At 53.5% G+C, this 69,520-nt stretch overlaps 3 protein-coding genes across 5 annotated transcripts in view; 1 reads left to right on the top strand and 2 right to left on the bottom strand.

Annotated features, from left to right (window-relative positions):
• Positions 1 to 9,555: 9,555 nt before the first annotated feature.
• Positions 9,556 to 23,697, bottom strand: LOC101933947 (adhesion G protein-coupled receptor E3-like). Its single transcript, XM_065576469.1, has 10 exons — positions 23,685 to 23,697; positions 22,793 to 22,948; positions 14,982 to 15,040; positions 14,652 to 14,861; positions 14,284 to 14,478; positions 13,501 to 13,736; positions 11,623 to 11,714; positions 11,201 to 11,360; positions 10,982 to 11,089; positions 9,556 to 10,507 (listed from the first exon to the last, which is right to left on the bottom strand). The coding sequence occupies exons 1-7, from the start codon at positions 23,695 to 23,697 to the stop codon at positions 11,711 to 11,713; spliced, it is 873 nt and encodes a 290-aa protein (XP_065432541.1). The 3' UTR covers positions 9,556 to 10,507; positions 10,982 to 11,089; positions 11,201 to 11,360; positions 11,623 to 11,710.
• A 2,800-nt stretch (positions 23,698 to 26,497) lies between these two features.
• Positions 26,498 to 41,633, bottom strand: LOC122173294 (adhesion G protein-coupled receptor E3-like). 2 transcript variants are annotated; one of them, XM_065575962.1, is made up of 5 exons: positions 41,491 to 41,633; positions 36,848 to 37,822; positions 30,686 to 30,742; positions 29,281 to 29,418; positions 26,498 to 28,693 (listed from the first exon to the last, which is right to left on the bottom strand). In XM_065575962.1, exons 2-5 carry the CDS (start codon positions 36,888 to 36,890, stop codon positions 28,329 to 28,331), a joined length of 603 nt encoding a protein of 200 aa, XP_065432034.1. In that variant the 5' UTR covers positions 36,891 to 37,822; positions 41,491 to 41,633; the 3' UTR covers positions 26,498 to 28,328. The 2 variants fall into 2 exon arrangements, with proteins under 2 accessions (XP_065432034.1, XP_065432035.1); XM_065575963.1 differs by lacking the exon at positions 36,848 to 37,822.
• A 24,889-nt stretch (positions 41,634 to 66,522) lies between these two features.
• LOC135977025 (CD209 antigen-like protein C) overlaps positions 66,523 to 69,520 on the top strand; it is an 11,231-nt gene continuing 8,233 nt past the window's right edge. Inside the window, exon 1 of one of the 2 annotated variants that reach the window (XM_065575605.1) lies at positions 66,523 to 66,874. In XM_065575605.1, coding sequence (XP_065431677.1) covers positions 66,784 to 66,874 — 91 coding nt within the window. In that variant the 5' untranslated portion in view covers positions 66,523 to 66,783. The remainder of the gene's footprint in view (positions 66,875 to 69,520) is intronic. The other variant, XM_065575606.1, reaches the window with a different exon arrangement.

Below are 69,520 nucleotides of genomic sequence, written 5' to 3'. Positions count from 1 at the left end.
TCAGGCAGTTTGGTACAGGCCATCTCTCCTCGTTAGGTTGCCTGGAGACTGGCTCTGCTGCAAGCCCTGATTCCCGATAGATGGTCCTTGTCGATGGTCCCATACGGCAGGGTCTTCAAGGGAGTGACTGCTCAGGACTTGGGGCTCTCCAGTCCTCCCATCCAGGTGTGCATAAGCTCAAGATGAAGAGGGCCAAAGAAATACACTCAAGCTCCTCCTCCTATGGTCACTCTCATGTGGGGTCTTACCAGGTCCCCTTTTCTTGTGGCCCCCTCCTAGAAGAACAGCTCTGGTCCAATCAGTGTCACACACATGCTTCTTCCAAATAGATCAACCTTCCACTGAGAAAAAACCACTGCACACACATGTGGGTTTTGCCCACATAAAGTCAGTTTCTGCTCAGTGACTTCCCCTTTCTCAGCTGTTTCCCAGTCGTTTGCTCTGTCCTGTCTGGGTTGTGGTGAGCAGTGGGGTGTGATTCACCTGCCTTATTTCCTCCTCTGCCTACTTTAGAACAACACATTCCCTCTGGCTAAAGGCACTTCTTTGCTCTCCTGGTTGCCACTGGCCAGCAGAGTCTATCATGGCATGTGTGCTGGGGTCATTAACTGGGACCCCATCATATTGTCCAGCCAACCAAGACTTCATTCTCCAAGGCTTCCTCATTTCGAGTGCCTTCCTGAAGACAAGCGTAAACTCAGCTGTCCCTGCCTGAATGAGCGTCGGCAAAGCTGTTCTGAGCAGGCGCCCTTAAGGGTTAGATTCAGAGACACAAATTACCAGTGTAGAAATACAGATCTTCCCAGATCCCCAACTGGTGCAAATCGGCATCGGTCCAAAGGCGTCCACACCCCCATTTACACCAACTGAGGATCTGGCCCTATATTATCGAGAATGAGGAAGCTCGTCAGAAACGACCCTACGACTACACTGAGGAAACTGAGCTCAGACTCAGTGCGGAGGCCGCTGGAAGCAGACTACCAAGCCAAGGCTGGAGGCAAATCCCAGACACCAAGAGCTAGCGAGGCTCCCTGCTTACCCCTGGCTGAGTTACACATCCCCATACGCCACAGACTGCGACCTGCGACCTGAACTCTGCTCCCCTCCCCAGCTCAGTTCTTCCCCACCTCTAGTGGCTGTGGCTGTTTGGGGCAGTAGCTGGTTCTGTTGGCAGAGTCACTTGGCGAAGGGCTGAGCGCACACGGCTGAGGAAAGGCTGGTGTTCCTGGGGGGCAGCGCTAAGCTTGCAGTGTGTGGCGCAGTAGCGAGGGTGACAGTGCAGCCTGCCTGGAGTGGAGACGTTGAGGGCATGTGCTGGTAGTTGCTGAACTTTTTATTTCCTTTCCTTTGTGCGTTTCATTTCCTAAGTGTTTTTCATGTTTCACTGGAGGTTGCAGTGGGGGAGGGGGAGAAGAACAGCTGTTGATGGAGAATGTTTGATCCAGCAGCTGCACGAGCTCTTCTCTGCTGGAGGAGACACTGGCAGAAAAGCCCCGAACAGATTTTATATGTCTCTCCCCCCCCCCCCCCCCACAATCAGGCTGGGTGAACCCGCTTCCCCCATCAATCACATTTTGAGCACCCAGCGTCCAATCACCCAGTGATGTTTGTGCAGCCTGGCCTCCATCCATAAGGTTTCCATGCACAGTTGCTGTTACAGCCAGTGAGAGTGAACAGGGAATAGCAACTGTGCTATTTGCAATATGCCCTGACGGTCTGAGCCTCTGACCCACTCCACTCCCTTTGTACGGACACTGGATGTACCTGCCAGAGGATGCCATGGTATCCTCTCACACGGAGGATCTCTCTCCAGGGGAGGGGACTCCAGTTGTTAGGAAGAGACAGGCAATCGTGATACATGTAGGTACCAGTGACACAGGGAAGGATGGGAGAGAGATCCTGGAGGCCAAATTTAGGCTGCACTGAGCTTCTCACTGGGGCATCAGCTCTGAGCCCTGCAGCAGGGGCTCTGCCAGCCCTCCCCAGCTGGGGGTTTGTGGGGTGGGGGCAGGAGGGTAAGAGCTCAGCATGCCTGCCCCTCCCCCCCACCCCGAGACACCCAGGCTTCTGAGGTAAATATGGGAAGCGCCCTACTGCCAGGTCTGCGGGAGAAAAGGGACACTGCTGCTGCTCCTGGGGGTGGGAAAGGGGAGCCCACGGCTCTGTCCCATCTATCTGGGGCAGGAGGAGGGGAGTGTAGTACAGTGGTCTTGGCAGAGTTTCCCAGAATATTATGGGATATAACCCTGCCCTACTCTGCCTTCGATTGCTAGCTCAGCCTGTGCTATCCTGTGCCACTTACTTCCTGTTTTAGTCAGTGGGATCCCCCCCCACCGCACAGACACACACACCACCACCTCCTGTTAGAATTCACACACACACACACACACACACACACACACACACACACACGTACACACAGTCACCGACTTCCTCCTTTCCTGGGGGGCTGCTCCTCCTCCAATCCATCCTTTCACCAAACCCCCACCCCACCTCTTCCCACCCACCCTTCCCACCCCTCTCTGCCCCCTCCCACCCAGCATCTCCTGCATGCTGCAGAACAGCTGACCGCAGAGTGCAGGAGGCACTGGGAGGGAGAGGGAGGTGCTGATCCACGGGGCTCCCAGGGGGTGCTGAGCACCCATGGAGTTGGCACCTATGCACACACACACTCTGTGAGGATACAGTTAAGTGAAGCAGCCAGTTCCCAGTGGGCACTCTTGAGTGCTTATTTTGGTTGCACTGAGCAGTCACTTTCCAACATTGGTGATGAGGAAAAATGTAAGACTGGTGAATGATGGGAAAATTGAAGAGTTTCCAGTAGAAAGTGATGATCGGCATTAATCTATGGAAAGCCGGAGCCACTAATTTCCTTGCAAATGAGATTATAAATAAAAGACAAATAGGTTTAACCTTGCACCTCAAACAATGTCTGCACTGTCAATGCTACCCTTGTGTTTTGCATACTTTGCAGCTGAAACCTTGATATGCCTCAGGGGCTGATTAAGTAAAACCTCCTCCCTCTTAAGGAGTTTGTAGCATTCCCGGGATGGGGCTACTATAAGGTGGGTGTATAACTGGCTGGATAACCGTACTCAGAGAGTTGTTATTTATGGTTCCCAATCCTGCTGGAAAGGCGTAACGAGTGGGGTACCGCAGGGGTCTGTTTTGGGACCGGCTCTGTTCAATATCTTCATCAACGACTTAGATATTGGCATAGAAAGTACACTTATTAAGTTTGCGGATGATACCAAACTGGGAGGGATTGCAACTGCTTTGGAGGACAGGGTCATAATTCAAAATGATCTGGACAAATTGGAGAAATGGTCTGAGCTAAACAGGATGAAGTTTAACAAAGACAAATGCAAAGTGCTCCACTTAGGAAGGAAAAATCAATTTCACACATACAGAATGGGAAAAGACTGTCTAGGAAGGAGTACGGCAGAAAGGGATCTAGGGGTTATAGTGGACCACAAGCTAAATATGAGTCAACAGTGTGATGCTGTTGCAAAAAAAGCAAACATGATTCTGGGATGTATTAACAGGTGTGTTGTGAGCAAGACACAAGAAGTCATTCTTCCGCTCTACTCTGCTCTGGTTAGGCCTCAGCTGGAGTATTGTGTCCAGTTCTGGGCGCCGCATTTTAAAAAAGATGTGGAGAAATTGGAAAGGGTCCAAAGAAGAGCAACAAGAATGATTCAAGGTCTTGAGAACATGACCTATGAAGGAAGGCTGAAAGAATTGGCTTTGTTTAGTTTGGAAAAGAGAAGACTGAGAGGGGACATGATAGCAGTTTTCAGGTATCTAAAAGGGTGTCATAAGGAGGAGGGAGAGAACTTGTTCACCTTAGCCTCTAAGGATAGAACCAGAAACAATGGGTTTAAACTGCAGCAAGGGAGGTCTAGGTTGGACATTAGGAAAAAGTTCCTAACTGTCAGGGTGGTTAAACACTGGAACAAATTGCCTAGGGAGGTTGTGGAATCTCCGTCTCTGGAGATATTTAAGAGTAGGTTAGATAAATGTCTGTCAGGGATGGTCTAGACAGTATTTGGTCCTGCCATGCGGGCAGGGGACTGGACTCGATGACCTCTCGAGGTCCCTTCCAGTCCTATAATCTATGAATCTATGAAGCAGGAGGAAAAAAATGTCAGAAGACCTGCAGGAGATCTGGATAGAGCAATAGACATCAGAGCCAAGTGTTACTGTAGAAAATTTTAAGGGTGTCATGGCAGAGTGAGGAGCAAGGTGAAACCGTAGCTGTGTTTGTGGCAGAGTTAAAAATATTAACTGACTAGCACTCGGTTGGAAATGTCCTATGTGCTGCAGGGCAGATTAGTAACACCACAAACCAATGAGGGAATTCAAAGACGATTGCTGGCAGAAGGGGACGTAACCTGGCCCAAAGCAATAGATTGAACAACAGCAATGGAAGCAGCAGTGAAAAAACTTACAAGCTTTTTACTTAAATGCAGGGATAAATTGAAGTGACTCAGGCACCCGAGAGGTGTTTCCTCATCAGTTTGTAACTTTAAAATGTCCCAGTGTCATAAATGCCTCAAAACTGACACTTGGCCGGACAACACAAAGGTGATTATCCAACAACATCTCAAGTTCCTGAGGGCAGGACCGGATTTATACCTTATGCACCCCTAGGCACTGCAACTTCAGTGCCCCACCCCTCCCCCGCCTACAGCTGACCTACATGTTGCACACAGGTTTAGAGAGGTAAGGCGCCCCTAGAATGCCGGCACCCCTGGGCACGTGGCTACTGTGCCTAACTGGAAATCCGGTCCTGTCTGAGCATAGACCCCTATGGTACGTCTACACAGCATACTAAGCCAGAGCTCTGACTCGGGTTTAAGACCAAGCCCCACTTCTGTCCACACAGAAGTTAGTTCGACTCAGGCCTGCAGAGCCTGCTGGGGGTGGGTCAGAACCCAAGTCCCAATGTGATGCAAGTCAGAGCCCAGACATTTTGTAGTGTGGATGCAGCTCAGCTCCATGTCACCAGACTTGGATGTGGAGAGTCCGCCAACACTGTCCCACAATCATAGAATCTTAGGATTGTAAGGGACCTTGAGAGTTCATCTAGTCCAGTCCCCTGCACTCATGGCAAGACTATTTTTTATCTAGACCAGTGGTTCTCAAATTTTATACTGGTGACCCCGTCACATAGCAAGCCTCTGAGTGCAACCCCCCTAATAACTGTATAAAAAGGTGTTTTCAATCTAACACCATTATAAATGCTGGAGGCAAAGTGGGGTTTGGGGTGGAAGCTAACAGCTCACAACCCCCCATGTAATAACCTCAAAGGCTTGCTATGTGACAGGGGTCACCAGTATAAAATTTGAGAACTACTGGTCTAGATAAAAAATAGTCTTGCCATAAGTGCAGGGGATGGGACTAGATGACCAATGAAGGTCCCTTCCAGTCCTATGATTCTATGATTGTGGGACAGTGTTGGTGGAGTCTCCACACCCGAGACTGCTGGCATGGAGCTGAGCTGCATCCACACTACAAAGCGTTTGGGCTCTGACTTGCATCACAGTGGGGCTTCGTCTCTGACCCCACCCCCTCGCAGACTGTGCAGGCCTGAGTCAAACTAACTTCTGTGTGGACAGAAGCGGGGCTTGGTCTTAAACCTGAGTCAGAGCCCTGGCTTAGTATGCTGTGTAGACGTACCATAGGGGTCTACCCTCGGGCAGGACGGGATTTCCAGTTAGGCACAGTAGCCACGTGCCCAGGGGTGCCTGGAAGTAGGAGGTAAAACTTCAGAAGATCCGGAAGAGATCTGAACAGAGCAAGCACAGACACCACAGCCAAGCGTTATCGTAGAACGTTTCAAGTGACATGGCAGAGTGAGGAACAAGGTGAAACCGTAGCTGTGTATGTGGAAGAGCTAAAACTATTAGCTGACTAGCGCTCGGTTGGAAATGTCCTATGTGCTGCAGGGCAGATTAGTAACACCACAAACCAATGGGGGAATTCAAAGCCGATTGCTGGCAGAAGGGGACGTAACTTGGCCCAAAGCAACAGACTGAGCAACAGCAATGGAAGCTGCAGTGAAAAAACTTACAAGCTTTGCACTTAAAATGCAGGGACAATCACAGTGACTCAGGCACCTGAGATGTGTTTCCACATCAGTTTGTAACTTTAAAATGGCAGCATCTCAAGCCCTGGAGGGCAGGGACCGGATTTACACCTTATGTGCCCCTAGGAACAGCATCTTCAGCCTCTGCCCTCCCTCCCCCCCGCCTACAGTTGACCTTCATGTTGCACACAGTTTTGGAGAGGTAAGGCACCCCTAGAATTCCCGGTGCCCCTAGACAGGTGCCAACTATGCCTCTTTGGAAATCCAGCCCTGCCGGCAGGTAGACCCCAGTGGTATGTCTACACAGCATACTAAGCAGGGGCTCTGACTCAGGTTTAAGACCAAGCCCCACTTCTGTCCACACAGAAGTTAGTTTGACTCAGACTTGAAGAGCCTGCTAGGGGATGAGGTCAGAGCCGAATTCCCACTGTGATGCAAGTCAGAGCCCAAACGCTTTGTAGTGTGGATGCAGCTCAGCTCCATGTCACCCAACTTGGGTGTGGAGAGTCTGCCAATTCCCAGGGACTGCGCTTCCCAGACCCAATCTGAGAACTTGCCACTTGCTTCCCAGGAATCTTATGTAACATGGGGATACTGATAATGGCCTTATTTATAAAGGACTTTGAGACCTTCTGAGGAAATGAGCTACAGAAGAGGTAGGTGGTCTTAGGGTGCAGGTCCAGCACAGGCTGGTCTGGCCCCTCTCCTCAACAAGGGGTCAGCTGCTGCTCTGGAGGTGAAAGGCTCTTGGTATCTCCTCAACCACAAGCCCTTGTAATGTCCTAGGGATAATGCCCCTCAGGGTTCCTGACCAGGACGTCGGTTATTCTTTCCCCTGAGAATCCACCCTTAAGATTGGAGACTGGCCACTTCCCAGGGCTTTGGGAGATGAGTCAGAGCTGCGGGACACCAGTGTGGTGCTGAGGTGGGCCAGCTACTGCTCTCATTTACCCGGGTGCAGGGCAGGAGTAACTCTACTGAATTCAATGGGGTTACGCCTGATTTTTCTGTGGAATATTCCAGCTGCTGGGGGTGGTTCTAACAGGGTTCCCACGCCCAGGAAAGACAGAGCCTGCTCCCTTCCCCCACCTCGAGGAGCTGCAATCAGCTGTTTGTAATGTACCAGCAGCTTCCTCTCCCATGCCAAGGCTGCAGTGTCTGGAGCTGGGCGGGAGCAGGGAGGTGTTTCTGACATGCAAGGCTCCACTTCCCCTCCACGTTCTTCATTGCTGTGTAAGTGGGGTTGGACTGAGCTCCCCTCTGACGTGGAGTGATGAGCTGGGGGAACAGACTCCAGGAACAGACTGAGTTTCCGGAAGCACCTACTGTGCCTAGGAACTCAGCGGAGGGAACTGCTTTGCCAAAGTGATCCCTTTGGGCGGGTGTTGGGTTACAAATCACTTTAGTGGGGAGAGCAGGGGAATGGCATGTTGTCACCCTGGTTGTGTGAGGACAGGGCAGCAGAACCGTGCGTAGCCTGCCCTGATTGACACTCACTCGCTACGCAGGGGGGTGGGGATGCCAAATCCCGTGACAGTGAGAGAGAAAGAGGGTCTGAAGAGGTGTCTGTACCGGGGGTGTGGGCTCTGCCTAAAGAGTCCTAGATGCCATTTGACCCTCTCCCTCGCCACTGTGTAAAGGCAGAGCTGATCAGACACACTGGAGAGTCCTTGTTTTGTTAAGTGATCGCTAGAGCTGAAATCACTGAGAACCAGGTCTAGCCGCTGAGCCTTAGGGCACGTCTACGCTTAAGAGGCTTCATCAGCACAGCTGCAGCGGGGCAACTGTGCCACTGTGGTGCTATAATGGAGACGCTCTAAGCTGACGGGAGAGAGCTTCTCCCATCGGTGTAGTTAATCCACCTCTCTGAGGGGCGGCAGCGGTGTCAATGGTAGAGTCTCTCCTGACAACACAGCAGTGTCTACACAGGGGTTCAGGTTGGTATAACTACGTCACACAGGAGGAGGGTGTGTGTGGATTTTTCACCCCTCTAAGTAACATAGTTATACTGATAGAGGTCTGTAGGTCAGACCAGACCTCAGTTGTATACGTGGTGGTGGCAAAAGCAGCCAAGGCATTTCTCGACGCCATCTCCCCACCTCCCACCCATCCAGGAGGAGTTGAACTCACATGAACGCTCTGAACTCTGGGCCTTCGCCAACCAAAGACAGCAACTGTGAGTGGGGGGCTTTAAAAGGTGGAAGGTTTGGTGAGTGGAGTGCAGGGGAAGGAAAGGGCAAAGGTAGGTTCAAGGAGAATTTGTTGGACTTTCACACCACAAGGGGAGAAACTGAGGCAAAGGACACTGCCCAGTATATTCTGGGGTAGGAGTTTGCTCGTGGCTAAGGCAACGATTATATCACAGAGGTCACAGACATGAGGCGTTTCCCCTCCAATTAGCTCTGCCCCCCAGTAATCCCCACCCAGAACTGACCAGGGGGCAGGTAGCTCCCTAGCCTGATGGGGGAGGAAGGCCACGGGGCACCCGCCCCCCGGATGCATATGCTGGACCCTACCTGGTGAGGCCCCGCTGCCCGGGCCCGTCTCCTCCCTGAGGGGCTCGGCCGCGATGCTTATATTCTTGATGCTGTGGAAGGGGATGGTGTGGGGTGTGGCGGCATGTATGGGAAGGCCGTCTCCACCACCAAGCGTCCCCGGCTCCCCTGCGGCTGGTGGCAGGGGACCTCTGCAGTTGCCCAGCCATGGCAGGAAGAGTGGGGCAGTGGGGGACCCGAGACATCCCACTTGCCACAGGTGGCAGGGAACCGGAGCTCCCTGCTGGTGGGACCCCCCCCACAACTACTTAGGTGCCGTGGGGAGCGGGGGACTTCAAAGTGGGGGTGGGGGACCCCGGAGCTCCAGCAGCAGTGGGCACTGAGCTGAACTCGCCTCCCCGTTTTGTCAGTATATTTTTGTCGTGAAAGTCAGGACAGGTCACAGGCTTCCATGAATTGCCCATGACCTGTCTGTGATTTTTACTAAAAATATTTTTGCCTTACTCATGGTCACAAGCTTTTGAATCGTGGTTGTGGGGTTTCCCAGATTAATGCCAGGTTCCTTTCCCCTTTTTATTAAAAGTTCTCTTTGTTATACACAGACTCAGTGCTTGTGAGAGGGAATGCATTGCCTCAGAGAGGTGCCTGCGGTGGTGTGAAGTTTTCCCAGATTACTGGGTAGGGGTGTGATGGGTTTGGTCACAGAGACCACTTGGGATTGTCACCTGATGTGCTGAAATTACCTCTGAGCCTGTTTCCCCTGCCAGCTTGGGACTCCAGAACCCTGCCTTGTTGAGCCGGAAACGCTAACCAGCTGCAAGGGTCTGGGCCATGTCCCATAGCTGCAGACTAACTAAAAACAGCTCACCTGTTTACCTATCTCCAGCACCCAGACACCCAGCTCCCAATAGGATCCAAACCCAAAATAAATCCATTTTACTCTGTATAAAGCTTGTACAGGGTAAATTCATAAATTTTTCGCCCTCTACATCATGGTATCAGGGATAGAGAGATATGCTCAGCTGTTTGCTCCCCCAGGTATTAATAATTTACTCTGGGTTTATTAATAAACAAAAGTGATTTTATTAAGCATAAAAAGTAGGATTTAAGTGGTTTCAAGTAATAACAGCCAGAACAAAGAAAGTCTCGAAACAAAATAAAACAAAACACGCAAGTCTAAGCCTAATACATTAGGAAACTGATTACAGGTAATATCTCACCCTCAGAGATGTTCCAATAAGTTTCTTTCATAGACTCCTTCCTATTCTGGGCCCAATCCTTTCCCCTGGTACAGTCTGTGTTAGATCTAGCAGACATCTCACGTGGTAAGCAGAGGTTTTCTCATGACCAGCATCCCTTTGTCCTGCTCCACACACTTTTATAGCTTTGGCACAAGGCAGGAATCTTTTCTCTCTCTGGGTCCCCCACCCGTCCTTCTAAATGGAAAAGTACCAGGTTTAAGGTGGATTTCATTATCAGGTGAATGGTCACATGTCACTGTAAGACCCCCCAGTCTCCATTCCCCATGGGCTGGCCCACACGTACACAGGGAGGCTTTCAAGTAACTAAGGCCGTTTACAACTGATTGTTTCTGGAGCACCCTTAATGGCCTCCACTTACTATGTTTTTCATCAGTGATACAGGTTTATATCTTATTCTCCTAACTCCAGATATAGAAATAACACATGTAAACAAATAGGATGAACACACTTAGTAGATTACAAGCTTTCTAAAGACACCCCACAAGGGGTATTTAGCATAAAGTATATTCCAGTTATGTCATATTCATGAGCATATTTCCATAAAGCATATGGAGTGCAACGTCACAGGGGGCTCCAGCCGGTTCGGTTTTGTATTGGAACCCCTAGGTATTGAACCCGGCCCTGGTTGCTGCCGACTCCACCTGGCAGAAGGGTTCCACCTGTCAAGAAAAGCAGAAAAATGACAATAGGTTCCAAGGCAACTGAGAGTGTAATGTGCAAACTGACCGATTGTTTCTGGGAGGTGACACACAAAGCCCCTGGCTACTGTCCCATAGGGATAATGGAGCCAAGGGAAATTCTTCATGGTGCTGACTGCTCACTGGGGATGATCCGTCTGCACTGACAAGGTTTCATATCATTACACTGCAAGAGCCAATGCCTGCCTAGTCCACAGTGAGTGACCCCTGGAGCTCCCAGGAGAGCCAAGGGAAGGGAACGCGGAGGTGCCAGGACAGGACATTCTGTTCTGTTGCTTAAGACATCTAGGATACCCCTGGATAGTGACCGACTCTCACTAACACTTGCAGTGATGTTCCCAGCTGGCTCATAACCAATCCTGAGTCATTCGGGGGACCCAGCTAGAGATGACTGTGTCACAGGCTGGTACTGGAACACAGCAGAGGACCTCTTACCGTCTTGGTGCTGGTGGTGGGGACAGCAGACATGGATAGATCGGATGTCTGAGATTTTGTGCTGAACATTCGGAATCCCTTGATCCATCTCCTGTACTCCTCTCTCACCTGGAGAGTGAGGGACACGGTCACTGCACTATGTAACTAACGCTGAGAAGATCAAACATGGCTGGTGAAGGTGAAGGTGCTGGGTGGGCGCTAACAGGCTGTGGGCATTACCTGGCGATTGAGGAGACAGTGCACCAGGAAGATGAAGGGTCCCTGCAGGCTGTTGAGAATGAAGAATAAATACTGCATGACCACGGATCTTGTGAAGGGACCAAGGCCCCATGTGCAGCCCAGAATGAAAAACTGGGCGATGGCTTTAAAGGTCAGTAACCTGGATAAAGGCAGATGGAGAGATCCTGTTACAATAACCCTATGGAGAGTAATTGGGTCAGGAGGATCTGGGCAGAATGGGGTGGAGATAACATCTCCGGCTTTCCTGTGTGGGGCAGTGTCAATAAAAACACTGTGTTTATTTGTTCCCATGGATCCTAGATATGCTGTTCCCCTCCTGCAATCCCTCACACCCTACCTGTGCCAAGGACCCTCCAAACCAAGGCATCTGACCCTCCAGGATTTTTTTGTTGCCTTCTCACCTGTGGTCTCTGAGGGTGGACACATCTGCATTGAGGGAGGAGAGTGTTTTTCTGAGGATCCACAGAGTCAGGGCAAAGAACGTTATATTTATCTGTGGGAACAGTGGGAAATATTTCCTGTAAAACATCCCATCCGGGGCCGGTGACTCCAGCTGAGGCAGAGACCGATCCCAGGGGACCGATCCGAACACTGCAGAACCGGGGACTGCTCATTTCCGGTGGGAATCATCCGCTCTCCTGTAATATCCCCTGGCAGCTCTCGGTCCCTCCCCATGCATGGAGCTGACAGCACAGCCAGGGCTGAGATGGATCAATGGGATCACAGAGGCCAGATGCTGCTCAGAGTTAAATATGGAGCCTCTCCAGTGGAGTCAGGAGTTATTTTGTGTTTACACTGGTGTAATTGAGAGCAGGATCTGGCTCAGAGATTCCAGATCCTGCCTCTAGAATACTTCCTGCCACTTTCAGGCTGTAACAAATTCTCCGCACCCCCAATTTCTACAGGGTGTAGGGAGGAATATGTAGGGACATTTGTTTCCATCCCCCTAGAAAAACCACTGCAGAGTGCAGCCCTCGCCCTTCCTTCTTCCTTGGGTCATTAACTAGACTAGATCACACTCTTGCTGTCTTCACTTGGCAAAACTCCTGACGTCCATGGGAGCTGTGCCTGACTAAAAGCTGTAGGCCTGGGGATGCATCACAGGGACTAATCCTGCGACTAACCCAGCAGATGAGCCAGGTGGGACCTAACTGGGTTTTTCCTTGTATTTTATGGGGAGGAATAGCTCAGTGGTTTGAGCAGTGGTCTGCTAAACCCAGGGTTGTGAGTTCAATCCTTGAGGGGGCCACTTGGGGGATCTGGGGCAAAATCTGTACTTGGTCCTGCTAGTGAAGGCAGGGGACTAGACTCAATGACCTTTCAAGGTCCCTTCCAGTTCTAGGAGTTCAGATATCTTTATAATTTATATTTATTTTATATACCACATTCTCCTCCCTGCTTCACTGAAATCAATGGGGTTACAGAGGTAAATGGAGAATGGGGCCCTGTGGTTCTGGGAGGTACCCACCAGGATTATGGCACAGACTGGACCCCAGAAGCTCCAATGAAAGCCGCTCTCCGGGCTGAGAAAGCAGCTAAAGGCAGGGAGCAAGAAGAAGGTGATTTAATGGGATTACTGCCCTTTTTCAGCCCCGGGGGCAGAGAGGGGGTGTCACAGGGCAGCTGGCTCTCAAAAGCGAGATGAATCTCAGCCTGCCTGGGACATGGCCGACTCTCTTGCGGGCAGCAGGCAAACAGCCCTCCCCATGTATCTCAGCATCTCCTGCTTTCAGGCACCACTTCCTCTTCCACCTCCTCAATGACCCTTTCTGGTGGATGGGCGCAGTATTGCTGGAGGGCCAGACATGCAGCGGATGGACATTGGCCTCGCTGCACTGAAGGAAGTGGAGCTACCCTGATTTACACCAGCTGAGGATCTGGCCTGCGGTGTCTAGAACACGCCACGCCCTGTTTTAGTGAGTCCCTCACTTTAGAGAGGGGATCCTCAGGGATCTGCACACAGAAAGAAGGTGCATTTGTTTCCTGCCCACCAGCCCCACAAACCCAGCCTGGGACCTGGGAGTCAAGCTGGGATCTTTCTGGCTTGTTCTTCCACATCATCAGTGGGGTGAGGAGTGTAGATGTCTGACAGGTGGGCAACTCAACTGCAGTGCTCGGGGCAGCTTAGTGTCCCTGGGGATGGGAAGGGTCCCAGGGGGACATTCAGCTCCCAGGCAGGGTGAGCAGGGAAATCTTGGTTCTAGTCAGACCTGGGGTGAGCCGGACAAGCGCATGGAAGCCACATCTCAGCTCCCCTTCGGGATGGGCGCTGCACGTACCGTTCGGAAGTTCCGTAGCCTTTGTGATTCACTGCTGCAGAAATAGCCACCACCAGGGCTGGGAATCCGTAGCCGAACGGGTACATGAATCTCTTCTTGAACCGGCTGGCGCTGGTGTAATTCACGACCTTCAGGTTCCTGACGGTGAGGAAGAGGTGCAGCCCCTCCAGGAACATCCAGCTGAAGGAGGCCAGGAAGAGGTAGTGTAGGAGGCCAGCAATGACAGCACACGCCACCTGGGGGAGACAGAGAGCCCAGGGACACTGCGGTGGGGAAGGGAAATGCTGAGTATGGGGGAGACCTGCCGGGGGGGGTGGGGGGGGTCACACCGGGATTCTTGTTAGCAGAGCTCTCCAGTCATAATGCTCCATGACCCAGAGACGGCAGGTTCCTCGGTCTATGGAGGGTCCTGCGGGTGCGCATTGCTGGTGCAGGAAGGGAGCAGAGATTAGTGATTAGATCAGGGGAGAAGGGCTCAGGGGATGCAGGTTCTTTTCCCAGCCCTGCCACAGAGTCCCTGGGTGACCATGGGGAAGTCACGTAGGAGAGGAATCGAGGCACAGGGAGACTGTGACATAGGGATAGAACTGGCTGAACTCCAGGGGTTGGGGACACTCAGAGCACTGTGCCCAATGTGAAGGGGCCTAAGAGGCTGGAAACATCACCCAGAAACCCCCCTGTGCCCTGCACAGCCCAGAATCCAGGGAGCATAAAGGGGTTCAAAGCCACATGGCCCGGCCCTGCTGCGAGTGAGGAACAGAGCAGGGGAGAATCAGGCCGTACCTGACTGCCGGGGTGGGTCAGAGCGGTGAGGAAGAGCAGGTCGGCCAGGAAGAGGCAGAGGCAGAGCTGCAGGTGGAGGGAGGTGCTGACGTTGCGGATGGAGCGGCACAGGAGGAAGGTGAGGATGGCGAGGAAGAGGCACAGCAGGGAGAGGGTCAGTCCCACATAGGTGATGATGGTCAGTGGGTCACTCTCCTGTAACACAGCAAAGGGACAATCACCAGTGAGCCCAGCCCAGCCCCCTCAGCTCCGACTCAGCCTTTTCCCCAGCAAAGCCTCCAGTGGCTCCATGGAGAGCTTTGCCCATGGCTGAGTGCGGAGCTCAGGGTCCAGCCGTGTGATCGAGTCTCACGGTGAGATAACGTCACTGTGGTGGGAGCCATTAGGACGGCGAAGCTGGAGAGATGGTCACAGCTGCAGGTGGTGTGAGTGCTGTTCGTGCTCGCGCTCTCGGCCACTACTTTCCAGTAGACACAGAGAGCCTCGTCCTCCTGTTTTTTAGCCGCTCTACTAGAAGGACGAGGAGGATCGAGTCCCAGCAATGAAAGGAATAAACACAGGATTGCCCTTATCTTGGATGGGGTTTATAGGGGTCACCATAATACTAACAGCAAAGGTTTTTGTCTGGGAATTTCCATATTGGCGATAAAAAACACAGGGCAAAATCCTCAACTAATGAAGGATGGATTCATACGTACCCACGGAGAGAAATTCTCTTCGCTTTCCTCGTACTCAGCGCTGAAGTTAATGCTGGGGTCTTAGAGCGATGGGAAGAGAGGAGCAGACGTTAGAGCTTTCATATCAGATTTTCATCTCAACTCACTCCTGCCTGGGGGAAAATCCCCTTCTCTTCCCTGCCCCGATGGCTGCTCTCTGTCCACCTGCCAGTCCTGTGATGCCAAGAGTTTAACATGCGGCTGCTACAAAACTCCCCCCCCTTCCTGCCCGTGGGGGAAAGGGGGTCACACACAGCTGGGGGGCGAATGACCATGGAGGCACCCCCCACCGATTGCAGGGGGCGTGGTCTGTCGGTCAGTCTGTCTGCTCCATCAAACCTCCCATTCAATTCTCCTTTCTTCCCTGCTATTTGCAGTGCCCCAATCCCTGTGGCACAAACCCTCTCCCACCCCCCAGATTGGGGGCCCAACCTTTTCCAGACCAGGACCCTGCGATCCCCTCCCTGCACCAGCCCTGAGAGAGCAGGGTTAAGGTGGGGGGCCCGATCAGCCAGTTAAGCTGCAAAGGGGAAGTGACTTAGGCTGCGTGCAGGGCGCTAGCTAGAAGGAAGCTCGCCTGGGAGGGGACAGGTGGGGCTTCTATACAGCCCGATGGCTGGGCCCAGTGGTGGGGGCCTGAGGCAAGGGGGGCTAGGAAGCCCCGAGGGGGGGCTAGGGGCCCCAGAGGAAGGGTTTCGCTAGCAGGCATAGGAGAGAGGGGTCTGACTTTGAAAGGCTCAGAATGGGGATCACAGCGTGACCTGGCCGGACGGCCGAGACACAGGGTAGCTGCGACTCTGGGAGCTGTAGTGGTGGGAGAGAAGAAAGGAGGTGCTGAACAGGAGCTAGTCGTCAGAACGGGGCGCCACGCTCAATGTTACAGACCCCAGCCCGATGGGTCCCCTCCCCGTTCGGGATACACCCAGGACTACCCCGCCCATGGAGCACTAGGAGAAGGGTGGGTGGGCTGTGCCCAGGAGAGTGCAGGGGAAACGGGTGGTGTCCCTTTAAACTAGTTTCTTTGCTCTCTGGTTGCGCTCACGGGGGTCGATGGCAGAAGCCCGCAGACCCCCACATGCGGCCAGGCCCTGCACGGCTGGTAAACGGGTTGTTTGGAATCCAGCTGGATCCAGGGAATCCCCCTATTCCTAACACTGCACAGTGAGCAGCGGCCCAACAACGTCCATTCCCGGACCCTGCTGTGACCCCCAGGCCCAGGGCCCCGCGGGGCGAATCCACCGAGCCCTCGGATGGATGATGCCAGCTCGACACTCGCTGCCGATCCGGCCTGTGGAAACCGAAGCTGGAAGAGACCCGCCCAGCCTGACCCCCAGCATAGCCCCAGCCGGAGTCACCACCCAGAGGGTCACCAATTCGGCCTCAAACAGTGGAGATTGTACTGTGCTCACCTGCTCCTGGGGCCTTTCACCGCTGTGGAGAGTCTGATCTGACAGACGGGCCCTGCCCTGCCCGGGCACAGAGAGTCCTGCCGTGATCTAGCCAAACGCTGGAGCGCCGTGCACCTGCCAGGCTGTCAATGTGGGTAGCGCCAGCTGCTGGGCAAGGGGGATGTCGGGGCTCCATGGTGCAGTGGGGTCACTGACCCCATGCAGGGAGCGGGGTTTTCTACCGAGGGACCCGGCTTGTACACGCAGAGACGCACTCATTCCGGCCACTAAGCGCTCCCTGATATTTATCCATACCGCTTTTGCTTCTCACAGAAATCCTTGTGTCTAAAATCCCCTTCACCTGGACATCAGCAAACAAGTCAATCAGCGGGGAGAGTCAAGAGCGCTCACGGATCCTTCCCTTGGGCCGTGTTCCAGCAGCTCTGTCTCAGACTCCCCTTCTCTCTCTTTCCCGTGACAGGCTGGGAGTCAGAACAGACACTTTGCCCCGGTGTGGTGCAGAGGAAGAGCGAGACCTCAGGGCAACCTGGTTAGTTTCACCCTCCAGGCATGCGGGTTTGTTTCAGAGATCCTGGGTAAGCTCAGTGGCCGTGCATTAACAGCATCGCCAATGCCAAGCAATCAATAAAAGCCCCAAACCGTGAGCCAGACTGCAAAAAAGTCACAAGATTGGTTTAAAAATCATGAGATTGTTTTTTAACAATCCCTTTTTGTTATATCCTTGGGGGCAACAGTTTTAGGAAGAAATCACTGGAGACACAGAGAGCTGTAAACCTTGGAGCAACCATTTATTGCCACACATTGAACTAACCAAAAACGAGCCAGAACTGACTGGGGTATCCCCTAATAATCTAACTCAGTTGCCATAGCAACACAAGATTCTATTACTCCGACACCCAAATACACAACATATTCCTCCCCCTTTAATAAGAACGTCTCCTAAATAAAACAAACACTAAACTAGAGAAGGGGGGTAGACAGCCTCCATTACTGGCTAAACCCCGGGGATTATTTTGCCCCGTAACCGTGGGTTTGCCCTAGCTAAAGGAGTACTACTAAAGGAGGAGTTCTTTGAGAGAAAGCAGGAGCCCGGTGAAACTATCCGGGCATACGCGTATGACCTCCAGGAGAGAATGAGCAAAGTGGAGCGGCGATGCCCTTGACGAGTTCCAGACCCAGATATGATTCTAAAAGAGCAGTTGGTGCTGGGGCTCCGGGACGACTCCCTCCGACATGAAATGAAGAGGAGGTTTAAAGAAGAGCCCAGTAAGAAGTTCCACGAACTCATGCAGGCTGCCATTATGTGGTCAGAAGAAGAGGAAGTTCCTGTGGCAGAGACAGCCAAGCCTAACCCCCATACACGAAGTGGGGGCCTAGTGAATGCAGCTGCTGGGGAAAAGGCCCTCCCGCAAACAGAGATAACATTGGAAGCTTAAGTGAAGCTGTCCAAAAACTGGCGGTCCAACAGGGGGAGATGCTGAAAGTGATGACCGAGTTGATGAAAGAAAAAAATCCCATTAGTATGCCAAAGTATCCAAGGGCACCGGGATCCCGAAGAGCCCCACCAAAGGACGAGCTGGGAAGATACATTTGTTAGCCTTGTGAAAGGCCAGGACATACTAGCCAAGAATGTCCACTGAGAAGGAGAACAGAGACCCAGGCACTCGAAACCAATGGGGCACCAGAAGCGAGTGGTCCATCGACAGTAGAAGGCCAAGCAGTGGCAGAAGGATTCCTAGGCTTGTCTTCGTGGAAAATCCCTCTGCATACAGTGTTGAGAGGAACGTGGGCAGTGCCAGCATATCTAGCAACTTCTGTACACGAGCATTTGGAGACTGTCTAACTGCTGAAGTATGTATAGCAGGGTGAAGACCAGATGTTTGTTAGATACTGATTCAGAATTCACAACCATTACTGAGTCGCATTTTCAAAAATGTTTAAAGGACAAGGAGCTGACCATGCACAGCACACAGTTTGTACGTCTAACAGCTGTTAATGGACTGGCAATCCCAGTGGTGGGGTGCCTTGAAGAAGACATAGAGTATATGGGCCAGACACTGCCAGGAAAATGCATCTTCATCTTGAAAGACAAAGCCTCAAAAGGGAGCCATATGGGAGAAGGAGTCCCAGGGATTCTAGGAATGAACATCATTAGTGAGCTGAAGGAGCTACTCTTACAGGAGAAGGAACCAGGAGGATGAACCGTCATGAGCACTCTACGAAGAATGCCATGCTGAATAGAGTACTGGCTTGAGTGGAGAGGCAGAGTCATTCCCTGGACCCCACAAGGCAGATTGGAAATGTTAAAGAGGGCAAAAAACGGAAGACCATTATTCCTCCTTGGAGAGGGAAGGTCCTTGATGAACACTGCTGTGTACCAGGAAATGCCAATAGATATCGAGCTCTCGTAGAGCCTACATCTGGGTCAAACCTACCTAATGGGCTCCAGCCAGCCAATGTACTGACTAGTGCCATCAAAGGAAGAGTACCAGTGAGTCTTCTAAACCAGTTCGTAGCCATACACACTGAAGATGTAATAAAATAAAGGACAAATGGGAGCCAACAACAATCCCGAACTGCCAGTGTACGCTATCCAGCCTGAACAAGGAGGTCCTGAGAGAGTAGTACATAGGGACCAGCTAAAGCGTTGGACTATTAGTCTGACCAGGGCTCGTAGGCAGCATTTCCTGAGGAGACTGAAACCAGTGGGGTAAACCCAAACCCTAACGAGAATGGCCAGATCCTTCAAACTGACCCAGTATTACCCAAGGACAGGGAACTAGAAAATATGGGTAACGAACCACCAGTCTTAAGAAGGTCCCAGCGAGCTAATGAGGGTGTACTGCCTGGTAAACTTACAGATGATTATGTTATTGGTTCTATGAGTGTTTTAATGAATACTGTTATGTATAGTATGAAGAAGTGGATGTGGAATGTTAAATATGTTAAATGTTCTTTTGATAATTGTTAATGGGTTTGTGATATAACGTGATGTGGGTTTCTGTTGTTGCCATGGGACCAGGATGTACTGGTGTGAATATTGTGGCTGTGGCAGAATTTTAGCAAGGGGGGGATGTAAGGGGACTGTCGCCCCCTTACTAACGTTCAGTGGGGGCGCTTTGGTTGGCTGCGCCCAGCACTGAAAGAATGGGGAGAGGCCAATGCGCCAGGTCAGCCTCAGCCTCGGAGACTGATTGACAGGGTGGACAGGCTAATCAGGGAGTCAAGAGGACAGAGGAGTCCCGTCCTCCGTGCGAGCTGGAATTGCCTGGGTCAGTCAGCGTGGGGCCGAGCTAAGGAGAAAGCAGGGGCCCGAGCTGAGCTGGGGAGCAGAACCGGGCCAGATCCAGAGGGGACAGAAAAGCAATCCAGGAAGCAGGTCAAAGTTAGGAGCAGAGCAAGAGACGCCGCCCAGGGAGAGCAGATCCGGTGCTGGGAGCAGAGCGGCAGCCACAGAGCCAGGTGTGGTGAGCAACTGGGGCCAGCCAAGGGGGGACCTTGGGCAAAGGGCCCAGCACAGAAAGACACCCACAGCCAAGGGCCCTTGAAGGCCAGACTGGGAGGGGGATCTTAACCCAACTGGGGCTGACGCTTGGAAGAATGCTCCCACCACCAAACCTGGAGGTGTGTGGCCACCACCATTGCAAGTGTCCAACCCGCAGCATCCCTGCAGCACTGCCAGGGCCTGAGAAGGAAATCTGGGACCTACAAGGAACAGACTATGAATTGCACAAGGGGAAGGGGGAGGGGGAGGGAGGTAACAAGCATGTTGTGAAACACACCGGCTGGTATGTAAGTCATTTATCCCAGATGGTTTGTCTCAGTCTGTAACTGTCGGTGTCCATTGCCAGAGGCAGACGTGTGGCAGTGTCCCTGTGGCATCTATGGGCGCTGGCACTGGGCTGCATTGGCGATAAACCTGGCCGAGCGCCTTCACCACTGATCCGACTCTGAGCTGTCTGGGCACTTCGATGGAGGTGATGTGTTTTCCTTTAACCTTTCCCATTTTCCTTATTCTTTTTTTAAATTAATGGTTAATGAAACAACTTGTATTTGCGTGAAATTGTATGAAATGATCAGTGGGTCAGGGAGGTGCCCAGTGCAGAGAGAGTACCCTGGAGTGGGGACACCCTAGCCCCTGTCCTAGGTGACCACAGCAGGGTTGGGGATTGAGCCCCCCAGGAATCCTAGGCCCAGACTTGTCGGGGTTATGAGGATTCTGCCAGACAGGAGAGTGGAAGGGGAGTCATCAAGGGCAGAGAGGCTTCTGGGTAAAGGAGGTGGGAGCGAGGACTCAGATCCTTTCGCTAGCCCAATTCACCGGGGTAGTGCAGATGCCCGGAAAGTTCCACACAATAGCGGGACCATTCTCCCACTTACATTTTGACTCTTCACAAATCTCAAATAGAGAAGGGAGATGGGGAGCTTCTGTTCTTCCCATCTCATAACACGAGAGCAAGGGCCAGTCAGGGAAGTGAGAAGAGGGAAAATTCAAAACTGAGCCAAGGATTTAGCAAGACTCAAGCAGTGACTGGACATTCCTACGGATGATGAGAACAGCCAGAGTGATCATAGTTGAAGGGCACAGACATTTGGGAAGAGAGAGAAAACCTCGTGCTGTGGTGCTTAAGCCCATCTGAGTATTAGAGACCAAGAAGTGAGGGCAGATTATCCCCCGGCTGCCACTGCAGGGCTCTTCCACCGTCCTCTGCAGCATCTGGCTCTGGCCCGTTGGAGCCGGGATACCAGGCTAGATGGGCCCCAGCTCTGATCCCGTCTGTGCTGTGCAAGTGCCAGCATGACTTGTGTTTCAGCCTGGCCGGTGCCACGGCTTTGCGTCTTCAGAGACTGAGCTGCTCCCGGGGCAGACTGAACCCTGTAAGAACCGACTGGCTCCATCCTGCCAAGTGCTGCCTCCTCCGCCCCTCGACCCTGCGACACTCGCGGGTTCTCCTGAAAGCACCAAGGCGGCTCCGCGTTTCCAGAACCTGCTTTATTCCAGAAACGATGTCAATCGGGTTCCGCCCCCAAAGGCTTCCCAGAGTCCATGCGGGATGGGAACGGAGCTTCCAGCGTCCTTATCCATCCTGTCCTGGTTCAACTGGGATATTTATAGTGCGTAGCGCCACAGCCATGGTGCGAGGCACTGTACACACATTCAGCCACAGCACAGCTGCTGCTCCAAAGCGCTTTCCCCAGCTCGGACGCTCTGTCTGCTGGAGAAGGGGCGCCATGCGCTGGGTTCTCGATGGTGCGGCCAGAGCTCTCCCCTCCCTCGGGCACACGGGTGTCCAGAGGCTTCCAAACTTGCTCCGAGTTGCAGGGAGCTCTGAGATTGGGTGTCTCTAGGGGCTTGAGTCCATGGGGAAATTGACGGGAACAGCTCCTGTGGAATTGCTCCCCATCCGGACACTCTGGTCTGGAATAATCAGTGCGCTTCCAAAGAGAACAGCGATCGCCATCAATTCCCCCCGGGGGCAAGCCCTAGGGATTCTCCGCACGGCTCCCGATACCAGCTATCCCCGGACAATCCCCGGGACGCTGGCTGAGATACCTGCGGCGTGGATTTCTTCTTGTGCCTAGACCCGCCCCAGGACACTGGCTGGGGTTATCCCACGCGGCCTGGGGCTGGGCGCAGGAACGGCTGGGCGAGGTCTCTGCCAGGGGAAGCGTTTGAACCAATGGGCTCCTGAGTTCTCCCAGTTCGACGGGCCCGGTGCTCTGCGCCCCCCAAACAGGGGGGTAAAGGGCGGTTTCCATGGGAACGGCCGGCTAAGACTTGATACAAGCTCCAACTACCCGCTGAACATTGCAGACAAGGGCCTGGAACGCCCCGGCCCCTTCTCCGGTCAGGCCGCCCTGGCTGCTTAAGGGGGCATAATGGCCCCCTCGGGAAACACCCTCCCATCCAGGGGGCTCTGTCAGTGTGGGGCTGGAAAAGGCTCTGCTCCCAGCCCTGAGGGAGGGGGCAGATTGGGGGCGTGGCCGGGGTGCCCTGCGCTGGGGCTATTCCCTGCTCCCCAGGGCCCATAGGGGGCAGAGCGCACTGTGCTGTATGTGGACCGTCCACGAGGCCCCTTCCCAGGCTCAGGGGCACTAGCATCCTGGATTCTGTGTGCTGGGGACAGCGAGATCCCCACCCGTCTCCCCGGCGCCTCCCTGCGAACCTGGGGGTTTATTCCCAATCCAATCACTGAGGCAGGGGAGATCCTGGCCCCACACGCTGGGGCAGCAGTTGAGGGTCACGGCTGATCACAGCCCCAGTGAGTGGATCCGGTGCCTTTGCTGCAGCCAGCAGCAGCCTGTGGTGCAGCGCCAGACCTGGAACAATCATTTCTGTGTGCAAGGGGGGGTCTCAGCAGGTGGGGGCAGAGGAGAGCTCACCCTGGCAGGTGTTCTCACTCGCGTGTGTGAACTTGGCTTTCCCAGAGCTGGGCTCGTAGCCATCGATGCAGGTGCAGTAGTAATTCCCAGGCGCATTGGTGCAATTTGCGTGGGGTCCACAGTCTGCCGGCTTCGGGCCCTGACACTCGTCAATATCTGCAACACAAGAGGGGATGCTCTGTACAGTCCTGGCAGGGAGACGTTCCTGTATCACCCACCTGTACTGAGCTGGGTGATGGGACCCAGGCGACCGGGCCCCCAGGACCTTAACAATCACAGGCCTGATTCTCAGCTACACTCAGGCCACACTACGCTGCTCCAGCAGCTGAACGGCCACTCGAGAATATGGTGTATTCAGATCTGTGTTAGCATCACAAGCTCTCACTTTACATCTGCAAGGGGCTTTCCTGGACCTGCTTGCGGGCTAGAGAGCTCGGGTGAGAAGCATGTGATCTGGGGTTTTCAGCCGTGTATCTGCCAAAGGACCAGCCTAGAGCAAAGTGGGGTTAGTTGTCCCCGTCTGCCTTCAGGAGCAGCCTGCTTTGTCTCTCTCTGTTCGGGGCCCTCGTGTGCTGGGGTTCTGGATTCTAAGAATAACCCTGTGTTAAGCTGCAGCCTGCCAGCGAGAGGATGTGATGCTTTGTGTCTAACTGTGTGTGTGCCGTGAACATAACAGAGGGAAGGGGACCTTCCAACCCCAGAACAGCCACTGTGGCCTCTATGGACCAAGCCCTAGTGGGGCCAAGATTTGGGGAGATTTAGGAGTCCATGTGTGAAGTTGAGTTGCCCAAGGGGTGGGTACACTGGGACTTGGCAGAAATCCCCCTCAGGTTCCAATCACAGAGGAACACACAGGCATTGCCAGCCTGGGTCAGCCCCAAGGCCCATATACCCCGGTATCCCATCTGCGACGGGTGCTACAGAGGAAGGTGCAAATAACGTAGCTGAAGTCGAAGTATCTTGGATCGAAAATTACCTGGGGTCCAGACAGCGCGGGATCGACGGCTGCGGCTCCCCCGTCGACTGCGCTACCGCCGCTCGCTCTGGTGGAGTTCCGGAGTCGACGGTGAGCGCATTCGGGGACCGATATATCGCGTCTTAACGAGACGCGATATATCGATCCCAGATAAATCGATTGCTACCCGCCGATATGGCGGGTGGTGAAGACGTACTCTAAGAGTCCCACAGCAGCAGCTGGGGATAATCTGCCCCCATGAAGGACTCCACCTGGTCTCTAATAGTTGGAGGGTGGCTTAAGCCCTGAAGTGGGAGCTTTTCCCTCCCTCCCAGAATTATTGTCCATTAACTAGCACAGCTCCAGGCATTGTCCTTCCCCATAGAAACAGCCAGTCCCTCTTTAAAACTCAACACATATACAGTCTCCAAGACATGGTAGCAGTGAGTTCCAGAGGCTACTGCTGCCCCAGGTGGAGGAGTATTTCCTTGTATATTCTTTGAATTTTCCCCCTCTTTAATTCAATTCACGCCACACTCTGCCCCTGGCTCATTGGTCTTTCTAAAGCTCGTGATTTTCTAAGTGAATGTGATATTTTTTAGTGCCTGGGATTGTCGACACGAGCTCAGCCATGCACTTGAGACCCACTGGAGCCGAGTTAAGTGCGTAGCTGGGCATGGCTGGAGCCAAGCATGTGCTTTGCTGACTCGGGGGGTCAGGGAGCACAGACAGGGACCAGCACAAAGCGATTTAGCAGCTGGCAGCTTCCAGTGTCCCCCGGTGGAGACACCAGCATGTGGGTATCCCCTGCCAGGGGACCGGCATTGGTACATGCGCCAGCTTCACCAGCGCAAAGGGGTCTCCAAATCCACTGCACTGCGAGCCCAGAGAGACCTCTCGGCCTGTGCCTTGGGGAAACTCAGAGCTGTTCAACCCATGTGTCCCCGCGCCACACCACTAGAAGTCAGGGTGTCTCAGGGAAGCCTGGGTGTAGGGAGCCAGGGTGGCTTCCCTCCGACCCTGAGGGTAAAGTGCCTTTCCCTCAGCCTGAGTGGGCGGGGCCAGCCCAAGCTCGCTCCACCCCCAGGAAGGGGAGGGGTGGAACAGGAAGTATAAAGGGCGGGGCCCTTAGCTCAGTTAGAGCAGCACCAGGGAGGGAGGCAGACGCAGACCGCGGGCTGCTCCCTTCAGAGCCTGCTGCCACACCAGGGGAGGCCCTGGACCTGTGGAAACCTCACCTGGAGGACGGACTGGGGCTGCCAGGACTGCCTGCTGCCGAGTACCCAGAGGAACTGGAGGAGCCGGAGGGGGAGCGGGAGCTGCCAGCAGCCGAGTACCCAGAGGAGCTGGAGGAGCCTGAGCCTGAGGGGGAGCCGGAGCTGCCAGCAGCGGACTACCCCGACGCACTCACGGGACCAGAGGGATTCGGGCGAGCAATCGGGTAGGAAGTAGCCCAGGGACAGAGCTGCACAGTGGTGAGTCTATGTAGCGGGACGACCCCGCTGACCCAGTGGTGGGACCCTCGTTCTGCCACTGTCAGGGCCCTGGGCTGGAGCGCAGTGGTGTAGGGTGGGCCTGCGCTCCCCTACCCGGCAGAGCCACGCCGGGACCTTAGCCGGCGCTCCCCTGCCTGAGGGGCGCGCTACTGACCTTTGCCGGCGCTCCCCTGCCTGAGGGGCGCGCTACTGACCTTTGCCGGCGCTCCCCTGCCTGAGGGGCGCGCTACTGACCTTTGCCGGCGCTCCCCTGCCTGAGGGGCGCGCTACTGACCTTTGCCGGCGCTCCCCTGCCTGAGGGGCGCGCTACTGACCTTTGCCGGCGCTCCCCTGCCTGAGGGGCGCGCTACTGACCTTTGCCGGCGCTCCCCTGCCTGAGGGGCGCGCTACTGACCTTTGCCGGCGCTCCCCTGCCTGAGGGGCGCGCTACTGACCTTTGCCGGCGCTCCCCTGCCTGAGGGGCGCGCTACTGACCTTTGCCGGCGCTCCCCTGCCTGAGGGGCGCGCTACTGACCTTTGCCGGCGCTCCCCTGCCTGAGGGGCGCGCTACTGACCTTTGCCGGCGCTCCCCTGCCTGAGGGGCGCGCTACTGACCTTAGCCGGCGCTCCCCTGCCTGAGGGGCGCGCTACTGACCTTAGCCGGCGCTCCCCTGCCTGAGGGGCGCGCTACTGACCTTAGCCGGCGCTCCCCTGCCTGAGGGGCGCGCTACTGACCTTAGCCGGCGCTCCCCTGCCTGAGGGGCGCGCTACTGACCTTAGCCGGCGCTCCCCTGCCTGAGGGGCGCGCTACTGACCTTAGCCGGCGCTCCCCTGCCTGAGGGGCGCGCTACTGACCTTAGCCGGCGCTCCCCTGCCTGAGGGGCGCGCTACTGACCTTTGCCGGCGCTCCCCTGCCTGAGGGGCGCGCTACTGACCTTTGCCGGCGCTCCCCTGCCTGAGGGGCGCGCTACTGACCTTTGCCGGCGCTCCCCTGCCTGAGGGGCGCGCTACTGACCTTTGCCGGCGCTCCCCTGCCTGAGGGGCGCGCTACTGACCTTTGCCGGCGCTCCCCTGCCTGAGGGGCGCGCTACTGACCTTAGCCGGTGCTCCCCTGCCTGAGGGGCGCGCTACAGACTCTGGCTGGCGGCCGCCCCGCCGCTAATTCCCCGCTGACGGTGGCGTGACCCAGGCCGGCCAGTGACCTCATAGCTCCCCACCGCCCCCTAGCGGGTAGGTGGGCCGACACCGATCACACTGGGGCATACTAGAAAGTTGGCGCCTGTAGCTCCAGCCCCTGAGTCGGTGCTTATACACAATGCCAGTCCCAGCACATGCCCTCTCACAGCGCTGCCCTGGGGGAGCAACATGGAGCTGGAGCAGAGAGAGCCTGGAGCAGGGGCCTGGTACAAGGCCCGAACCAAAGTCAGCAGAAGTGATGCTCTGAGCAAAAGTGCGGCCCTGTGGGACACTGAGCCAGAAAGGGTTATGCAACATGCAGGCTAAATGACCCAAATTTTCCCTTTAAAGCCACACTAGAAAAGTAGCCGGTAGCTGTGTTTCTGGCTTCTGGGTGAGCAGCACGGTACCGGAGCAGCTGTTTTGTTGCTGGCTTGGTGAATCTAAGTATCAGAACTAACCAGCAGTTTGGGGGATTGTCGGCCCCACTCTGCAGCTTGCCCTGGTTGAGCAATCTCAGTGTGGCCCCCCAGGCACCAGTCACATCCTGTCATAAAGCAGAGGGTTGCCTGCAAGTTCACCGTCCGGTGCACGAACTCAGCACCGGTATTGCCAAAACCCAGTGACTGTGTAACCACATCCCAGCACAAGATTCCCCTGCCTAGTGCACGATAAGATGGTTTGAGGGGTGGGGAATGTTTTGTCTGAAGCATCAGAAGTAAAGTACAAAGCCAGGTGGTGAATAAGGGAAGTTTTGTCTGAAGAGCAGGAGAAAGGCACAAGGGGAAGGGCGGGGGGAGGGAGGTAACAAGCATGTTGTGAAACATACAAGCTGGTACGTAAGTCATTTATCCCAGATGGTTTGTCTCAGTCTGTAACTGTCGGGGTCCATTGCCAGAGGCAGACGTGTGGCAGTGTCCCTGTGGCATCTATGGGCGCTGGCACTGGGCTGCATTGGCGATAAACCCGGCCGAGCGCCTTCACCACTGATCCGACTCTGGGCTGTCTGGGCACTTCGATGGAGGTCTGCCGGGCTGGCGACCCTCCCTGAGCCGGGACAGCACACGGAGCCGACGAACGCCAACCCCATGTCCTCGCCCCAGACTGCTGGAACTGGGGCTGCCTCAGGGAAGCCTGGGGCTGGGCTGGCAATGCCAGTCACAGGACATGTCCCCTGACACCGCTGCCCATGCAGGGAACTTGGGGGAGTGGGAGGGTCCCTCGAACTAGCAACCGTGCCCCCTACAGCAGGGGTGGTGACCTTGTGGCTCCGGAGCCAAATGCGGCGCTTCAGAAGTTAAGATGTGGCCCCTTGTACAGGCACCGACTCCAGGGCTGGAGCTACAGGCGCCAACTTTCCAATGTGACGGAGGTGCTCACTGCTGAACCCCTGGCTCTGCCACAGGCCCTGTCCCCACTCCACCCCTTCCCGCCCCCTCCCCTCAGCCTGCAGTGCCCTCACTCCCCCCCCCCCCACGAGCCTCCTGCACGCCACGAAACAGCTGATTGGGAGTTGTGGGAAGGAAGGGGGAGGTGCTGATGGATGGGGCTGTCGGTGGGTGGGAGGAGCTGGGAGCAGGGCGGGGAGCTGATGAGGGGCTGCTGATGTGTTACTGTGGCTCTTTGGCAATGTACATTGGTAAATTCTGGCTCCTTCTCAGGCTCAGGTTGGCCACCCCTGCCCTAGAGGCCAGAGCAGAGCATGGCTGCCTCCCCCCCGGCGGAAGCTCAAGCAATAGGGGACAGGGGCGAATTCAAGAACGCTTTAGCCCAATTCCAAGAGCTGTTCCCTGGGCCCCTTTCCAGACTGAGTGGGGCACTGGCAGCTCAGATGCTGCGTGCTGGGGCCAGCGAGGGTCCCCTCCCCTCTCCCAGCGCATCTCTGCAGCACAAGAAGTTTGCTCTGTGGGTCTGTTTCTACCCCAAGGGTTTATTCCCTGTCCAAGCACCAGGCATGGTGTGAGCCCGGTCCCATGCTCTGCAGGAGGAGGTGAGGGTCACGTCTCATCAAAGCCTCGCTGACGGCCTCAGGCCAGTGCCAAAGCCGGCAGCAGCCCGGTGCAGCGCCAGGCCTGGAACGAGCATTTGTGTGTGTGTGTGGGGGGGGTCTCAGCAGGTGGGGGCCAGGGGAAAGCTCACCCTGGCAGGTGTTCTCACTCGCGTGCATGAAGTTGGCTTTCCCAGAGCTGGACTCGTAGCCATCGCTGCAGATGCAGTGGTAACTCCCAGCCACGTTGGTGCAGTTTGCGTTGCGTCCGCAGTCTGCCGGGCTCGGGCCCTGACACTCGTTAATATCTGTAATGTGAGAGGGGACGCTCTGTACAGTCCTGGCAGGAAGACATTCCCGGTATCAATGCTCCCGCTCAACTCCCCGCACTGAGCTGGGTGACGGGATGCAGGTGACCAGGGCCCTGAGCGGTTAGTGATTAAGAGCCTGATTCTCAGTTACCCATTTCTGCTGCTGGAATGTCGGAAACAGCCCCCCAAGCCTCTTGTCCCAGGTACGGGGGGATTCAACTCACAAACACCCAGATCCCCTATGTGAGGAGAGGGTGGGGATAGGTCCCCCTGGGGCTCCAGGCTCCCGGTGTGTTGGGGGGGGGTGACAAACTGCCTCTCCTCTGCCCCCTCCCTCCTTGGATACCTGGGGGGGGGAGGGGAGTATAACCAGGGCTCCTGCTGCAGCCGCTCCTGCTGCTCACTCTGGAGGCCCCGGTTCGATCCCCAGGAGGGCGGCGCTCACCCGTGCTGCTGCCCCCCCTCATTCCCCAGCCGGGCTGAGCCCCCCCAACAGGCCCTGCAGTCAGTGGAGTTGGCTGCTCTGGCCCTTAATGACCTGCTCTGTCCCAGCCGCCCCCCGGACAATGTGGGAGCCCCGTTACCGTCACAGGGCTCCGTTGGGTCGGTGAAGAAGCGATTCCCATGTGGCTGGTATCCATCCAGGCAGGTGCAGTGAGTGTTGTTCACACACTTGGCGTTTGCTGGGCACAGCACATGGTTGTTACAGTCCTCAGTGGTACCTGTAGGGGCAGGAACAGCTGGGCAGGGTCAGCCAGTGCAGAGCGGCTCCCCCGACCCACCCACACTGGGATCGACTCCTTTCACACGTCCCATTCGCTGATTTTCGTCCCTGGGCGCCTGGCAAACAGCTCCGACGCCATCCACCGCCTGGCAACAAGCTGCCCTCGGCTGCACAGGGGCCTTGGCTCCCCGGGGAGCCCCCGGCACAGACAGGCAGAGCCGCCGGAGCCGGGCGTCGGTTCAAGTGAAACATTTTCGATCTCACCCAATTTTTCTCCTTTTTGTTGCTGTCGTCCTTACGCTCATTAGTGTCAATTTCAAATCGAAACCTCACTTTCAACAGGAAAACAGGAATTTTTCATTTTGAAAATTATTTCATCTCCCCCTGCCTCGCGCACTTTTTTCCTGAGTGAAACCAAACATTCCTCAGAACCGAATTGACATCTTCTGGCAAAAAATGGGTCCTTGGGAAATTCCTGCCCGGCTCTGCTCTGGATTGACTGAGAGCGGAGTCGGGCGCGAGGCTAGTTTGGGTCTGTGCTGCCTCCCATGACCCAGATTGTGACCTGCCTACGGGGGCTCCTGGATCCTTTAGCTGCCCGGTGTCTGGGGCTCCGCTGGGATCCGACCCTCTGGCCAGCGTGAGGGGAAGGATCCCAGCGCAGCTTAGCCGGCTGCAGGGCTTGGGATCGGAGCAGAAGGAGCAGGGTGGGTGCAGCACTGGGGTACCCCAGTGGGTCAATTGGAATTTGCCCAAATCCCATCTTGGGATTCGCAGCAGAGCTGGGCTCGGGGCGCAGAGTCCTGATCCCAAACGCCCCCCAGCTGGGCACGTGGGTCCCAGGTTTCAGTTCAGCCCGATTTTAGAGGGCGGGGGCACCTACAAATGCCACTTCTAACATCTGACATCTAACATCAGGGGTTTGATTCGGGCTGGTCGATAACACAGCCCTTGGTTACAAAGGGGATCTGCCCCTCACTCCAGCCCCCAGTGTAGACCCCTGGCCTCAGTGTCTATTCTCTGCTGGCCACGGGGCAGGGAAGAGAAGGGGAGGGCTACACAGGGGCTTCTCCTCTCCCCTGCACGCACCCACCGTGCTCTATAAACCCACCCCAAGACGCCCACGCCAAGGGGCTGCTCCCGGCTCGCCAGACCCCTTACTCTGCTCTCCTCCCACAAGGGAAAAGGACTGGAGGGGGCGGAGGCCGGAGACCCCAGGCAGCCGGGAGCCCTGGGGAAGGTTAGCCAGGAGGAGTCAACCTTACCTTCTACGCCGTTATTGTGGGCCACGGTGCCCCCCAGGCACAGGGCGATGCAGAGCCCTGGAAGGCAGAGACAGGGTAAGGCACCATGGGCAGATGGTAACTGCCACTCAGCTGTACACACCCCCAGCCGCCCCCGTCCTGCCAATCCTGGGCCAATGGGCCAGTCAGTGCCCTGACGATGGTGGAATTAAAAATTAGAAACCTGCTGTTCTGGGAAATCAGCCCCAGCTGGGATCCCTGTTCATATATTTACTTGATTCCAGTTGAGATCTGGACATTTGACCAGGGCAACTGGGTCTTTTATTGTGTGTATTAGGAACAAAGACCAGGAACCCACCATTGTCAGGGCTGGATTTATACTTAGGGTGCCCCTAGGCACAGGGGCTCGGCAGTCATCCCCCTCCCCAGCTTGGAGCTCCAGGGCCCCCCGCTGCCTGGAGGCAGCTGGGAACTGCAGGGTACCCCTGCTGCTCAGAAGCTCTTAACCACCTTGGGTGGCAGGGGACCTCCACCACTTTTAACTTTTATGTGCCCTGCTGCCCAGCGCCCTTCCAACAACTGTCCAGCACCTCACACCCCCTCTGCCCAGAGCTGCCCCATGAACTCCCCCCAGAGACCCACTCTCCCAAGCCCTGCCCCCCGGCCTGCACTCACTGGGCCCCCTGGGAGGTGACGCTGTCTGCCGTACAGAGCAAGGAGCGCTCCCGCAGCAGGGCTGTGTGGGGCTGTCTCCCCCTCAGCCGGCTCCGCCCCCTGCTGGGACCTGGGAGTGGCAAAATTTGAATTTTTATGCGCCCCATAGAATGCCGGCGTCCCTAGGCACGTGCCTCCTGTGGCTAATCGGAAATCTGGCTCTGCCCATTTTACCGGGTGGCACCCAGAGCCCACCAAAATCAGGCCGCCCATTGTGCCAGGTGCTGCACAGAGCTGACCGAGATCAGGGTCCTGCTGTGCCGGGTGCTGCCCAGAGCTGACTGAGATCAGGGCCACATCACGCTCAGTGCTGCACAGACACACAGTGAGACAGTTTGTGACCCCAAAGTGTCATGGCAACAGGCAAAGGGAGAAACAGTCTCTCCATTTTACATAGGGGAAAACTGAGGCACGGTGCGGGGTAATGACTTACCCAAGGTCACCCAGTGTGTCCATGCAATGGACAAACCCACTTGGAAAGGGGAAGCAACAAGGGGGGGATGAGGCGAAAAGACAACACAGGCTGCTTTTGGTCTGCTTTTATCTCAGATATCGGCCCAGATCCACCACCTCCTGCTGGTGTTTATTTATAGCCAGTTGCTCTGAGTTATTAACCACATGCCGGTGCGAAGAACCACCGTACAGAGGACAAGCAAACAGAGGGAATTTGCCTGTGAATCCTCGGAGAGGAGCTAAGGTGAGTGCTGCATTAGGGGGCCTGTGTTGTGAATATTCGAGTGTCTGTCTGCTGTGACCATTGGTTTGACCTTGTGCTTGTTTGTTTGAATAGTGTGATTGTTTGACCGGGTGGGTGTCTGATTGAAAAGTATCAGGGGGTAGCCGTGTTAGTCTGTATCTACAAAAACAACAAGGAGTCTGGTGGCACCTTAAAGACTAACAGATTTATTTGGGCATAAGCTTTCGTGAGTAAAAACCTCACTTCTTCGGATGCATCCGAAGAAGTGAGGTTTTTACTCACGAAAGCTTATGCCCAAATAAATCTGTTAGTCTTTAAGGTGCTACCAGACTCCTTGTTGTTTTTGATTGAAAAGTGTGAATTGGGAGTGCTTTGTTCCAGGTGGACCTTGAGTGGTTGATTGGAGGGAAGGCTTTGAGCCAGGCCACCTGCTTCAAGCCAGCAGCCTTATAAAAAGGCAGCCAGCAGCGAACTGAGTGAGTAGCGAACAGAGGACAGGCAAACAGAGGGAGTTTGCCTGGGAGTTTGCCTGCGGGGAGTTCGCATAATGTGTTTTTGCCTTCCAGGCTCCTGTGAGCAGTACATACAACATCTGAGACGCCTCTTATAAGGAAGACATGGATAGTGAGCGATCAGCTGTTGTGACCTGCTCAGAATGTGCCATGTTTGTCTTTCTCCCAGAGGACAGAAGCGACTTTGTCTGTACAAAGTGCAAGCTGGTCTGCATATTGGAAGAGAAGCTTCAAGGACTAGAGAACCAAGTGTCAATCCTGCATTGCATCAGAGAACATGAACATGAACATTTTCTGAATAGAAATCAGTGTTTGGTGTTGGAAGCACAATATGCAGAAGAATCAGAGACTGCAGCACAGAATGGGGAAGAATATTGGCAGCATGTGACCTCCAGAAGAAGAGGTTTGCTCCTCAAACTCCTTTATCCTTCTTCCCAGAGCCACGTCGTCTGCAGTGATCCACTCAAGGTCATTCTTGGCAGTATCATTGGTGCCTACGTGATGAAGTAGGAAGGGGTAGCAGTCCGAGGTCTTGATCAGACTCGGCAGACACTCCGACACATCCTGGATTCTAGCTACAGGCAAGCAGCACAGTTCTCAAGCCTCCCGGTCTGGTCGGCAGATGAATGACTCTGTCCCCCTTTCGACCACCACCACCCGTCTCTTCCTCTTGGGAGTTGTGGTCGTGGAACCCCCATCCCGAGGACAATGCATCCAATGCCTTCTGGATGATGGGGTCTCCTTCTGATCCCTTCCCTCAGAGGGCTTTTCCAAATCCTTCTCTGCAGTAGTACCTGTGCAGAGAGCCTGAAAACAGTTTTGAAACTGGAGAAAAGCCTGCTGAGAGTCTTTGGGTTAAGTTTAAAGGCGAGAGCAACAAGGGTGATGTTATGGTGAGCGTGTGCTATAGACACCGTATCAGAAGGATGAGTAGACGGGGCTTTCTTCGGACAACTAACTGAAGTTTCCAGATCAAAGGCCCTGGTTCTAATGGGGGACTTCAATCACCATGACATCTGCTGGGAGAGCAATTCACCAATGCACAGACAATCCAGGAAGTGTTTGGAGAGTGTTGGGGACAACTTCCTGGTACAACTGCTGGAGGAACCAACTAGAGGCCGTGTTCCTCTTGACCTGCTGCTTACAAACAGGGATGAATTGGTAGGGGAAGTAGAACTGGGTGGCAATCTAGGCAGCAGTGACCATGGGATGGTTGAGTTCAGGATCCTGACAAAAGGAAGAAAGGAGAGTAGCAAAATACAGACCCTGGACTTCAGAAAAGCAGACTTAGACTCCCTTAGGGCAGGAAGCCCCCGGGAGGCTAATATGAAGGGGAAAGGAGTCCAGGAGAGCTGGCTGTATTTTAAGGAAGACCCATTGAGGGCGCAGGAGCAAACCATCCCGATGTGTAGAAAGAATAGCAAATATGGCAGGTGACCAGCTTGACTTAATAGTGAAATCTTCGGTGAGCTTAAACTTAAAAGGAAGCTTACAAGTGGAAATTTGAACAGATGACCAGGGAACTACAAACTGGTCAGCCTCACTTTAGTCCATGGCAAAATCATGGAGCAGGTCCTCAAGGAATCCATTTTGAAGCACTTGGAGGAGAGGAAGGTGATCAGGAACAGTCAACATCGATTCACCAATGGCAAGTCACGCCTGTCCAACCTGATCACCTTCTATGATGAGATATGTGGCTCCATGGATATAGGGAAAGTGGTGGCTGTGATATATCTTGACTTTAGCAAAGCTTTTGATATGGTCTCCCATAGTATGTTTGCCAGCAAGTTAAAGAAGTATGGATTGGATGAATGGACTATAAGGTGGATAGAAAGCTGGCTAGATTGTCGGGCTCAATGGGTAGTGATCAACGGCTCAATGTCAAGCTGGCAGCCGGTATCAAGTGGCGTGCCCCAGGGGTCAGTCCTGGGGCCAGTTTTGTTCAACATCTTTATTAATGATCTGGATGATGGGATGGATTGCACCCTCAGCAAGTCTGCAGATGACACTAAGCTGGGGGGAGAGGTAGATATGCTGGAGGGTAGGGATAGGGTCCAGAGTGACCTAGACAAATTGGAGGATTGGTCCAAAAGAAATCTGATGAGGTTCAACTAGGACGAGTGCAGAGTCCTGTACTTAGGACAGAAGACTCCCATGGACTGCTACAGGCTGGGGACTGACTGGCTAAGCAGCAGTTCTGCAGAAAAGGACCTGGGGATTACAGTGGACACGAAGCTGGATATGAGTCAGTAGTGTGCCTTTGTTGCCAAGAAGGCCAATGGCATATTGGGCTGTATTAGTAGGAGATTGCCAGCAGATTGAGGGAAGTGATTATTCCCTTCTATTCGGCATCGGTGAGGCCACACCTGGAGTACTGTGTCCGGTTTTGGTCCCCCCACTACAGAAGGGATCTGGACAAATTGGAGAGAGTCCAGAAGAGGGCAATGAAAATGATTAGGTGGCTGGGGTACATGACTTATGAGGAGAGGCTGAGGGAACTGGGGTTATTTAGTCTGCAGAAGAGAAGAATGAGGGGGGATTTGATAGCAGTCTTCGACTACCTGAAGGGGGGTTCCAAAGAGGATGGAGCAAGTTTGTTCTCAGTGGTGGCAGATGACAGAACAAGAAGCAATGGTCTCAAGTTGCAGTAGGGGAAGTCTAGGTTGGATATTAGGAAAAACATTTTCACTAGGAGGGTGGTGAAGCACTGGATTGGGTTACCTAGGGAGGTGGTGGAACCTCCATCCTTAGAGGTTTTTAAGGCCTGGCTTGACAAAGCCTGGCTGCGATGATTTAGTTGGTGTTGGTCCTGCTTTAGATGACCTCCTGAGGTCCCTTCCAACCTAATATTCTATGATAAAGGACCCGTGGGTCAAGTGCCCGAGGTTATGTGAAAAGGGAAAGCACCTTCTGCCCTAACACTTCTCTCAGCCCCATAATCATTTACTTTGCTGAGTACCTATGGGCGAATCTGACCACAGTGCAGATGGCCTAATGTTACTTCACAGAAAGGTCCTGGGAGTGATAAAGATTTGTGTATATCCAGAGATCATATCCAACCTTCTCCTTTGGAGTACAATGCAGTAGGTACTGAACTTCAGCAGGGCCAAACTGCAGAGGGATGGGTGTTGAGTGCGGTGGGTAGTGGGAGTCTGCAGTGCTGGATTGTGAGGGGAGTGGAATGCCGCAGGTAGAGACTGGAGCCAGGAGGTTGATAAGAGTGTGTTCGCGCTGTTTGGGGGGCATATGGGAAAGAGTTTTGCAACACCGGCTGCAGGGGAGGGTGGGCGCCGAGCTGCTCAGTTTGAAGAGCTAGTATCGCCTGGAGCGTGTCTGCTTGGCGCTCCATAACCTTTAGGAGCCGCTCCGTGGCTTCATTCTGGTGCGCCGCGTTCTCCTTTGGTCCCTCTTCTCACTGTCCTGCCACTCCTGCAATTCCTGTTTCTCGGCGGCAGAGTGCATCATAACATCACACAGAAAGTCCTCCTTAGTTCTTCTTGGCCGCTTTCTAGTTCTGTGCAGCCGTTCAGCTGCCGATAGCAAAGAGGGAGGCTGGGCTTCCAAGGTCATCGCTGTGAAGTTTAAAAACAACATTTTACAGACGCAGGATTGTTTGCAACACAAAGAGCACTGATTCAGTGCTTTAAAACAGAGCCAGTACTCACACACCTGGCACTAACTGGCTGAGCCCAGGCAAGCACACATGAGCCACAAGTCCCCCAAAATGGTGAGTAGCCGCAGGGGCAGGGTAAATCACTGTTCTCGCACCCTGCTGTACTCTGGGCATGTGGCTCTTGGGGAGAGCCAGAACTGTAGGGGGTGGGGGCTGATAATCAATCCTGTCCCCACACTTTCCACAGGATGTAATCATTATGGAAGATATCTCACTGCTGAGAATCAGCAGGGAATCAAGGGAGGGTCTTCTCCAAGACTGCGGCTTCTGCCCTGGCCCCTATGCGGCTCGAGCAATGGACCCCCCGCCGCCCAGCCCCCGTGATGGCACAGGGGCACGGGAAAGTTACCGTAAATGGGACAAGAAACAAAGCAGCTCTGCCGAAGAACCGGCAGCAGCACATTGCCCAGGATCTCTATGAGAGTTTCCTGGAGATCTCCGAGGGAGATTCCCCTGACGTGAGGGAGTCAATCAACAGCCTGTTCCTCTGCTCAGACTAGGCCTGCGGTGGGAGACAAGCCTGCTTTCTGCAACCCTCCTGCCTCCAACAACTCGCTTCAGCGAGTCCCAAAATCAAATCCACTTACCAGGGGCCTCCTCTCCTGTTTGTACTTCACCAACATCCAACATCTGTCACTGGCTAGCCTCCGCTGGGGTAAAAAAGAGCTCCTGCCTGCATGCATCTCTGACCTCCGAGTCATCCTCTGCCTCTTGGTTCCCCTCTCCCTCCACATCCTTGTCCAAGATTTACTCCTCCTGGCCACTTTTGACTCGCATGCAAGCCACCAACGTATCCACAGTGGTCTTTGCAGTGGAGGTGGGGTCGCCACCGAGTATCACATCCAGCTCTTTGTAGGACTGGCAGGTCGTGGGCTCAGCACCGGAGCGGTGGTTTGCCTCCCGCGCCTTGTGGTAGGCATTCTGTATCTCCTTCACTTTGACCCTGCACTGCAATGTGTCCCGGTCATGACCCCTTTCTATCATGCATCGTGAAATCTGTCTGAAGATATTATTCCTACGGCTGGAGCGCAGCTGGGACTCGACAGCCTCCTCTCCTCAAATGCTGATGAGATCCAGGAGCTCGGCATTGCTCCAAGCAGGGGATTATCTGGTGCTGGAGCAGGCATGGCCACCTGGAAAGATGCACTGAGACCCCTGCACGCATCACCGAGCAAACAGGAAGGGGACTTTCAAAATACCAAGGGAATTTACGGGATGGGGATGACAGCTGGTCACCTGAGGGCAGGGCAGTAGAGTTCAAACTGATGACCAGAGAGGTGAGAACAGGCATTGTGGGATACCTCCCAGAGGCCAATTGCAGGGCTGTAATCGACCAAGGTGTCTACACTGGCACCGCGGCGCTGTTCCCCTGGCGCAGAAAGCTGTACGTCTCTCGTTGGGGTGTTTTTTTCAGTGCTACAACTGCACAGTGTCTGCGCACTAAGTGGCCTGGCAGTGTGTAACCTCAGGAGTTACAGCGCAGAAAGCTGCTTTATTGCACAGAAACTTGCCAGTGTAGACAGGGCCTAAGATGTTTCCAGCAGTCATCCTGGGCAGGGATTCTGTGAAGAATGAAACCTGATTAACTCACTTCCCTGCCTTCAATAGGATTCACATATGGAGGGAATTCTTTGTTTCCTAGTTTGATCCCCACCCCTATTAGTGGAAAAATACTAGTAGTCCAGTACCAGGTGACATGATCACATGACCCTGCAGTGTCAAAGCAGCATCCCAGAAATCTTCTCAGGAAGGTGGGAGATTAGCATCTTCAAAGTCCTATTGTCCATCTTAAATGGTCCATTAAGTCTGATTGCCTACTGTCTGGTGGATGTTCCCCAGGTGTAAACCCTCTTGTGATTGTTACATAGTCAATATTCCTAACTTCAGATACATAAATGGTACATGCATACAAATAGGATAATCATATTCAGTAAATCATAACCTTTCCAATGATACCTCTCATGACCCATCTTGCATAGAACACATCTGTTATGCCAGATTCATATCATAACAATATCCTATGAAGAATATGGGGCATATGGTCACCTCTGGGTTTTCCCTTCTGTTGGTAAAGCATATGGTCAATTGCTTGAACACACTTTAGTTCTTTATGCAATATGTCCAATACACCAAATAACCAATATCGGTCTGGTTTATTGCTAAAAGTCAGTAATAGCTAAGGCTGGGTGTCTGTCACAGAGGTCATGGAAGTCACAGATTCCAGAACTTTCTGTGACCTCCATAACTTCTGCAGCGGCTGGTGTGGCTGGCCCTGGGCGACCCCTGCTGGGGCAGTCTTTGGCCACCACACACCCCCAGCTCCCCAGCAACAGCAGTAGTTTGGGTGTGGGAGGGGGCTCAGGGTTGGGGTAGGGGGCTGGTGTTTGGGGCGGTGCTTACCTGAGGGAGGGGCGTGTTCCACGGAAGTGGCTGGTATGTCCCTTCAGCTCCTAGGTAGAGGGGCCAGGGGACTCTGTGCGCTGCTTCTGCCTGCAGGCAGTGGCCCCACAGCTCACATTGGCTGCGGTTCCCAGCCAACGGGAGCTGTGGAGACAGTGCTCATGGCAGGGGCAGCGCGTGGAGCCCCCTGGACTTCCCTCCCCCTAGAAGCTGAAAAGACAGCTCTGGCTAGCCCCGCCAACCCTCCCCGCCCAGCACCAGCAGCGGTCCTGGGCCATGTGCTGCCACCTCCCCCCTCCAGCACCTGTTACAGCCCTCCCTGGCTGCTCTGCCTGGACCCATGGTGCACCTCGGGCCACTCCCCAAGAGCACCTGCAGACCCCCGGCCCAAGTTTTAGTTAGGGATACATAGTACAAGTCATAGACAGATCACATGCCATAAATTTTTGTGTACTGCCCGTGACCTGTCCATGACTTTTACTAAAAATACCTGTGACTAAAACCTAGCCTTAGTAATAACATATTACAGGAACAAAAGTTCAATACAACTCCAATTTCCGGGAACCCGTCTCCGGCAGCAGTGCTGAACTGGCCTTACAAAGAAGGCTTGTGTCCAAAGTCACACCCCTAAAGCTGCCCTTTTTATACCCAACCTGTTTACACGGAAAGAGGTACTGTATGCATCCTCTGAGGCTAGTCTTCACCTCCCATCTTTCTACCTTGTATTTCTGGTACCATACGGTACCCCTTAGCTCTTTGTTCTGGATTCAGGAGTTCCAGGTACCAAGAGCGGAATCACCTCCTCGGCTTGTCCCGTATATATTGTCCTTATAACTTCCTGCCTGTTACTACAGTAGAATGCCCATGTCTCCTGATCTTAACAGTTTTCCTGGCTAATGCAAAGTGTTATGGGATACTTAGCATAGGTGAATAAGACTATAGAAAGACACAGGCCACCATTCTAGGCCATGTAACTGCCAGAAGTGTACATACATAAGAATGTTATATGCATTAAGCACATACTATCCATATTAATATATGTAATGTGAATCATACCTATTGTTCATGTGATGTATTATATTAGCCCAGCATATATTGGTGAATATTTCAGAAATAGATTTAACCGCCACCTAAACAATTCAGCTAGTCCTAATCACCCAGATCCAATGACCCCACCCCTCATTACAGTGCCTATAACCACCCCTTGGAGAGCTGCCAAGCCTGTGTTAGCTTCATGGCAGAGACAGATTCTGTGTGGGACTCTCATGATGGGCACAAACGCGGCACATACAGCATTATGTTCTGCCAGCCTGGGAACTTATCGGATGACACTTGAGTGCTCCCTCGTGGTAGAGAGAGGAACAGGACGAGGAGGAGAAATACTTGACAGAAATAAAAACAAAAGATGTGTTTTAAAGATTTGTTAGTCTCTAAGGTGCCACAAGTACTCCTGTTCTTTTTGCGGATACAGACTAACACGGCTGCTACTCTGAAACCTGTTTTAAAGATGTTATACACAGAAATAAGCAACAGAGAAGGAGAGCGAGAGGGAGATCTGTCTCCTGGCCCCTGTCTATGGACCAAATTTTGCTTATTTACCCCACTGTGATTCTGGTGTAAATCCAATGAAGTCAATTCTTTCATTAAGATCTATTATTACTGTAGTAATATTTCGGAACCCCAGCTTTGTGCCCCTACAGAAATCTGGCTCAACCAGATATCTGGAAATGCCCCTGGTGCACTGGCTCTGTGTTACAGCCCCAGGAACAGTGGACATTCCCAGAGGTGAGCGGTCTGGCCAATGTACTCCTCCACTCTGGCTATTGCCAGCTGCTGGAATGGTCCCTTGGGGCTACGGACAGTTAAGGATGAACCAGGGAAGGTTTTGGGCTGCTCTGCTTCCAGGGAGCAGACTGATCCACAGTAGGCAGCAGGATTAAAACAAATAAAAGGAAGTTCTTCTTCACACAGCGCACAATCAACTTGTGGAACTCCTTGCCTGAGGAGGTTGTGAAGGCTAGGACTATAACAGGGTTTAAAAAAGAACTAGATAAATTCATGGAGGTTAAGTCCATTAATGGGTAATAGCCAGGATGAGTAAGAAATGGTGTCCCTAGCCTCTGTTTGTCAGAGGGTGTAGATGGATGGCAGGAGAGAGATCACTTGATCATTGCCTGTTAGGTTCACTCCCTCTGGAGCACCTGGAATTGGCCACTATTGGCAGACAGGATGCTGGGCTGGATGGACCCTTGGTCTGACCCACTATGGCCATTCTTATGTTATCCTCCGGGACTCAGCAACTGTGAAAGTTGTGAAAAGCCATCTGGGACCCCTCCACGCTCTGGTCTCATAGTGAGCTCATCTCAGCCAGCCCCAGGAATCTGGCCCAGTAAATCTAAGGGGATTTCAGTGAGACAGGATGGAGTCTCAGCTGGTGCAGTGTGAGCACTGGAGGGAGCAGAGGAAATTGCACGTTACACCAATGTAGCGTATGTCTAGGTGTAAATTCTAGCTCAAGGAGACATACCCGGGCTTGCTCTGACCCAGCTGGCAGCCAAAAATTGAAGCGTGGCCGCATTTGGGCAAGTAACAGGAGAGGCTCTCTGCCCCGACTACAATCCCGTCCAAGACCACAGGTACACACTCGGTGCGGCCAGCCCCTCCCACCACCATGGCAACACTTCTATTTCTAGCTAGATGAGAGCTAATGCGACTATGTTTTCTTGAGCTGGAACGTTCACCTTCCAGCCCTAGTGCAGAGAGACCCATGGGCCCCTCTGCACTCTCCTAGCCCCACCTGAGTTCAGCCCATGGACTTTGTTCCACTCACCCAATGGATACGTGTCACCTCGGGTTCCCATGGTGGCTCAGATGCTATCAGGGCAGGTCGAGTTCTGAGGATTCTGAGCTTTGCAGCCTCCTTATCTTGGAGAAATTAGACAGGAAGCCAAGTCAACTCATGTCCTGTTGCATTATATCATATTTACTCACAGTACTGCACACAGGAAAGCACTGTCTTCTCAGCATGCCCTGCTCTCCTTCCTCCTCCCCTACCACTTCTCCCAGCCCCATTTACTTTGCTGAGTACCTATGGGGCAAACTGACCACAGTGCAGAGGGCCTAGCACCACTTCACAGAATCACAGAAATGTGGAGTTGAAGGGACCTCAGGAGATCAAACAATCCATCCACATGCGCTGAGGCAGGACCAAGTGCACCTAGACCATCCCTGGCAGGTGTTTGTCCAACCTGTTCTTAAACCCCCCCAATAACAGGGATTCCTCAACCTCCCTAGGTCACCTGTTCCTGTGCTGAACCATCATTAGAGTTAGAAAGTTTTTCCTAATAGATAACCTAAATCTCCCTTATTGCTAACTAAGCCAATTCCTTCTTGTCCTACCCTTGGTGGACATGGGCACCAATTGATCACAGTCTTCTTTATAACAACCTTTTGCATATTTGCATATTGTTATCATGTCCCCCTTCAGCCGTCTCATCTCTGAACAAAACATGCCCAATTCTTTCAACCTTTCCTCACAGGTCACGTTTTCTAAACCTCTGATCATTTCTGTTGCTCTCCTCTGGACTCCGTAAAATTTGTCCTCATCCTTCTTGAAATGCAGCACCCAAACCTGGACACAGTTTTCCTGCGCTGAGTAGAGGGGAACAGTCACCTCCCATCTCTCACCCACCCCACTCCTATTAATACTTCCCAGAATGACATTTGCCTTTTTTCAACAATATTACACTGTAGATTCACATTCCATTTGTGGTCCACCAGAAACCTCACACCCTTTTCTGCTGTGTTTCTGCCGAGCCAGTGAGTCCCCATCCCTCCCCTGTGAGTAAGGACTTCCAACTAGCTTTGCACCCTCCTTCTGGTAGTTTCATCTAGTCCATATTTCCTTAATTTGAGTGGGAAAATGTCATGTGGGATGTGTTGAAAGACTTACTACTAAATTCAAGATACATCACGTCCACCTCTTCCCCCATCCACTAGACTTGGTAGCTAATCAAAGAAGGAAATTTGTTTGGCATGACTTGTTGTTGACAAATCCATGTTGGTTATTACTTATCACCTATTATCTAGGTTTTAATAAATTGGTAGTTTAATCATTTGTTCCTGTATGTTTCTCATTCTCTGGTCTATACTTCCCTAAAAGCTCCTTTTTACCTTTTTTTGGAAGTTTGCCCTTGTTACGAACCTCACCCATCCTCCATGAGTTCTGGAAGATCATTGCTAATGGTTCAGAGATTGCTTCAGTGAGTTTCTTAAGTACTCGGGAGAATTTCATCAGGCCCTGCCGAGTTGCATAGATCTAACTTAACAGATAAAGAATATTTAGCTATTTCCCTATTCTGGCCAGTGTTCCTTCCCTCTCATTAAAATTAACCGGTATGAAGTATCTGGTCACAACTAACCTTTTTAATCCTGCATTCGGTAAAATTTAAGAGGAGCCCATACTGAGTGGTTGGTTGCTAACATAATGGTCAGAGATGTCAGTGTCACTGGGGATGTTAATGAGTCTTGCTGTAAGTAGTCGTCTAAGGTGGTGCAGCTGTAATGCCGAAGTCACTTTCTGAGCAGTAGCTCTTCTTAAAAAAAAAAAGAACAAAAAGAACAGATCTTTATCCAGATCACAGTGCGGCTCCCTATGCGTGAGATGGTGCTGTCCAAGTCTCAGCTGTGATCATAGCTCTTGTCTGCAGCTGTCGTCTTGGAGGCGCAGACAGAACATCAATCCTGGTCTAGGTGGTGCCGTAGTAACAGGGTTAACACAGGAAGATGAAAGAGGCAGCTAATGACTATCCATGCTTGACTGTGTCAGAGAGCGGGATGTGGGCGGTCAGGTCTAGTGGTCAGAGCAGAACCTGGCAGCAAATAACCAGAGCCACGGGTCAGAGCCAGGGGCCAAATGCCAGCGCCAAAGGTCAGAGCGAGGGGCAGGAGCCAGAAGTTGGAACCCAGGGTCAGAATCGGGGTCGGAGCCGAAGCTGGAGATGAGGAATCGGAGCTGAGGGTCAGAACCAGGTTACCTGGAGAGAGGCCAGGCAGGAGCAGGGCTGGACCAAGGCCGGAGCTATCATAGCTGTGGGCAAAAGCTTTGAGCAGCTACAGAACTGCTACTGTTGGGCTTCAGAGCCTGTCTGCTGACCCTTCCCACCAATCAGAGAGCTGGATACAGGCCAGCGGCACTCGATAAGATGCCTGGAGACTGGATCTTCTGCAGGCCCTGATTACCGACAGATGGTCCTTGTCTATGGTCCCATAAGGCAGGTTCTTGAATGCAGTGACTCCTCAGGATTTGGGGCTCTCCAGTCCATCCATCCAGTTATCCGTGAGCTCCAGGTGAAGAGGCAAAGAAATACACTGAGGCTCCTCCTACTATGATCGCTCTCATGTGTGTGTCTTACCAGGTCCCCTTTTCTTGTGGCCCCCTCCTCGAGGAACAGCTCTGGTCCAATCAGTGTCACACACATGCTTCCTCCAAATAGATCAACCTTCCACTGAGAAAAAACACTGCACACACATGTGTGTTTTACCCATATAAAGTCAGTTTCTGCTCAGTGAATTCCCTTTTCTCAGATGTTTCCTGGTGGTTCACTCTGTCCTGTCTGGATTGCTGTGAGCAGTGGGGTGTGGTTCACCTGCCTTATTTCCTTCTCTGTCTGCTTTAGAACAACACATTGCCAGTGGCTACAGAAATTTCTTTGCTCTGGCTGGGATAATTTAGTTGCGGATGGTCCTGCTTTGTCAAGCCTGACCTTAAAAACCTTTAAGGAAGGAGATACCACCACCTCCCTAGGTAACGCATTCCAGTGCTTCACCACCCTCCAAGTGAAAAAGTTTTTCTTAATATCCAACCTAAACCTCTCCCACTGCAACTTGAGACCATTACTCCTTGTTCTGTCATCTGGTACCACTGAGAACAGTCTAGATCTATCCTCTTTGTAACCCTCTTTTTCAGGTATTTGAAAGCAGCTATCAAATCCCCCCTGATTCTTCTCTTCTGCAGACTAATTAATCCCTTTCCTCATAACTCATGTGCTCTAGGCCCCAAATCAATTTTTGTTGCCCTCCACTGGATTCTTTCCAATTTTTCCACATCCTTCTTGTAGTGTGGGGCCCAAAACTGGACACAGTACACCCGATGAGGCTTCACCAATGCTGAATAGAGGGGAATGATCACGTCCCTCGATCTGTTGGCAATGCCCCTACTTATACAGCCCCAAATGCCGTTAGCCTTCTTGGCAACAAGGGCACACTGTTGACTCATATCCAGCTTCTCGTCCACAGTAACCCCAGGTTCTTTTCTGCAGAACTGCTGCCTAGCCATTTGGTCCCTAGTCTGTACCAGTTCTTAGGATTCTTCCGTCATAAGTGCAGGACTCTGCAATTGTCCTTGTTGAATCTCATCAGATTTCTTTTGGCCCAATCCTCTAATTTGCCTAGGTCCCTCTGTATCCTATCCCTACCCTCCAGCATACCTACCACTCCTCCCAGTTTAGTGTCATCTGCAAACTTGCTGAGGGTGCAGTCCACGCCATCCTCCAGATCATTAAGGAAGATATTGAAAAAAAACGGCCCCAGGACCGACCCTTGGGGCACTCCACTTGATACCGTCTGCCAACTAGACATGGAAACATTGATCACTACCCATTGAGTCCGAAGACTATCCAGCTATCTATCCACCTTATAGTCCATTCATCCAGCCCATACTTCTTTAACTTGCTTGCAAGAATACTGTGGGAGACCGTATTAAAAGCTTTGCTAAAGTCAAGGAATAACACGTCCACTGCTTTCCCCTCATCCACAGACCCAGTTATCTCCTCATAGAAGGCAATCCAGTTGCTCAGGCATGACTTGCCCTTGGTGAATCCATGCTGACTGTTCCTAATCACTTTCCTCTCCTCTAAGTGCTTCAAAATTGATTCCTTGAGGACCTGCTCCATGATTTTTCCAAGGACTGAGGTGAGGCTGATTGGCCTGTTGTTCCCCGGATCCTCCTTCTTCCCTTTTTTAAAGTTGGGCACTATATTAGCCTTTTCAAGTCATCCAGGACCTCCCCCGATCCCAGCCCGGGAAGGCGGGGGAGGGGCAGGCGACTTGCTGCTGACGGGAGAGTGGAGCCATTTGCCCACCCATGCATTAGGGTGTGCCCTTGCACACCCGTGCGCACGCCTATGAGTATAAGCTGAGCTGCAGGGCCATTCTGAAATCAGTTCCTTACTAGAGTTGGGGGAGTGCTGTGGGAGCTATCGGACCTCAGACAGAGCCGTGCTGGTGGAAAGAAGGAGCTCTGGGCTGGTTGCTGCTGAGGAAGGGATGAGGATACTGGGAAGTGGCCCTGGGAATTAGAGCAGTGGTGTGGTGTAGATAAAGGGGAACGACGGACACTGCTATCTGCAGGGGTAGTGAGCGGACCAGGGTCTTCCTCACCTGCCATTAGCCACTGGGGGAAGTGGCCTGGATTTTGAGATACCCCAGAAGGGGAACTGAACTCTTTAGTGGCCCAGTAGGAGAGCTGGGGCCTGAAACGCCCTCTGAGGACATTGCCTCCAGGGGGAAGCCCTGGAGTAAGGCCTGCTGTCAGAGCTGAAACCACTACTAGACTATGGGACTGATTAAGGATAAGGACCTACGCCCAAGAAGGAGCTTTAGGGAGAGGAAGTGCAGGCACTGCACGCACTCAACCAAGGGTGCTCATGAGACATGAGTGCACCCCTCTACACTGAGTGAAAAAGTTCTTGCTGGATTTGAAACCCATGGATTATTGCTTGTTGTTGATTTGTACGTACATATTGTGTGTTAAGGGACAAAGTAAACCCAAAATAAAAATGGGGTAACACATCTGTCAGGCCAGAAATCAAGGTTCCGCTCCGGGAGTGGCATAGCCTTCTCTCTCCATAACACAAGAAGGGTTATGTGGGGTGGCAGTCTGTCACCTCCCACCTGGCTGCTCTGTATTGGAGTATTGCATTATCAGGCAGTTAATAGTCCTTTGGCTTTGCAGCACAGGCCGGCCCGGGGCGCTGGTGACCTTGCTGGACACGGGCTCTTGCCCTGAGATATCTGTAACTAGCCGTGATTTCCAGAGGAGCGAGGCCGGGCTCCTGCTGGTGCCAGGCTGGATGGTCGGGGGGGCAGGTGTCAGGAGCAGGGCAGGGCCTGAGTGAAGCCAGCCCGGCAGTTAGAGTCAGGGAGCCCTTCATCGGCATTCCTTCGTGCAGCCGCTAGGCGTCCCCGTGCTGCACAGAGCCCCAGCCACCGGCGGGAGAGGCCCTGGCAAACAGCCGAGGCCAGGCTGGAGCCGAGCGGGGTGGAGGACGCAGGCTGCAGCCGGAGCTCGGTAAAGCCGGGTCCTTCGGTGGTGGGGCGGGCATTTGATGTCCTTGGCGCAGCAGCGGGGGCCTCTGTGCGGGGGTCGGGCTGAGCGCGGGAGTGGTCGGGCAGCCGAGCCCCCGCGGCGCGGTGACAGGCAGAGGGGACGGAAGCGGGGCGGGGTGGAGCTCCGCAGCACAGCGGCCCCGAGCCTGCTCCAGGGCCACTCTGGGCATGCTGCAGCCAGCCCGGTCCGCTCCCCTGGCCCCAGCTGGCTTAGCATGTGGGGCGGACAGTAGCCCTCCATCAGCCAGGCCGCTACACGGGGGGGCGCAGAGCTGCAGCCCGCGGATCTGCCCCGCCCCCCAGCCAGCTCCGGCACAGCTGGTATGGTGTGCGGGGGGGATGTGTGGGACGGTGATCGGGGTCTGTGCAGAGGGGTGGGTTGGCTGCTTTCTGAGCAAGGCTGTGTGTGTGTGCGTGGGGCAGGGAGGGATGACCGGTGCCAATGCAGGGGTGTGTGGGGGGGGGTTGGATGCTCTCTGTGCAGGGCTCTGTGTGTGCGTGGGGCAGGGAGGGGTGTCCTGTGCAGGGGGGCGCGTGTGGGGGGGGGTTGGCTGCTCTCTGTGCAGGGCTCTGTGTGTGTGCATGGGGGGAGGGTTGACTTGTGCCTGTGCAAGGGTGTGTGTGTGGGGGGGTGTTGGCTGCTTTCTGTGCAGGGCTCTGTGTGTGCGTGGGGTGGGGAGGGATGACCGGTGCGAATGCAGGGGTGTGTGTGTGTTTGGGGGGGGGGGTTGGATGCTCTCTGTGCAGGGCTCTGTGTGTGCATGGGGCAGGGAGGGGTGACCTGTGCAGGGGGGCGCGTGTGGGGGGGGGTTGGCTGCTCTCTGTGCAGGGCTCTGTGTGTGCATGGGGTGGGGAGGGGTGACCAGTGCCTGTGCAAGGGGGTATGTGGTGGTGGGGGGATGGTTGGCTGCTCTCTGTGCAGAGCTCTCTCTGTGTGTGCGTGGGGGTGTGTGACCGGTGTCTGTGCAGGGGTGGGTGTGGGCAGGCGGGGAGTGACTGTTGTCTGTGCAGGGGTGTGTGTGTTTGTGGGGGCTGGGGAATCAGTTCTGGGTTAGGGTTTTGTCTGGTTCTGTTCAATATCTTCATCAATGATTTAGATAATGGCATAGAGAGGACACTTATAAAGTCTGTGAATGATACCAAGCTGGGAGGGGCTGCAAGTGCTTTGGAGGATCGGATTAAAATTCAAAATGATCTGGACAAACTGGAGAAATGGTCTGAAGTAAATAGGATGAAATTCAATACAGACAAATGCAAAGTTCTCCACTTAGGAAGGAACAATCAGTTGTACATGTAACCCTTCTGCCCATCTAAGTTGGCAGCAACAAGGGCCGGGTTCTGTATCTAGGGGTTCCGTTTCAATAACGCAATGCAAAACCGGCTCGAGCCCCCACCCAGTGACCTGGGACAATTACATACCACCCCCTGGGCACCTCTAAGAGGCAATACTTCCCCTCTCGCAAGCACGGAGTCTGAGTGTAACAGAAAATGTTTAATAACATGAGGTAAACAACATCAGCATTAAATGGAAAAAACACCACAACTAGAGTTTTTAGACCAAACCATGAGCGAAGACCCACCCCAGCAAATTGGGCCGTGTCCTCTCCCGTTGGTTCTTGAAACCAGCGACCCAAGAATCACCAAAGTCCCAAAAGTCCACCAATCCCGAAGTCTCTTGGGTCCAGCAACCCAAGAATCACAAAAGTCCCAAAAGTCCGACAACCCCCCAAAGTCTCTGTCCATGATCAGTGCAGCCCCAGAGTTCAAGGGGGGGGGGGTGAGCAGGGTGTTAAGGGGCACCTTACGTGATCCGAGGCCAACCGGCTGCTTCTCCGTGGGGTTCCACTGCAGCCTTCACCACGAACTGCTCCACTCCACCCGCAGTCCCACGAACTGCTCTGGCAGCTGCTCCGCTCCGCTCCGCTCCGCTCACCGACCTGTGAGCCGCTCCGCTCCGCTCCGCTCCAGCCGTCCCTTGGGCCGCTCCCACAAGGCTCTGCTCTGCTAGCTGCTCCTCCAGCCGCTCCGCTCACCGACCTGTGAGCCGCTCCGCTCCGCTCACTCCCCGCTAAGCTAAGTTAGCTTAGCTATAGCTTCAGGCTCCCCCACTAGTTAACACAGCCTCAGTGATCTCAGCTCTTAAATAGCTTTAGCTCTTTTGTGATTTCAGCTCTTAGTGATTTCAGCTAGTAGTAGGGGAGCCCCAGTGCTGGTGCACTATTGGCCCAAAGCGAACTCAGCTCAGCAGTCTGTAACTAGACTCCTAAGGGAATCAAAGTTAGCTCTGACATTCAACAGTGGAGAGAGGAGGTAGTGCAATTGGTGTTTCAACCCCCTTGGGGAGGGGGCCACACCATCAGGTACAAATACCTGTCCCCATCCTCTCTCAATTCACTGGGTTTTGTAACCCATGCCCCTTGACAAGCAAATGCTACTTAGGTAATGGTGAATGACTCACTCAGTCCTTCTGTCATACAACAGTTCCACTGGCCTTGATTCACAGAATCAGGGTAACAAAACTTTATTCTTCCTGCCCCAATAACAGAGAAACTGGGGATCCCACACCAGCCAAAGTAACCACTTTGAGTTGCTGTGGTTTCATGCCAGGCGAGTGGGTGTGCCTATGCAAACAAGATCAGCCCCTGGAGTTCTTTTCCACCCTCGCCATAATTCACCACCAGATGTCAGGGTAGAGCTCATCCTGACTCTGCTTACATCCTCCCCCCAGCCGAAAATTTGTCGTCCCGACAAATCATACTCCCTATTATAACAACTCACTGGTTCCCTCCAAAGGGCCTCAGATAGCCCACTCTAGCTTCCACAAGCCTGTGTGCTAAACATATTGGTTCCTCACTAGTTACCCCAGGTGCATCATAAGTCAACCGTTTTACTGGTCTTATTACCCTGTCTCGTCTATTGAGAATCTCTGTTGCCGTGGTGGGCGGGACAGCCTCTTGACCGATGGATGGAGAGGTTTCCTTTGAGGGTCCCTCGGCTACTGGCATAGGCCCCTGCATTTCTAGTTCTAACAGTGGAGGGTCCAAGGTGCCCAGGACATCCTCCACCTGTATGTCTCCACTGTCCAATAACCTGGGTGTGTCATCACATGGGGGTCCCACCAGTGGCTCAGGGGTGTCAGGAATGGGCCTAAATACTTCTGCCATGGGGTTTAGGGTGGAAGAAGAGGAGCTCTCTGTTGATTCAGCCGATCGAGACTGAAATCTTGTCTCCATCCCAGGGTACACCATGGTTGTGTCTTCCTCCTCAGACTCACTCTCAGATGTGCTGCATAGGGGTAGGTTAGCTGCAGGGGGCTGGCTGTCCACGTTGGAGGGCGGCTTTGGTCCAGCACCTTCGTTCTGCCCAGTTGCCCTGTTGTGGCCCATCTCATACGGGGTGCCTACCAATTCCCCCACAGGGAGCAAAAGGTTTCTATGCACTGTCTTTGTCTGCCCTGGACCCTCTTCAGGTTTGATCTTGTAGACCGGCAGGTCTCCTAGCTTTTCCATCACCAAGTAAGGTATTGCCTTCCATCTGTCGGCTATCTTGTGTTTGCCAGCAATACCCAAATTTCGCAGCAGAACTCTGTCCCCCGGCTGGAGTTCTTGCAGACGTACCCTAGCATCATATCGATGTTTGTTGCGGTCGGCGTTCTTCCGAGCCGCAGATGTAGCTAAGTGATAAGCATCCCGCAGCTTTTCTCTCAGTCGGGATACATATTGCTGATGAGTTTCATAGCTATCTCCATCCTCTGATACACCAAAGCACAGGTCTATGGGTAATCTTGGTTCTCGTCCAAACATTAAGAGATATGGGGTGACTCCTGTAGCATCATTCTTTGTGGCATTGTAGGCGTGCACCAGATATGCAACATGTTGGCTCCAGGTTGCTTTCTGCTCTGGTTGCAAAGTCCCCAACATATCTAATAGGGTTCGGTTGAACCTCTCTGGCTGAGGATCACCTTGCGGGTGATAAGGCGTTGTTCTAGACTTCTTAATTCCCGCTATCCTCAGCACCTCCTTCAGAAGATGACTCTCAAAGTCCCGCCCCTGATCCGAGTGTATCCGGGCTGGAAATCCATAAACTGAGAAATATTTCTCCCACAGTACTCGAGCAACCGTGGTGGCCCTCTGATCACGTGTGGGATATGCCTGCGCATATCGTGTATAATGGTCAGTCACTACTAGAATGTTCCCAATATTCCTCTTGTCTACTTCTAAAGACAAGAAATCGATGCATACCAGTTCCAAAGGTTTGGTGCTGGTGATGTTCTTGAGATATGCAGCCCTCGTGGGCAGAGTTTTCCTTTGAACACATCGAGCGCAGGTCTCACATTTCCTGCGAACATCTTCAGCCATCCGAGGCCAATAGAATCTACTACGAAGAAGTTCCAGGGTCCTCTCCATCCCTAAATGTCCAAAGTCATCATGCAGGGCCCTCATGGCCAGGGCTCTGTACTCTTTTGGCAGCACTAGCTGTGCTCGTTGCTTTTGTAAAGGGTCTGTGGTCACTCGATGTAGCACTCCCTGAATCAGTTTTAGTTTGGTCCATTCTCTCAATAGTAGTTTACCCTCCGGGTTAGGTGGGACAACCACAGCTGGGCTTCGCCCCTCCCTTTTGGCAAGTAGTGTATCACGAATGCCAATATCTTGCAGCTGGGCTTCCTGCCAGTCAGCCGCATTGAGCATGGGCAAAGGAGATTGGTCCAACGCAATATAGTTCACTGAAGCAGAAGGCACGCATTCAGGGGGCAGGCCCAAAGCTTCTGCAGCACATCCATGAAGACTCTCATGGGACTCTGGCTCCCGGCGACTCACACTGCAAATAGCCCTCACTCCATCTGTGGGTATCACAGCAACTCCTGGTGCCTGTGGACGCCTGGACAATGCATCTGCATCTACATTGCTTCTCCCTGATCGGTATTGAATGCTGAAGTCATAGCTAGCCAAAGCGGCCACCCATCTTTGCCCTGTAGCATCCAGCTTAGCACTTGTTAACACATAGGTCAGTGGGTTGTTGTCTGTCCACACCTGGAACTGAGCACCATATAAGTAGTCTCGAAATTTCTCAGTGATGGCCCATTTCAAGGCCAAGAACTCCAGCTTGTGGGTGGGATAGCGAGTTTCACTATCAGACAGTCCTCGGCTGGCAAAGGCTACAGGTTTACGTCTTCCTTCCACTTCCTGGTACAGTACTGCTCCCAGACCCTCCAAACTGGCATCAGTATGCAGGATAAATGGCTTGCTTGGGTCAGCAAAGACTAGGACTGGAGCATGAGTTAGGCAAGTAATGATTTCTCGAAAAGCCCTTTCACATCTCTCATCCCACCGTGGCCCAAATGGTTCGAAGGGGCCATAGTGTCTCTGCACAGGAGGCTTTGGGGACCTTCCCTTATTCTTGGTCTTAGATTTGTTCCTGCTGGACTGGTATCCCCTGGTAAGATCATTCAGAGGCTTTACAATCGTAGCATAGTTTTTCACAAATCTGCGATAGTAGCCACTAAACCCAAGAAAGGTCTTGAGTTCTCTGTAGTTACTTGGACATGGCCATGTAGTGAGGGCTTCTATTTTATCGGGATCAGTACTCACACCCTCTTGGGACACGATGTGACCCACATACTTCACTGAGGTCCTGCAGAACTGGCATTTGTCAATTGAAAGCTTCAAACCATAATCCTCTAACCTATCAAGCACTTTAAGAAGTCTTTCTTCATGCTCCTCCAAGGTTCTTCCAAACACTATCAGGTCATCCAAATAAACTAACACTTGCAGTAAATTCATGTCTCCCACAACTTTCTCCATAAGACGTTGAAATGTGGCAGGTGCTCCAGAGATCCCTTGGGGCATGCGTTCAAACTGATAAAACCCTAATGGGCAGATGAAGGCTGTCTTCTCCTTATCTGCTTCACCCAGAGGGATCTGGTAGTATCCACTCCGAAGATCCAACACAGAGAACCACTGGCTTCCCAGCAAACAGTCTAAGGCATCTTGGACTCGAGGCATTGTGTACTGGTCAACCACAGTACGCCGGTTTAGGGTGCGGTAGTCAATACACATCCGGATTTTCCCATTCTTTTTACGGACCACCACAATGGGTGAGGCATATGGGCTGCGGGACTCTGTAATGATGCCATTCGCAGCCAGCTCCTGAAGATGTTGTCGCACATCTTCCATCTCGGAGAGGGCAATCCTCCTAGATCTCTCCCTGAAAGGTCGAGAGTCATGTAGTCTGATGTTGTGCTCTACTCCTTTTGCACATCCCACATCCCACTCATGCAATGAGAACACCTTGGATCTTTCACAAAGTTTCCTCCTCAGGCGATCTTTCCACTCCTCGGACAACGGTGAATCTCCAAAGTCAAACTTTGCAGGGTCTATTGGCGGAACTTGAGTCTCACACTGGGGTTTTACAATTGATTCAGGCTCAAAGAGATCCGCTATCTTTTGTCCTTGCTTCACAACAACATCTCGACTTGTTTCATTAGCAATCAGTATAGTCACCTTTTCCTGGGCTTCAGCAGGTAGGGTTATGACTCCACTGGGGACCAGCACTCCTTCCGGGAGCTCTCCTTCAACCGGCTGCTCTACCATTGCTAATGCCCCTTTACTGCCTTTCAGCCGAGTACTCATGACAAGCACTTCTTGCTCCGTCCTTGCAGGCACTACTAACGGGGTTGTGCCCATGTACTTCAGCGCCCCAATCGGTAGCTCAGATGTCTCCTTTTTAGCACCCTCAATCTTCCTATAGGCTTCAGCACAAAGCGTATGGATCATCAGGGTATTCAGGTACTGGTCCCCAGCCCGTCGTCTGCAGTAATCCGCGAGCACCTTGAAGAGACTGGAGTTGGTCCCTATCAGCACAGACACATCAGAGGTCCCTTTAGGGTCAGGGCATATTAATGCAGCTGTGTCCACCTCTTCTCTTACCCCAGCAACCTCCTCTGGGAATTCCAGGTGCACTATGACATACCCTTGGTAGGGGTATTCATCCATGCTGAGGCCACACAGACCAACGCCAGTCAGTGGCTGTATAGGCAGGTGCCTAAGCATTTGTTGGTAGAATGACTGAAATATAATAGTCACTTGAGATCCAGTGTCAAGCACGGCTTTACACTCCACCCCTTCAATCTTCACCATGACCTCTGCTCGAGGCCCTATCAGTCCTGCGGGGATCCCAGCTGGACAGTCTTTTCTGGGGGAATCTTCAAATCCTGCAGGCCTGGGTGGTCCCCGTCCCCAGACTCTCTGGCAGCTACCGGATCTCTCCCAACTGATCCTCAGCTTTCCATACACTAAGGAGGGGTTTTCTTCATTATGGCACTTGGCAGCACTGTGTCCATCTTGACCACATCGGTAGCAGAAGAATTGTCCTTTCCCTCTTCGCCCAGATGGGATGGTGGCTCTAAATGCTGACTTCTCCATCGCCACGGTCAGAGGCTCCTTATTCCCGGAAGTCTTATCTTGGTCAATGGTGCTTTGCAGTTCAGCTATCCGTTCTGTCAGGACCTGCACTTGTTGGGCAAGTTCCTCTGTGGTGCTCACCATCAGTACACTGGCCATTTGCAGTGGTGTTGTGCCGGCTGGCTCCAATGTTTGGGCTTCCCAAAACTCGCTGGCAGCCTGCCTTTCTTCCTCTTCTCTGACCTCCTTTATCAGCTGGGAATAACTTGGGGGATGTTCCCGTCGTTCTCTTAGCCGGAGATGGAGTAGAATCGAGTTCTGATATTGAGCTCCTCTTACAATTTGAGCCAGTCTGGTCCGATCCATCTGTTCAGCAGTCACTGCACCCCTCATGACAGCTCTCTGAAGCAGTCTTTCCAGCCTCTGTATATAGGCTGAAATCTTCTCGCCAATTTGCTGTCGGGAATTAAGGAACTTACAGTAACTGTCTTCAGGGCCCTCTACACTCCCAAAGGTATGATCAAGGGCCTCTAGGCAGTCCTTCACACTGACCCCAGGGTCAATGAGCTTCAGGGTGCGAATCACATCTAATGCTGGGCCACTAAGGCTCTCTATCAGACATCTTCGCTTTTCTGCATCAGGTACGGCCCACTCCTGCAGCATTTCAGTGGTATGCTCCAACCAGGGTTCGAACTCCTCTGCCCCAGCAAATAACCTTAACTCACGACAAGAGTTTGACCTAGCATGGGACAACACAACCTTTTCCAATATTTGCCCCAGTGCTTTTGTCCAATCATTGGCTGAGGCTGTGGCCCCTGAGCTAGAGGCTGCAGGGCCGGGGCCCAACAAACCCGACATATTAGCCATTATACAAACAGTAATTTCCTCAAAATATAACCACAATTGTTTCCCAATGCAGGGGAACACTCAACAGGTGCTTGCGAGGGGTACTGACCCAGGGGATCCCGGACGAGCCCCCAAAAATGTAACCCTTCTGCCCATCTAAGTTGGCAGCAACAAGGGCCGGGTTCTGTATCTAGGGGTTCCGTTTCAATAACGCAATGCAAAACCGGCTCGAGCCCCCACCCAGTGACCTGGGACAATTACATACCACCCCCTGGGCACCTCTAAGAGGCAATACTTCCCCTCTCGCAAGCACGGAGTCTGAGTGTAACAGAAAATGTTTAATAACATGAGGTAAACAACATCAGCATTAAATGGAAAAAACACCACAACTAGAGTTTTTAGACCAAACCATGAGCGAAGACCCACCCCAGCAAATTGGGCCGTGTCCTCTCCCGTTGGTTCTTGAAACCAGCGACCCAAGAATCACCAAAGTCCCAAAAGTCCACCAATCCCGAAGTCTCTTGGGTCCAGCAACCCAAGAATCACAAAAGTCCCAAAAGTCCGACAACCCCCCAAAGTCTCTGTCCATGATCAGTGCAGCCCCAGAGTTCAAGGGGGGGGGGGTGAGCAGGGTGTTAAGGGGCACCTTACGTGATCGGAGGCCAACCGGCTGCTTCTCCGTGGGGTTCCACTGCAGCCTTCACCACGAACTGCTCCACTCCACCCGCAGTCCCACGAACTGCTCTGGCAGCTGCTCCGCTCCGCTCCGCTCACCGACCTGTGAGCCGCGCTGCTCCGCTCACCGACCTGTGAGCCGCGCTGCTCCGCTCCGCTCCGCTCACCGACCTGTGAGCCGCTCCGCTCCGCTCCGCTCCAGCCGTCCCTTGGGCCGCTCCCACAAGGCTCTGCTCTGCTAGCTGCTCCTCCAGCCGCTCCGCTCACCGACCTGTGAGCCGCTCCGCTCCGCTCACTCCCCGCTAAGCTAAGTTAGCTTAGCTATAGCTTCAGGCTCCCCCACTAGTTAACACAGCCTCAGTGATCTCAGCTCTTAAATAGCTTTAGCTCTTTTGTGATTTCAGCTCTTAGTGATTTCAGCTAGTAGTAGGGGAGCCCCAGTGCTGGTGCACTATTGGCCCAAAGCGAACTCAGCTCAGCAGTCTGTAACTAGACTCCTAAGGGAATCAAAGTTAGCTCTGACATTCAACAGTGGAGAGAGGAGGTAGTGCAATTGGTGTTTCAACCCCCTTGGGGAGGGGGGCCATACCATCAGGTACAAATACCTGTCCCCATCCTCTCTCAATTCACTGGGTTTTGTAACCCATGCCCCTTGACAAGCAAATGCTACTTAGGTAATGGTGAATGACTCACTCAGTCCTTCTGTCATACAACAGTTCCACTGGCCTTGATTCACAGAATCAGGGTAACAAAACTTTATTCTTCCTGCCCCAATAACAGAGAAACTGGGGATCCCGCACCAGCCAAAGTAACCACTTTGAGTTGCTGTGGTTTCATGCCAGGCGAGTGGGTGTGCCTATGCAAACAAGATCAGCCCCTGGAGTTCTTTTCCACCCTCGCCATAATTCACCACCAGATGTCAGGGTAGAGCTCATCCTGACTCTGCTTACATCCACATACAAACTGGGAAATGACTGCCTAGAAGGAGACTGTCCCTTGCAGCCCCCAGCATCCTGGGGCAGGGGGCTGCAAGGGACAGTCTCTCCTACGTTCTGCAGGTCTGACCCCCCAAGCTGGCTCAGTCCAGCTGAGTGGCCGGATCCGGATCCCAGCAACTGCCACTGGGGCATCAGGAGTGACTGTGCCCAGCCAGCCTGAGGGAAGCCACTGGCTGCCAAGGCAGGCCCTCATGCTCAGGCAGGAGCAGCCCTGGGATGGGCGGGGGCTGTGGCGGAAGGGACCCTGCCAGCACCTAGGGCTGTCGCTGCCCTTGGGGTAGGGGGCAGAGGAATGGCAGGGGAGAGGGATGGTGAAGAGCCCCAGCCCTGGGTGGGTGGGGCCTGCCTGCCTCCCCTCACATGGTCCCCGAGCCTGCAGCATGGGACGGGTGCAGCAGCAAGCTTTTCACAAAATGGAGTAAGCCTTTTAAAATGGGGTTTGAATGACAATCTGGCAAACAGTGAACAGAAGTTACAATGTAGGCAAGTGTAATGAATGGTGAACAGAAGTTACAATACTGCAGGTCACCCCACTTCAGTGCCAGCCCTCCCAGCTCCTCGTGCCTGGTTCCCTGCCCCCCTGAATCCTCACAGGCAGTCAGATGATGGGCCTGGGGCAGAGGCCTTGGGAAAGCCCAGCACCCTACTGCCTCGCCCCCATCCGCTCAGCAAGCAGCTCAGTGGGGGGCTGCTGGACAGGACTCCCAGTGGTGGGGACGGGGCCCTGCTCACTTCTCTGGGATTAGTGACCCCACAGGACCCTCCCCAGGTCCAGGCTCTGGCAGAGCTATCTGCTGCTGTGCCCCAGTTCCTGGCACCATGACCCAGCTGGGCTGCAGTGTGCTCCCCACAGGAGCCCATCTCCCGCCACTGGTGCCAGCTGGAGTTCACTCCCCACCCCCAGTTCTGCTCCAGCTCCCCCTCACTGCTCCCTGCAGAGACAACCAGCACCAGGAGACTTGCTCCTGCATCCCAAACTGACCCATGAACACCCCCCTCTCCGTGTCTGGGCCAGTGCTGCCCCCCTTTGCCCCCAGGCAGGGCCAAGTGGGTGGGGGGAGCAGGGAGAAGAGGGGCTGGCAGAGGCTGGGATGTTAGTGCTTTGAAAACACTTTCCCCACCTTTGGAGCATGGGCCTGGATAGGTCCCTGTTATCAGCCAGACTGTCCCCTCGGGGCAGGCTCCTGGGGGCCTCGCATGCTGAGCCTGTCCCTCCCTCCAGGCAGGGCCCAGCTCCTGGCTGCCGGGGCAGACAAGCACACGCCCTGCCCTGGCTGCTAACCCCACTGCTGTTACTTAGTGTGACAAAGCTCTGTACGGTGTTTATAAGCTGTCTGCATCATTCTGCACCTAGCACCCTGGCACCACTGCCCGTGGGGGAAAGAATTCATTCTCTGCCTAGGCCATGGGAGAGCCGGCCAGGGATCTGAGCAGAGTTGCTAGGACTTTCTGGGCTGGAATCAACATTTCTGTACTCGGAGACAGACACCTGGTTCAGAGGCAGGTGAGCACAGCGTGGCTGGGTCCGGAGAACAAAACCAGGTGGCTGGGGGGAGAGCCTATGTCTACACTGCAATAAAAGACCTATGGCCCAACCCCAGCTGACCCAGGTCAGCTGACTCAAACTGCGGGGCTAAAAATTGCAGTGTAGACGTTTCGGGCTGGAGTCTGTGCTCTGGGGCCCTCCCCCCTTGTGGGGTTTCAGAGCCCAGGCTCCAGCCTGGGCCCAAATGCCTACACTGTGATTTTTATCCCTGTGAGCCCAAGTCAATTGGCCCGGGCTCAGCCTCACAGCTGTGGGTTTTTCATCGCAGTGCAGACGTGTCCCCAGAGACACAGAGCTGACCTGAGGCAGACAAAGGGACAGGGAAAGGAATGGTTCCTACAACAGCTTGGCTTGAGGGAGGCCTGGCGCTGGACAGCCTGAACTCGCTCTTCACTTTTGCTTCTCTGTGCCAAGCTAGGATCTCTCGGAGCCCTTGTGCCAGCTGAGTAATAAACTGTCCCCTTGGCTTGAACAGGCTCCCTGCCTCACCGAGCATAGTGCCCTGAGGGCACAGCACAGGCCTCCCCCAGGAGTCTGGCTGGGACCTTGTACTAGACATGATTTTATGAAAATATGCTAATGCGTGAATATAATGTAACTGGAATATGCTTCATGCAAAAGGTCTCTTGGAAGGTATCATTACAAAGCTTATAATCTACCAAGTGTGGTCATCCTATTTGTATAAATGTATCACTCTTTTATCTGAAACTAGAAATATGAAATATCACTCTGAGGCCTGTTGTAATTATGCAAAGTGTGGGCCATTAATGGTGGTTTGGAATGTTGATGGCTCCCATCAACCAGGACAACTGACTGTGGATAGCTCTGTTTGCAGGCAGCCTTCCTGTGAATCAGGCTGGGAGGAATGAAGGCTGGGAGTCTCACAGGAAATGTGACCATGTCACCTGGTACTGGAATCCATCTTAAACCGGGTGCTTTTCCATTTGGCGGGTCGGGGTGGGGACAAAAGATTCCCGCCTTGTGCCAAAGACATATAAGTGGGTGGAACAGAAAAAGGGGGCTGCAATCATGAGAAATCCCCTAGCTACCATCTGAGCTGGAACAAGGGCTGAACAAGGGGAAAGGACTGTGCCCAGACTGGGAAGGTGTCCAGTCTGTGGAAGAAACGTATTGAAACATCCCTGAGGGTGAGATTTTATCTGTATTCAGTTGCATTACTGTATTAGAAATAGATTTGCGTGTTTTATTTTATTTTACTTGGTAATTCACTTTGTTCTGTCTGTTACTACTTGGAACCATTTAAATCCTACTTTCTGTATTTAATAAAATCACTTTTTACTTATTAATTAACCCAGAGTATGTATTAGTACCTGGGTGCGGGGGGGGGGGGGGGGCAAACAGCTGTGCATATCTCTCTATCAGTGTTATAGAGGGTGAACAATCTATGAGTTTATCCTGTATAAGCTTTATACAGGGTAAAACGGATTTATTTGGGGTTTGGACCCACTGGGAGTTGAGCATCTGAGTGTTCAAGACAGGAACACTTCTTAACCTGTTTTCAATTGAGCCTACAGCTGTCAGGGGACGTGGTTCAGACCTGGGTTGGGTTTGCAGCAGGCTACTGGGTCTGGCTCAAATGAGACAGGGCACTGAAGTCCCAAGCTGCCAGGGCAGGAAAGCAGGGACAGAAGTAGTCTTGGCACATCAATTGGCAACCCCAAGGGGGCTTCTGTGATCCAACCCATCACACTGGCTCAGCCAAATTTGCTGCAGAGAGACAGACAGGGCTGGCTGCCAAGGACCAAGTTTTGGGCCTACCTTGTGTAACTGTGTCGTCCTTGAGACCCATCACACTGAAGGGGGCACTCCCCAGGGACTGGTTCCGGGGTGTGTGAGGGGGAGGCATAGGCTAGACCCTGTGGCTCTGTGACAGGGAGGATGACCAGGAGATCAGGCCCACCTGCAATGATTCACCTGCCAGAGCTCGTACTCCTCAGCTGCAGGGGCAGATGAGGAGCATGGGTTGGGGGAGGTGCCATGGGGCCAAGTCACAGGGGCACAGGCCACGGCCAGGGGCAGGACAATCTCTGCAGCTCGGAGCCCCTGGCTGCACTGGCCGGGAGCCACCACCCTGTCCAACACCAGTGTCTAAGTGCGAAATTGAACTACCCCCAGAGACGCCCTTCAGCGGGGCAGGGAGGGGACAGGGATTGGAGCACTACACCGGAGCTGGCAGAGCCATCAGCGCTTTCACTGCCAGCACCCACTGACTCCCCAGCCTGGGCCAGCACACGGTGCTCTGCCCCAGCCCCAGACCTTGCGCATGATTGGAGATTGGTCCTGTGTTGAGCAGGGGGTGGGACTAGATACCTCCTGAGGTCCCTTCCAACCCTGATATTCTATGACTATGATCTTGCGCCCGTAGAACAGCACTTTGTCCCGCTTGCACGATCGATACTGGGTGTCTCCTGAGCCTGAACCTCAGCGAGAGAGAGAGGGAGACATGAAAGGTTACCAGTGCAGGGACCCCAGGGACCCACCCCAGCAAGGGTTGGAGCCTGCCCCCTTCCCCACCAATCTGACTCCCTGCTTGCACTCCTCATTGCAACCCACCTCCCAGCCCAGGGAGTGGTGCAGAGGCCTTGGGGGTACAGATGGCAGAGTTCTGCCTGCCCCCCCTCCACTCCAGCCCCAGGAAACTGGGCTGCCCCAAAGAACCCCAGGAGCTTTATGCCCTTCCCAACCAGTCCCCGGATACCCCTCACAATCCCTTTGTATGTTGGGAAACTGAGGCACAGGGCCGTGAAGGGACTTGCCCAGGCAGGGATCAGTAGGAGAGAACCCAGGAGTCCTGGTTGCGAGCCCCCTGCTCTAGCTATTACGGTCTCACTGCCTATCCAGCCTGCAGACACTAAGCCCAAGATGGCCTGATGGACAGCAGCCTTCCAGAGCCATGGCTGCGAAAGGGATCAGATTTGCTCCCTGCAGAGATGGGCACTTACTCTTGAGGTGCCGCCTGCGGAGCAGCACCAGGATCAAGGTGGCGATGAGCAACACGGAAACACCAACGCCAATCATGACACCCAGCACCTATGGGAAGAGGCGTGTTCCAGACCCGGCTTCCAGACGGGCCGCAAGTGAGTCCAAGGCAGCACCAGCCACGCTCCGGAGGACTGAATGGGGCAGGTGAGAGTAGCTCTCGCCCTGTGGAGCACTTGTGTGGATGTGGAAATTCAGGCAATATTTTTACGAGCAGTGTGCCTCAGTTTCCCTGTGGGCTTTGTCCTGCTATGCAGTGAGTGGGAAAGGAAAGGCACAAAGTGTCTGACTCACTAAGCCACCTGCCTGGAGACCACCATTCACATCAACTGTGCAGCTAATGTAGCCCCCAAAATGCGTCCACTGTAACAAATTGAAAGCGCAGACCCGCAAGGACAGGGAGCTCAGGCTTAAAATGCTGCTCCTGGAAAACTCCCTCAGACCTGCGTCTGACCCTGGCCAGCAAACCTCTGTGACACCCTCCAGAGGCAAAAGAAAAGCAAAAAAACCGGCCAGCTTCCTCTCCCCTGAGGAGTTGTTCCTCGGGGAAAAAGTTAAAACCGTCTCTCTGGTCTCCACTACCTCCGGCTCCGCGGCTGAGCACTTTCCATGCGGCAGGCACCTCAGGCACCAACCGTGAGTCGGCTGCCCCACTACATGGTGCCGAGGCTCACGGCTTCCAGTTGCCCGCCTCTTTCAGCTCTGCTGCGGCCACCTTTGTCAATACGGTGCCGAGAGCTGCTACGGTGCCAACAGAACAAGCGGCTGCAGCACCGTCCTTTGATCTTGCGGTGCTGCTTTTACAGCCCCCTGAGGTCTCCAGCCTCCCTTGCAGTGCCTACCTCAGGGGCTCCTACTCCACAGAGCCAGCTTGCACCCCCGGGACTCCCTTTGGTGCCAGCAGATGCCCGAGAAGACTCTGCCTCCACCAGCTACATTGGCACCAACTCCTGGTCAGTCAGCTCCACCACTGTTTTTACAGCCAGAGGAATTAAGGGTGTCCCATGCTCCCGACTCTCCTCTTCTCAGCACCAGTGTATCACCGAGACCTTTAGCACTCAGTACTCCCCTACCACTTCAAGCCCCTCCAATGAAGGGTGGGAGGATGAGGAGGAGGAAGAGGAATACGATGACCAGATGTTTCCCTCTCAATACTCTCCCCAGACTCACTTACCTACAACTGGGAGACACATTACAGCATGATCTCCATGTCCTCAAAGCTATCCACACTGGTATGGCAATCCCTGGATGGGACCACCTATACCCCCCACGGGGCAATGGCCACACTGGGGTCCATGGATCTACACCACACCATACTCAGGTCTTCTGCGCGCTGCCCGGAGGAAAGCTGTCAGACCCTCCACACTGCCTGCTTACACGGAAACCCAGATAAGACCTGAAGTGGCCGCCACACCCACAGAGGACACTGCCCCACACACCTCTTCTATAGCGATAACACCACAAGATGCCATGGTACCCCCACCACCTCCCGCTACTCATGAGCTCACTCACTTTCAAGACTTGTTTATCAGAGTAGCAGAAGAGCTCAAGATTACCCTGGAGGAGCAGGGCCGGCTCCAGGGTTTTGGCTGCCCCAAGCAGCCAAAACAAAACAAAAGCCGCGATCGCGATCTGCGGCGGCAATTCGGCTGGAGGTCCTTAGCTCCGAGGCGGAGTGAGGGACCGTCCGCCGAATTGCTGCCGAATACCTGGACGTGCCGCCCCCTCTCCGGAGCGGACGCCCCAAGCACCTGCTTGAGAAGCTGGTGCCTGGAACCGGCCCTGTGGAGGAGGTACCTGAAACACAGCAGGAGCTTACTGACATCCTGCAAACTACAACCTCCTCTGAAATAGCCCTACCAATTAATAGGGCCATTATGGAACCTGCTAAAACTATTTGGCAGCAGAGCTGCAGTGGGCTGGGTGTTTGGGGGAAAGGGTGGAGTGGGGGCTGAGGAAGTTGGCACCTGTGTGTGTGTGAATTCCAACAGGGGGGTGGTAGTGTGGTATTGTGTGTGTGGTGGGGGCAAGGATCCCACTGACTAAAACAGGAAGTAAGTGGCACAGGATAGCACATGCTGTGAGCTAGCAATCCAAGGCAGAGTATCCCATAATATCCCAGAGTATCCCAGAATATTCTGGGCAACTATGCCAAGACCACTTTACTACACCCCCTCCTCCTGCCCCAGAGCGATGGGGAAGAGTCGTGGGCCCCTCTTTCCCGCCTCCAGGAGCAGCAGCAGCAGCGTCCCTTTTCTCCCACAGAGCTGGCAGTGGGGCCCTCCCCATATTTACCTCGGCAGCCTGGGTGTCTCGGGGGGGAGGGGCTGAGCTCTTACCCTCCTGCCCCCACCCCACAAAACCCCCTGCCGGGGAGGGCTGGCAGAGCCCCTGTTGCAGGGCTCAGAGTTAATGCCCCAGTGAGGGGGCTCAGTGCAGCTCCCTCCTCTCTGAGCGATTGTCTCACAGCCTGGACGAAGGGTGGCTGCCACATGCACCAATGTCAACAATGTCTGGCGCAGGCCAGAGCACCCTCACCCCGGGCAGGGCCCACCATGACCCCCTCCCTCCTGGGCAGGGCCCACCACGATCCCCTCCCTTGCTGATCCTCTCCCCCCAAGGCAGGGCCCACCACAAGACCAAGTGCCTCCCCATCCCTCCCTGGGCTCACCACAAGGCCAAGCCCTTCCCCTCCTCCAGGCAGGACGGCCAAGCCCAAGCCTGCCAAATTAAGCCCCTCCCTGATTTCTCACACCAGGCAGGAGCCAGCACAAGCCCCCTCCTCCCCCACTGCCCCCTCAGCCCTGTACACGATGTTCTGCTCACAGCCTACGCACAGCAAGATAGGGAAAGGGAAAAAAAATCTTCCTGGCAGGTTGCCATGTAATCCAGAAATCGAACTGTGACCTAAGTCCCTGCTGATGCCAACTGGTAGAGGGCACTGGGGACATCGGGGTTACAGGGATCCCCTTGGACATACTAGTCCATCGAAGCATGACACGTGAGGGCAGTAAGAAAGCCTGTGTCACACTGGTCACCGTCTGTGACGTCTGTGTGGAAAATAGGAGAACAGGTATGTACAGGTCCTGGCAATTATCGTCTCTAGGGCTGTGAGTTAAGGCAGGACACCAAACGATAATCCACGTACTCCAGGTATGGGATGCGGGGAAAGATACTTAAATTAATTGGGTTTGTCATGTTTGAATGAAGGACTGGATGGTTCACAACGGGCACCCATTTACAGTCTGAGCGCAATGCTAGTCGTTAGCCTGCAGAGAACATGAGAACATCAGAACGGCCAGACTGGGTCAGATCGAAGGTCCATCTAGCCCAGTATCCTGTCTTCCGACAGTGGCCAGTGCCAAGTGCCCCAGAGGGAATGAACAGATCAAGTAATCATCAAATGATCCATGCCCTGTCGCCCATTTCCAGCTTATGAGGTTGCAGGAAATACCAAAGTCAAAGGGGTGATCCTGTTTAGGAGTCAGAGAATGAATGTTTGGAGCTATATCTGGGGTGTGGATGAACTCCCAGTGATTCCTTCAATCTGTGAGGACAAGTCACCAGCAGGCTTGATCTTATGAGAAAAGATCTCTGCCTGACTGGTTGAAAGTGCCAGGAAAAGCCCTTGGGCTAAGTTATCTTGTAGGAGCCGGGGAATGGCTTGGTAGTTAAGCTTAGGCTCTAGAAAGTGTGTTATGATTTTGTTCTCTGTGTGTGACTGTGACGCTGGCAAACTAGATGGCAGCTCTGTCAGGGCTTTAGGCCTCAGCCGAGCACTGACAAATTCATTGCTGACAACCAGCCCACTTACCTATGTGTTACCATGGTTCTAGATGGGTACTGGACTTACGACCATGTGTTTAGTGTTTAGACTTTATGAAATGCCTGTAAACTGCTGCATAGATTAATCCTATTTCTGTCCCTATGCCATGCTACAAGGTAATGTTCTGAATAACTCACCAACCAGGGAAAAAGCTTCACCTAATGTAAAATGCTGAATCCTTACAGAAGATGTTATCTCCTGCCCATCAGGAAGGACTATTGAATCCAAATGGGCCATTGTGGGACATCACAACACAAAGGCTTTGTTAATGATCCCATCACACCTCTGGAGAGGCTCCCTGGAAAAGGGCTGGACTCATCAGCATGAATTGTGCAAGAAGGAAATAAAACAAGATGACAAGAAACTTTTTCATCTCTCTCTCTCTCTCTTTGCTGTTTGGACTCTCACAGGCCTGGAGCTAGGAAACAGGAGCTGAGATCCCCTGAGTCAACCTGGGTTAGCCCTAAAAGACATTCAGTGCTGACAGGTTGCTACAACTCTGTCAATTTTTGGACTGACAGAGTGGAACTCATTTGCGTATGCAGCTGCCTGCATTAACTCTCTTATTTCATTTGCCTAGTTAATAAACCTTTAGTTAGTTTATTACAGGATTGGCTACAAGCATTGTCTTTTTGTGATCTAAGGTCCAGCTTGCCTGGCAAGATAGACTGGAATGCCCACAGGGACTGTGACTCCGCGGTAAGACTGTTATAGTGCTTCAGGAATTCACTCTTGTTACTGGGTCAGTGAAAGCTAATCAGAGACCATACCACCAGTTTGGAGTCTCTGCCCTGAGGTTGGCACTCAGGGTTGTGGGCCACTCCAGACAGCCTGACAGTGACCATTTGTCTCCAATATTCTCACTCTCGATTATGGGAATCTCTGTTTGATGATAAACGTATTCTTGTTTTCACTACAGTAGAACCTCAGAGCGGTTAACCACACACCTCATTTGGAACCAGAAGTATGCAGTCAAGAAGCAACAGAGAGCATTCCTTTGTGAGATTGCTTCAGCAGCTAGTTCCTTAAGTAGAACGAATTGCATTGGGCCCTGGCATCTTGAATAATCTAACTTATCGAACTATTCCTTAACCTGGTCATTCCCTAGTTTGGCTTGTGTTCCTTCCCCCTGGTTGTTAATATTAATTGTGCTGAGTATCTGGTCTCTGTTAACCATTAACATGAAGACTGAAGCAAAATAAGCACTAAGTCACTAGAGCGGGGGGCGAGGGGGGTTGTACCCCCTCACATTTTTCCAGGAACGGTGATTGTACGGAGGTTCCCAGCCACTGGGGGAGAAGTGGCAGGGACACAGATCTCTGCAGTTCTGAAGAGAGGAAGGGTGACTGGGTGCATGTGTTTCCTTTTCAAGGAAAGCTGCTCAGAGGCTCAGCGGCTATAAAACCCAGCGGCGCAGAGTCGGGAGAGGGAGAAGCTCAGAGCGATGGCTTTAGACAGCATTTACCAGAAGTGTGAAGAGTCCGAACGAGTGGAGCTCAAGGAACAAGAGGCAGAAATGGTATCTGAAAGAGCAGGTAACACCCGGGCTGCAATAGTGGGAGATCCCACCATCACTTCCTCCCAATCAGCTGACTCCTTAATAACAGGCCCCGATCCCACAGACCCCACACACCACTGAAACCGAGGGCTGGGCAGTTTGAGTGAGCTCTGTGGAATTGAGCCCCTGTTGTCTGGAAGGGGATGGGGTGGGAACTGAACAGGTTTCTACTCCGGCATGTGGCTTTTCAGACATCGCAGCTGGAGGGCGCTGGACAGAACCAGGCTGAGACTTCCCAACTTGGTTCAGCAGCATTTTGTCACATGTCTGTGTTTGGTGCTTATGTAGTACAGCAATGATGGATCTAAAAGGAGAGAGAGAGAGAGAGAGAGAGAGTCTTGTAACTGTATTGGTCCCAGGATGTGTGAGAGACAAGGCGGATGAGGTAATATCTTTTCTTGGACCCACTTCTCTTGGTGCAAGGGACAAGCTTTTGAGCTTCACTGAGCTCGTCTTCAGGTCTGGGGAAGGTAAACAGAGTGTCCAATACTTCACTCTAATCACCATGCAGTCTGGCTGTCTGGCTGCAGGTGGTGGCTGGGGTGGGCACAGCTACAGGTGTCGGGGGGAGTTAGGGTGACCAGATCACCCAAGTCAAATATCGGGACGTGGGAGGGGGGAGGGGGGCGTGGCAAAAAAACCCAAAAAAAACACACCCTTCCTCCACAAGCGCTGGAGGGAGGCCCTGGAGATGCAGGGGAAGCGTGGGGCCAGGGTGAGTGAGAGTCCGGCCTGGCCCTGAGCAGGCAGGACTCAGTCGGGCGGTAAGGAGGGGGCGGGGGCGGCCCGCGGGGCCAGGCGGCGGCTGTTCTCCCCCCCCCGAGCAGCGGGACTCGGGAGCAGCCGCTGCTGCAGCTCCCACTGCCGCGGGGGGAGGAAGCTGCCAATGGCCAAACTCGGCGGCTGGGGCTCGGACGCCCGGGCACGAACCCCCCGAGCCTGGGCCTGCTGTGGGGACCTAGCAGAGTGCACGCTGCGCCCAGCCCCTGGCCAGTCGCATCTGGGCTGCTGCCCAGCTGGTGCAATCCCGCGGCGACTTCGGAGTGCAGACAGCAGGCCCCAGCCCCCCCGTCCTGCTCGGGTCCCGCAGGGGAACGAACGGGGTTGGGCTGCCGATGCCTCCACCCCGGGGCCGCCGCGGGATTGCACCAGCTGGGCAGCAGCCCAGACGCGACTGGCCAGGGGCTGGGCGCAGCGTGCGCGCTGCTAGGTCCCCGCAGCAGGCCCAGGCTCAGGGGGTTCGGGGGCGCCAAAGCCGCAGCTGCCGAGCTTGGCCATTGGCTGCTTCCTCCCCACACGGCAGTGGGAGCTGCAGCAGCGGCTGCTCCCGAGTCCCACTGCCCGGGGGGGAGAACAGCCGCTGCCTTGCCCCGCGGGCACTGGGAGAGGAGGCCAGGGCTGGGGTACAGGCAGCCATCAAGAGGGGATCACAGGTTGAGCAGGGGATGGGGGAAGATGTATGCAGAGACCTGAGCCATGGAGCCATGCACCGCCCGGCCCGGTTCCCCAAAGGATCCTTGGTGAAGGACATAAATCCACACTGTGTAGAGGTCAAGCATACGAGTTTATTACACACAGCGCTGGCGGAGTGTCACCTGGCTTATTAGGCTCAGAGACACTGTCAATCAATTGATTACAATAGAATATATAGACTTTCCATGGGCGGGGGCAAGTGACGGGGTAGGCAGTTCCACACCCCGGGATAGGTTTTGCAGCAAGACAAGAAAGCACATTAGCCAATGGTTAAAAGGTTACATAATGTCTCCACCCATGGTCTCAAGTTAGCAAGTTAACATTTAATTAATACTTTGATAAAATGTTATTAGTATAAAATATATATGTTGAATTCTGATTTGGGGTCCATAAGAATGGAGCAACTCCTTTGATTGTCCAACAGGTACATTCCTACGGGTTAAAGCAAAGAAACAGTGAAAGCATATGGCAATAGAGATTGTCTCCTTTATGTCTTAAGGCAGGGCATTGGTCCCTGGGAAAGGAGGTGGAAGGATGCCGTATCTTTATACTGACATGTGCCAACTTTTCATAAACTCAAGGTTGGATCTGTGGGAAGACTGTTTCCCTACAGAAGAGACTGACACAATAGGAACAGGGATCCCTTGTTCAATCTGAAACAGTGGATGAAACATAATTATTCACAAAAAGAAGAACAGGAGGACTTGTGGCACCTTAGAGATTAACAAATTTATTAGAGCATAAGCTTTCGTGGACTACAGCCCGCTGCTACTCTGAAACCATAATTATTCAGTTATTGCTTCAACATCTGGCATTTCTACTGACCAAGCAGATCTTAGCAAAGGCAATGTTATCTTGTTTACCCCAGCTTTCTCTTAGCTGATCACTATTTGCTAGGCCTCTGGTCTCTAGACCAAACTCTGGACTTTGGGTCTGAAAAAGACCTGGCACAATCCATATACCAGGTTGTTATATAAAATGCACATGGATTTTAACCCTTCACTTGGGAAAACACAGGGGACTCCCAGGAAATGGGGTTCTCTTACTGCTAGGGCAACAGGAGTGATGGAAGCCTGAGACAGTGAATGGACTCTAGATATCCTGGAGACAGAGCGATTAGATAGAACGGGGATGGCTGGATGGAAATACA

The sequence above is a fragment of the Chrysemys picta genome, chromosome 22 (assembly GCF_011386835.1).
Source record: "Chrysemys picta bellii isolate R12L10 chromosome 22, ASM1138683v2, whole genome shotgun sequence".
NCBI classification, from domain to species: domain Eukaryota; kingdom Metazoa; phylum Chordata; order Testudines; family Emydidae; genus Chrysemys; species Chrysemys picta.
The sequence above is the reverse complement of the archived record's forward strand: the minus strand, read 5'-3'. Positions and strand labels throughout refer to the sequence as shown.

What these genes read in the sequence shown, in the direction of transcription:
- LOC122173294 (XM_065575962.1), bottom strand. Translation starts at nt 36,890, where the DNA reads ATGTTGGATGTTGGTGAAGTACAAACAGGAGAGGAGGCCCCTG. An exon ending in AACAGGAGAGGAGGCCCCTG is followed by an intron (nt 30,743 to 36,847) that starts GTAAGTGGATTT and finishes TCTGCCTTCCAG; the next exon opens with GGCTCTGCATCGCCCTGTGC. An exon ending in CCACAATAACGGCGTAGAAG is followed by an intron (nt 29,419 to 30,685) that starts GTAAGGTTGACT and finishes CTGCCCCTACAG; the next exon opens with GTACCACTGAGGACTGTAAC.
- LOC101933947 (XM_065576469.1), bottom strand. An exon ending in GAGTGAGAACACCTGCCAGG is followed by an intron (nt 15,041 to 22,792) that starts GTGAGCTCTCCT and finishes CATCGCTCTAAG; the next exon opens with ACCCCAGCATTAACTTCAGC. An exon ending in TCCTAATGGCTCCCACCACA is followed by an intron (nt 14,479 to 14,651) that starts GTGACGTTATCT and finishes GCTGTGTTACAG; the next exon opens with GAGAGTGACCCACTGACCAT.